General features: G+C 45.6%; 2 protein-coding genes across 2 annotated transcripts in view; one reads left to right on the top strand and one right to left on the bottom strand.

Annotated features, from left to right (window-relative positions):
- Window positions 1–1,600, bottom strand: part of THTPA (thiamine triphosphatase) — a 3,280-nt gene extending 1,680 nt beyond the window's left edge. Inside the window, exon 1 of the mRNA XM_006883312.1 lies at window positions 1,060–1,600. Within this exon, the coding sequence (XP_006883374.1) occupies window positions 1,060–1,600 (541 nt within the window). The remainder of the gene's footprint in view (window positions 1–1,059) is intronic.
- A 10,054-nt stretch (window positions 1,601–11,654) lies between these two features.
- On the top strand, window positions 11,655–45,471 carry ZFHX2 (zinc finger homeobox 2). The gene is made up of 10 exons (XM_006883152.1): window positions 11,655–11,953; window positions 32,309–34,401; window positions 34,616–35,133; window positions 35,627–35,867; window positions 36,853–36,927; window positions 37,351–37,409; window positions 38,771–38,971; window positions 39,429–39,555; window positions 39,729–43,214; window positions 43,429–45,471. Exons 2-10 carry the CDS (start codon window positions 32,358–32,360, stop codon window positions 44,409–44,411), a joined length of 7,734 nt encoding a protein of 2,577 aa, XP_006883214.1. The 5' UTR covers window positions 11,655–11,953; window positions 32,309–32,357; the 3' UTR covers window positions 44,412–45,471.
- Window positions 45,472–67,220: the final 21,749 nt, after the last annotated feature.

Raw genomic sequence — 67,220 nt, 5'->3', positions numbered from 1 at the left:
ATTGATTCAGTGACTGGGATAATTGGGATGGGAGTGTCAGAGACAGTGCGATTGGCACAGGACAGAGCGGAGTTTAGGGCTGTTGTACATAGGGTGGCTATGAGTCGCAGGCGACTCGACGGCACATAACAACAACAACATCAGGACAAATTAAATGAGGATATGTTGTTGTTCTTATGTATCAAGTTGAAATCAGCTCACTCCAGTTTTCAGAGGAGGCTATAAATCACATACAAGGAGACTGCCCTTTTCTCCTTAGAGCAGCTTAGTGGATTCAAACCATATACCTTCAGGCTGGCAGTACAACTTCTTACCACTAAAGCTCCCTTAATGAGGATCTAGGTAGCTGTAAAATTGAGAGGCTTGAGGGAGGAGAGAAAGGACTGAAGTAGGAAAGGACACAGACTTGACAAATGAAACTGAAGAAGATCTGCAGTGACTAGAAAGGAGATGGAGAACTGGTACAGCACCTGGAATAAAGACTAGAGGTGTGGATGATTATTAAATATTGTACAGCCACTATTATAAAAACAGAGGATACTGGATTTGATAGTCAACCTCAATAAACTGGATCCTCTTAGAAAACAGCTAAAACAAATCTCATTACAAAAATAACCTAGAACAATCCCAGAGGCGAACGGTTCGAATCCACCAGATGCTCTGCCGGGGAAGGAGGGACAATCTCCTCCTGTACCAGTCAGATCTGATTTTTTTTTTTTTTTTTTAGTCAGATCTGATTTGACGGTACACGCACACAAAAAATAATAAAATTTAAAAAAAAAATAACCTAGAGACCTTCCCCGACTACATGATCTAGTACTCAAAAGTCACTGCAGTCAATTCTGACTCAGTAACTACCAGTTTCTGAGACTAAAAATCTTAATAGAATGTCCACCTTTTCCCAGAGGATCCACTGATGGATTCAAACTGGGGAAGTGCAGCCTTCTGCAGTGCAGGATGCTATACTGTGTGCCACCAGAGTTCCTAATTACTCCCAGCGGGTGCATCCAAAAGGAAAGTGGGGAGCTGAGAAAACACCACGGGGGCTGTTTCCCTCACCAAGCAGGCTGCTAAGGCTGTGGATCTTCTCCAGGGCTTTTGGAACTTCAGCCTCTTCATGCACCAAGGCCTCCACCTCACCCACAGCGTAGCCAAAGTCAGCTGTGTCCAGGTCCACCCTGAGTGGCAGTTCTTGAGCCCCCAAGAGCACCAGCTTCCAGGCACTCCGCTTAGTCACAAAACTAGCTACTTCCTGCAGCCCCAGTGGACCCAAGACAGCAGCCACACCTCCGGCGCCCAGGCCCTGTGCTCCTAGCACCTCACAAAGCTGGGCCACAATTGCAGGTTCAGCTGTGAGTTCCATGTATTTAGTGTGGGGTCCTGAGACACCTGCTGCTCCAGGGCATTTGAGTTCCCATCCACTCCCCTCTCGCTGTCGCAGCCAGTGATCTGCCCTCATGAGGCTCAGCACAGGAGTGTCATAGTAGCTGTCTCGAAAGGTGATCCGATGCTCCAGGGTGCATCCTAACTCCTGCAGCCGCTCCTCCGTGCCTGGCCCAGGGACAAACTTTCGCTCCACCTCTATCAAGCTTCGGGCCATGCTACCTGCAATCAACAAGTATTTCCTGAGCTCCGAAATTGGGAGAGGGCTCCAGTTAAACCTCTTCCCCTGGTGATGCACCAAAGGCCTCACCACTAGAGAGCTGGCATTTCATGTGATACCTTGGGACTCCAGCAGGCTCGCATCCTGCAGGACCCCATCCCTCTCCACCCTAGCTCGCCTCAGGTCTCACCTCAGAACCCCACAGTGGCCTTCTCACGGGACCCACTGGTGCGGGAAGTGAGCACACGCCACACCCGCGTGGAATGTCGGGAGCAGTCCCAGGCCCCCCACTTGGTCCCGGCTCTGCGCGGACGGCCAGTCCCAGCACCAGCGGCCATATTAGGCCCACTGTGGTAGTGCAGACGGGCAGGCAAGTGTCCGAGAGGCCTGTTAAGTTATGGGAAGGCGAGATTCCTGCAATGGGCTGGGGAATGAGGCCATCACTTCTGCTTGCGGACCCCTAGTCCTTACCCCTCTCGCCTCCTGAGGGGTCGGTGCGGGTCGCAGGCCTCAGGATGAGCTTGGCCCTTGGGGCCTCGGTGCATGCTGGGAAATGTAGTTCGAAGGGAAAACAGTGTCCCTCCGCATGCATCTCTGTAGTGAATGGAAAGCTGCAGTTAATGCTGTTGTTGATTGCCGAGCTCGATTCATAGCGACCCTATGAACAAAAAGCCTGAAGCCTTTCTAGAACTCTCGTCATTTATCAAAGTTCATAGAGTTTTCAGAGGCATGTTGCTTAGAAAGTGGATGCCACCAATTCCTGCTGGCGGAACTCAAACTAAGCTACGGCTGCAAGGCCATAGGGGAAGACACAAAGTCGCTGAGGCACAGTCCAAACCTCTCCTACTCTCTCCCTAAACATATAGGCCTGAAATACAAGTCACTTATTCAGACACTGCCCAGAAAATACTTTATTAACTATTTGCTATAAAGCTCTTCAGTTCAAACCCGTGGTAATGGACTGGGGGAAAGATAACTAATACTTGGTTTCAATGCCCCAGAAGTTTTGGAGAGGATTTAATAGAAATGTCATGCACGTTCAGGATAAGATAGGAAACTTTCTGTGTAAGGAAGAGGTGGTATTTTGGGCATGGTGAATTTTCGACAGTTAGAGACCCAAATGAAGCAGAAAACAATGTTATATTACAAAGCTCTCTTGGTCCTGCCAATACGGCATCTCCTGCCCAAGTCCTTCAACGAGAGAAGGTGAAAGCTCCTAGCTCTGGTCTCGTGAGGAAGCAGTCCCAAAGCACCTCAACTTCATGTTGGGTCACCACTGCAGTGCCCACTGTTGCTCTTTTGTACATCTAACTAGCACAAGACTCTCCGGTCCCAAAGGATGTGTGCTGCATTCTCTGTTTCTTCTTCTTTGTTGGTACTGAGATTTCTAAATTTCTGCTGCTGATTCTGCTCAATTTAAACCTAGTGGAATGGTGAAACTAGCCAATCACCTTGTGGACAGACCAACACATCTTACTTGCATGTTCTTGCCCAGCGATATGGCAAAGTCAAAGGCAATGACCTCGGAAAGCTATTTTGAACAAGAGACCCACAATACCATAGGCCAATGCCTGGCTTTTCTAGTCATTGTCTTTCCAATTTGAAGGATTAACTTTGCTTTTACAGTTACGTTACTTGTAACTACATTTATCAAAGAGTGTAAGCCGGCTCTTTACACCATGAGTGAGCATACACACCAGCTCATTTTAACTTTCACTCCTTGAAAAGGGCTCTGATGGGCACCAGCTTTTCCCAGCCTCAGAAGCCAAGTCCCTTGTTTTAGTTGTCAAAAGTGAAAGCTCCCTCGTTGAGAGGTTTTTTTCCCTACTTGCCCTTAAAATGAAATTTCTTCATTCAGCCATCCTAGATGAACCTGGAAATCCATTAATTTTAACTCATAACTCAGAATACTGCTGTTATTAGTTAATTTTTAGTTGACCCTTCAGCAATTTTTCAGATGCCATGGGAGGAGATTGGCCATCTTTCTCCCTCAAATCAAATAGTGGATTTGAACTATGTGCCTTTGGGTTGGCAGCACAGTTCCTTACACTAGATCACCAGAGCTTCTAGGATACTGGGCGGGGGTTAATCTTTCCCCTAGACTAAGCCCCTGCACTAACAAATTCTACTTTTAACAAGTGAGTCTCCAGAGCAAATCTTCCCTTTTAGTACATACAATAAAATAATGGCAAATGTGGACTTACACAATTTCTTTCTATACTCTACAATACCTGGCATTCATTTTTAACATACATCTTAACACTACTACATTAGATACAGAAAAAACACCAATACCCCTCAAATAAAATCAACATAAACCTTAACATATAATAAGTATTTTAAAACCAAACCAAACCATTCTTTCTCATTCTTCACCCTTAATTATGAGCTTTAACATACTCCATTAATACATATATGACTTGGGGTCTCTGCCTTTTTCTTAGGCCAAAAGAAGCTTTTTTTTCTTTTTTCTTTTTTTTTTTAAATTTTATTATTTTTTTGTGTGAGTGTACCGTCAAATCAGATCTGACTGGTACAGGAGGAGATTGTCCCTCCTTCCCCCGCGCAGCATCTGGTGGATTAGAACCATGTGCCTCTGGGATTGTAGTTGCAGCTCCTTGCCACTAGGCCACCAGAGCTCCCAAGAAGTTTTTTTTTTTAAAAAATTTTTTTTTCAAAAGAAGCTTTGTAACAACAAAAGTAATCATTTTAGCTATACGTTTCAATCTTCTAAATTATTATTTTTACAAAATCCCACATTTCCTTTTTTTATTAATTTTAATGAAAGTTTACAGAGACTTAGGGTTTCCAGTCACTCATAGTTGCATGTTTCTCCCTGCCCACCCTCCCATTCACTTTTCTCCTTGCTGAGTAAAAGAAAAACTCTTCCGTTGCTATGCAATCCCTCCCCCCAAGTCCACTGCACTGTGTAGCCTTCATTCTGGACTCCTGTCATGACATTAAAACCTAATCATATATCCCTTTTAAACAACTCTCTCCCTCATCTGTTGCAATGCAGTATACATAACTCCTTCCCTTCTCTGTATTCCCTCAATCCCAATGTCAGTCCTGTTTTACAATAGTGGCCCCATGCAGTATTTGTCTTTTTGTGACTGAGCTATTCCACTCAGCATAATGTCCTCTAGGGTCATCCACTTAGCACAGTATTTCATGAGTTCCTTGTTTTTCAGTGCTGCAAAATTCCCACAGTTCTAAAACAACTATGAGGTATAATCTCACCCCATTGACAATAGCAGAGTTCAGTAGAGCAGCAAACAACAAATGTTGGTGAGGCTGTGGAGAGACTGGAATCCTTATTCACGGCTCGTATAAAATGGAGCAACAACTATGGAAGGAGGTATGGCGTCTTCTCAAATGGAAAGAGAAATACCCTTTGACCCAGCAATTCCAACTAATAGGAATATACCCTAAATAAACCAGAACTACCACCCAAACAGATATATGTGCACTCCTATTTATTGCTGCTTTATTCACAATAGCAAAGAGATGGAAGCAACTCAAGTGCCCATCAACAAATGAAAGGATAGAAAAACCATGGTATATTTACACAATGGAATATTACGCAGCACTGAAAAACAAGGAACTCATAAAATATTACACAACATAGGTGACCCTGGAGGACATTATACTGGGTGAAATATCTCAGTTACAAAAGGACAAATACTGCATAACACCACTGTTATAAAATAGGACTGACATGGGATTTGGGGGAACTAAAAAAAGAGGGGATAAGTAATGAATACTGCATTGGAACAGGAGAAGGAAGGAATAGTTTAAAAGGAATAGATGACTAGGCAAGCTCTGGTGGCCTAGTGGCAAGAAGCTGCACTGCAATCCCAGAGGTGCGTGGTTCAAATCCACCAAGGAGAGACAATCTCCTCCTGTACCAGTCAGATCTGATTTGACAGTACACATACAAAAAATAATAAAATAAAATTTAAAAAAATTTTTAAAAGGAATATATGATTACACATTATACGTACAACAGCACAGAATAAGAGGTACATTGCAAAGAGGACTGGGAGGGGAGGGGGTCGGACGTAATTGTGAAACAATGAACAAACTTTAAAAAAAATGAACTGAGAGGTAAGAGAAGGAGGGGCATAAAATGAGCAACAATGAATAAATGAAATCTAACTTTCCTGTAAATTTTTGTTAAAATCACAATTATTTTATTTTTTAAAAATCCTCACACTTCTATGAGTCTAGAGCCATTGCAATAAATCCTACTTCTAACATCAACTATAAAAAGAGTGAGAGCACTGTGGAGACCGTCATATCAGAATAGATGTGTATCTGAAGGGAATGTTTGAAAAAGCGTTTTGAGGGCAAGGCTTAGGAGTTCAGTCAGTTCCCACTGGCCCCTGAGTAGTCTGTCAGGAATATGAGAAATAGTGATCTAAAATAAGGAAGGTATAAGGGTGCCCCTTGCCTGCTTTCTTTCTTTTCCTAAGAAATATAATTGCCCCCACCTTAACTGAATGTTACAATCTAGCTTGTTGAGGAATAGTGAATTTTGTCAATTAGTAGGCTCCCTTTTTTGATGTGTAAGAAATCCCAGGTTTTTGATATCTGACAAAAAGTTTATTTATAAAATTTGAGTACATTGTTTCTGAGAACAGATTCTTCCAATTTCTCTCACCCTCCACTCATCAAATTGTACAACTCCATGAGTAACCATCCCCTCCCCTTGCACATCCTCATCCCTCTGCTTCCACCCTCCCTCACCCCCCATGGATTCTTATACTCATTCGAGAATAATGGTTTTATACAATATTTGTCATTGTGGGACCGAGTTAGTTCACTCAATATAATGCTCTCCAGTCCCTTCCAAGTTAGATAATAATTTACCAAATGATTGCTCCTGCATGATGCATAATATTCCATTGTGTGAATGTACCATAATTTCTCAATCCATTTGTTTGTAGTTGGACATTTGGGCTGTTTCCATGTTCTTGCGATGGTGAATAATGCTGCTATAAACATTGGTGTATAGAACTCCGTTTGAGCATCAGTTCTCATTTTCTCAGGGTATATTTCAAGCAATGAAACAGCTGGGTCATATGGAATTTCTATGCTCAGCTTTTTGAGGAAACACCAAACTGCCTTCCAAAATGGTTGTACAATTACCACATAGGTTTTGATGAACAATGAAGATCATCCCCATAGTCCAGGCAGTAAAAGAGACATCCAGGATTTGGTGGTAGCCACAACGCAGCCTCCATACCTCTTATTCTAACTCTAGCAGGGCAAGCACTAGCAGAGCTCTAGCAGTGCCCCTCATTCACTGGCACTTTCATGTTGTGGATGATGGAGTGGCTTGTGTCATTCATGAACTCCATATGCGCCTGTATGCACTGTCCTTGTGTGAACTGGTCCTGCCCAATATGTTGGGTGACTCTGGCCAGCTTGATAGGCTGCACGTGGCTGGTATCCATGATGGTCTCTCAGTGGCAGTCAGGTGGTAGACATGATATCTTGAATTTCGGATGCTGTGAATGTATCCTAACACTTTATGCCATGCTAAGTACCATTTGGCATAGAGGGGGGACGGGCTTCTCAGCTCCTAATTGTTTCTATTTACCTTACTTTTTTCTTAACATTTTATTTTATTATTGTTTTGTGTGTGTTTATCGACAAGTGGGATCTGACTGGTACAGGAGGAGATTGCCCCTCCTTCTCCATCTGGTGGATTTGAACCACGTACCTCTTGTATTGCAGTGCAGCTTCTTGCCACAACGCCACCAGAGCTCCCCTATTTACCTTACTTTTTAATCTCTCTTTGCTTTGTAATTTTGCTGCTTCAAGAAGACCTGAACTCTTTGGCATTATTAAAGTCAACCCAAGTGGGATGGATTGCAGCCCACTGTAAAAAACAAACAAACAAAACCTCACCACTGCACCAACAGGCAACAGCATGACAGATGGAGAAAAGACTGAGACTTTCAATGACTTCATCTTACTTGGATCCACAATCAATATACTTGGTACTACCAGGCAGAAGATCAGGAGACATACTGCAGACTGGGAATGTCTGCAGTCAGGGCCCTCTTCAAATTATGGAGGAGCGATGATGTTAGTTTGAGGACTAAGGTGTGTCTGATTCAAACAATGGTTTTTTTAATCACTTACTATTCATCTAAGAGCTGAACAGTGACTAAGAATGACAGAATAATTAATGCCTTTGGTTTGCAGTGTTGGAGAAGAGTGCAGAACATCTCATGGACTGACAAGAGAACAAACATACATTTTGGAGAATGTGCAGCCAGAGTGCCTCTTGGAGGCAAATGGCAAAACTTCCTCTTGCATACTTTGGACATGTTGCTGTTGTCATTGTTGTTCAGTACTGTCAAGTCGAGCACCACTCATAATGATCCTATGAACAAATCTGAACCCTGTCCTATTCTGTTTCATCCTCACAATCTTTAACACACTCAAGCCCATTGCTAGAGTGATTGTATCTCCCTACCTGGCTGAGGCTCTTCCTCTCCTTCACTGTCCCTCCACCTTTCCAAGCATGATGTACTTCTCCAAAGTATAACCTCTTTTAGCAACATGCCCAAAGTATATATGACTAAGTTCCAACAGCTTTGCCTAACTAACATTATTGCTCCTCAACAATTTGAAAAGGGCCCTGTATACCTGTTTCCCAGTACAATATGTTTCCTGATCTCCTGACTGCTAGTTCTAAGTACACTGATTATGGATCCAAGTAAGATGAAGTCGTTGACAATCTTTTCTCCATCTATCATGACACTGCCTCTAGGTCCAGAGGTGAGGATCTTTATTTTCTTGACATTGAGATGTAATCTATATTGTAGACTGCAGTCTTTGTTCTTCTACAGCAATGGTTTTAGGTCCTCCTCACTTTTAGCAGAAAGTTTGCATAATCAGCATAATGAAGGTTCTTGATTAGTCTACCTCCAATCCTGATGCCACTTTCTTCTTCACAGAGTCCAGCTTCTCAATTCGTCTGCTCAGCATGGAGATTAAATAGATATGGAGAAAGGATACAACCTTGACACACATCTCTTCTAATTTTAACCATGTAGTGCCCCTCCCTTGCTCTGAATGCACAACAGCCTCTTGGTCTAGGTATAGATTTCACATGAGCATGATTAAAGTGTTCTGGGATTCCCATTTATCTACGGCAAGAAGGTTAGCCATAATTAGTTATGATATACACAAATGCCTTTGCATAGTCAATAAAGGACATATAAACATTCTTCTGATATTCTTTGCTTTACACCAGGATCTATCTGACATTAGCAATGATAGCCCTAATGGCACAACCTTTTCTAAATGCAGCTTGAATGTCTGGCAGTTCTCTATGTGCTGTTCTAGCCATTTTAAAATGATATTCAGATGTATTTTGTTAGGCATGTTGCCAGCAGAGACTATTCCTTGGAGGGGCTATTATGAAAGGTGGAGGGATAACAAAAGAGAAGAAGGCCCTCAACCAGGAGGACTGACACAATGACTGCAGCAATGGGCTCCGGTGCGCCAGAGATTGTGAGGATGACACAGGATAGGTTGGGGTTCAATCTGTTGCTCATATGGTCTCTATGAGATATACTCAACTCGATGGACTTTAACAACAACAATGTAACGGAAAGACCAGAGACTGTAGACAGCTGTCCCTGGAGTCCACAGTTCCACTTTCTAGGTACTTGGCCTTGGGCATGCTAAATGTGGTCTGCTTCCCAGTTAAATGTGTGAACATATGGCAGACCATCTGATACATAGTAGAGTCAGATATTGATTTTCTTTCTCTTCCTTTTGCCCCCTGTGAACCTTATCATGTTTCTTTTTTAAAAGCAGACTGTAGCAGTTAATATAGCCTGTGGAGTTAGACTTCTTATGTGCCATTGATCTGACCTAACTCAAAATTGACCTTCCAGCAGGTTTTCAGAGGCTGTAAATTGCTAAGGAGGAGACTGCCTACCTTTGTACCATGGAGCAGCTCATGGATTCTAACTATTTACCACCAAAGTACCAGAGTTCCCTGATTACAGAGGTTTAAATCTGGGAACTGCCACTTACGAGGTGAGCTAGGACCAATTAATTATTTGTACATTGGTTTCCTAATTTGTAAAATGGGACTGTTGTTGTTATGTGCCATGGAGTCACCTGCAGCTCATAGTGACCCTATATACAACAACTCTGAAGCCTGCTATGTACTGAGCCAGTCTCATTGACTCCGACACACCTACCCCCATTGCTCTACTGTGTCAATCCATCTCGTCCAGGATGTTCCTCTCCTGCGCTGTCCCTTCACCCCACCCCCACCCCCCTGAGCATGATATCCTTCTCTAAGGATTGGTCCTTCCTGGACACATGTCCAAAGTATGTGAAACATAATCTTCAAAATTCTAGCCTCCAAGGAGAAACTTGGTTTCACCATATCCAAGACAGACCTATTGTTTTCTTGGCATGATATGTTCAAGACTCTTATCCAGCACCACAACTCAAAGGCATCAATTCTTCTTCTGTCATCCTTAGTCATTGCCCAGCTCTCTGATGCATAGCAAGTAATTGTGAAGACCACAGCCTGAATCAGGCACACCTTAGTCTCTAGACTGACATCCTTGCTTCTCAGTACCCTGGAGAGTTCCTTGACATATTTTTGCCAGTGCAATTCTTCTTTTGATTTCCTGACTGCTGGTGCCAGGAATGTTAACTGTGGAGTCAATCAGGCTGTAACTTTAAACAACCTCAATCTTTTCTCCATCCATCATGGTGCTATCAATTTTCCCAGTGGAGAGAATCTTTGTCGTCTTGATGTTGAGCTTTAATCCATATTGAAGACTAAAGCCCTTGACCTTCTGCAGCAAGTGCTTCAGGTCCTCCTCAGTTTCAGCAAGGGACTAATGAATAATACCTTTGAGTTGTGGTGTTGAAGAGTATTGAATATACCATGCACTGCTAAGAAAATGAAAAGGATAATTCTAGAGAGGGTTAAACCAGGCTGCTCCTTGGAGGCAAGGATTCTGAAGCTTTCTCTAACATACTTTGGACATGTTGCAAGGAGGGACCAATCCTTGGAGAAGGATGTCATGCTTGGGAAGGTGGAGGGACAGCGCTGGAGAGGAAGGACCCTCTATGAGGTGGATTGATTCAGTGAATGGGGTATTCGGGGTAGGTGTGCCAGAGACAGTGGGATTGGTACAGGATACAGGAGGGTTTAGGGCTGTTGTACATAGGGTTGCTATGAGTCGCAGGCAACTCAAGGGCACATAACAACAAACAACAATCTCACAGCAGTATGAAGGGGGGGGGGAAAGCTTAATATATGTAAAAGCATTTGAACTGTGCCTGCACACGCACTCTTAGCCATTATTATTTAGGCTATAGGAGAGGGCAGAAGAGCTGATGGACTGAAGAACAAGTAACATTCCCCCTCCCCATTCACTAAGTGAAGGCGAGTGGAGATAGAAGCTCTAGAAGCTGTGGGAGACTTTAGAAGAATTGCTGCAGAGAGTTCTAGAACCCAATCAGAAGGGGGGGGAAATAATAAAACAGGAAGAAGGGAGAGGCGGGGTGGAGGGGGGGATGGAGGGAGAGGCTTCAGGCAGCTCTGAAGGGCTGGTAGAAGCCAGGGCTTGTTTGCTCTAGAGTTCATTTAAAACAAAACAAATGTATGGTTTCTGTAGGCGTGAGGAGGAAACAGGAGTTTAAAGGAGCCTGCCCTGTTGGTGGGTCACTGGAATGGACTTGATGACAAAATCAAGGAATGACCTGCCCTTGTGCTGGGCCCAAGCCGCTGCGGCAGCCTCAGCCCCCGTGCAGCTCCAGTATGGGCTTCGGCCCCCAAGCCCAGGCGGCCGGCGGGGGCGGATGGACTACATCTCCCGGCAAGCGCCGCGGCGGGCGGGCCGCTGCACCTGCTCAGTGGGGCCGCCCCGGGCGCCTGGGTATTGATTATTCCATTGTGTGGGACGCCTCGGCTCCAGCCAGTGAATGAGGCGGAGGAGTGAGGGCAAGGAGGAGGAGGAGGGCGAAGAGGAGGAGGAGGAGGAGGAGGCAGGGAGAGAGAGTGCCCAGGGTGAATCAATGGAAACCCCCTCACGAAGCCGGGAAAACACTTCAGCCGCAGCCAAATAGCATTGATTATTTTCCTTCACTTCCCTCACCGCCGCGAATTTATTTATTTATTTTTTCCATCTCGTCCCCGACGCCCCGGAGCGAGCGCTGGAGGGAGGGAGGAGGAGGGGAAAATAAGGAATCAACACATCGGAGAAGTCCCTTCCAAGAGCCGCCCCCTCCCCTCCCCGACTCGCGCTGCTCGGCGGCCGCGGTTCGACTCCCGTCCCTGCTTCCAGCGGAGGTGTAAGTGCATCGATTTCCGATGCTGCTGGGTTGGTGTGTTTTTTCCCCCCTCTCCCTCTCTCTTCTTTCCTTCGTTGCTCTTTGGAAGCTCGAGACAGAGGGAGAGGAGGCGCTCGGAGACTGCCGCTGGCGGGGACGGAGAGGGACAGAGAGGGGCTGGGGGAGGGGGCACGGACAGACAGACAAACCGAGAGCCAGAGGAGGAGGGGCAGGGGTGTGGAAGGGAGAGGACATGCGGGCGGGCGGGCGGGGATGGAGGGAAGAGAGAGATGCAGGGGTGGAGGGAGAAACGGGGAAAGGGAAGGGCATCGAGGCTGGACCAGGAGCCAGCTGGACAGACGGAGTAACGAAAGCCTAGACGGACCGTGCGGAGCTGTGCAGGGAACAGGGGTCCCAAAGGGAAGGGGAGGCCGGGTGAGTGTGGGGGCTTGGTACTGTCAGGCGGAAGGGGCTAGGGTCTCGGCCGCGGAAGAAGGCTTGGAACCGCCGAGGGCCGGCTGATGGATGGGCTGTCGCGCTGGGGTGGGGGTATGGGAACCATGGATCCCCTTGATCTTCATTTTTGCCAGAAGTTGGGCTTTTAATAGAGTGGGACGGTGCGAGTAGGTACTGGGAGACCACATCTCTAAGGTGAAGCATGTCTGTACGGGCCCCCAACTCTAGATCTATTTTTCATCTTCCCTTCACTTAGTACCCTTATCATTTTTTAACACTTCACTACATTTTTTTTCGTGAGTCTGTAGTCCTGCAGCTTTCTGCCCATGTGTCCCTGCCTGTTGGTTTTTTTATTCTCCATCCATCCATCTTCAGATATCTGTGACCCTTCCCATTTGAACGAACCTCTCCCTCTGTGTCCATGCCACTATGTGTCATGCCTTGGCTGCCTACCATTCTCCTGGTTTGGACCCCAAGCCTTCTCCTTCAGGGTCCTTGTGGATATCGCTGACCTTTCGAGGCTACTTCGGAGTTTGCTTATGAGTCATGATTGTGGTTGTCACTGGTCAGAGGTCAAGGAAGACCAGGGATATGGAAGAGATGAGAGATGTGTCTCCTCCAAGGCCTCCAGTACTCTTTCAGTCAGGCCAGGATGGCCTCCTCTTCTACCTTTACCCCTAAGGCTTCGGAACTTCCCAACATTGTTGACTGCTTTTTGCCATGTGCCTGTCTCTCCCTTCAGGACCTTGTCTTCTAGTCTCCTGTGTGTTATCCATTTCTCCAGGAGCTTTCCACCACAAATCTTTTCCTTGGTGACTTAATTTTTCTCCCTCCCCCCAATTACCATTGTATATTTTTTCATCTCCCATTTGTCTCACCCGTTCTTTTCCATCCTTCTCTCTCAAGGACTCCTTATTTTCCACCTTTGTTCCCATAATCTACCCTCTTCCTACCTTTTCTCTTTGATCACCCAAGTTCTTTTTTTAACCCTTATCCTTTTACCTAGCATTTTGACCTCAGCATTTGTGGTACCAGAGAGCAAAGGGCCAGAGGAGGTGAGAACCATGATTTGTGAAGGCACATAAACAGGCCAAGAAATCAATTTAATGGGCTTCCAGGGGCATATAACCCCTTCACTAGCCTGTAACATTATGTCAGTTAACTGTCAACTTTGATTTTGTAAGGGGACATTCTCTAGAATTCAGAGCTACATTCTGCCTGGTTGCTCTCATGTTTTGGTTCATTCTGCATTCAGTGACTTCTCTTTACTTTCCAGTTCATCATCTTCCTGAGCCCATTCTCTCTTTCAGCTCCTATTATCATATTTGGATTCCACACAATTATTTACTAGGCAGTTTTTATTAGTGTGATAAATGCTTTCTTATGCAAGGGGCTGGAATCCATTCAGCCTAAAGAATGGTAAAGGTAGATAAAGGGTTTGGAGAGTTTACTTTGGTCTTAAGTGTGTCATCGTTTTTCTAGACCTTGAACAGCTTGAAAGGGTAAAAGGAGAAGGTAGATATAGGTAGAAGATGGAAGATTTCAAAGGTGAACAGAATAACAGAGGAGAAGGGGAGGCTGAGTACAATAAACACATGGGGTAGAGAAATGCCTGATGTGAGCAATGTGCAAAGGAAAGGAAGAAAATCTATGCGGCTTGGGGGGCAGGGTAGAAACTGAATGGTTGTGTGATTAATGAAAAACTGGGAGAATGAAATGAAACATGAGTTAATAGCTATACAGAGGGGAAGAGGGAGAAAAAAATGATAGATTTGTCAAGCGGTGGTCAACAGATAAAGCAATATATAATGAAGGAAATGGATGAATAAGATGAGATGGGGAGTGTGGTACAAAGAACGTAAATGGATTGTAAAAGGAGGAGTGTTGGAGCAGATCAGAGCTGCACAGAGCATGGCAGGGGGAAAAAGGCGAGGACCAGGTATCAAAGGAAACAAATGCCTCAATGTGAGAAGGACACAGCGTGACTGATGCAAAGAGAGAACTGCAGGAGGGGCGACTGGGAATTTAAAAAAAAGACATAGTAAAAATACCACTGGGCAAAGCCCCCAAAGAAAGAGATGTCAAGTGAGAGAAGGCAGGTGTAGAGACATGGGGTGAAGAGAGAGGGAGCAATAACCCCTCAGTGTTTATTCCAGTGACCTCATCACTTACTACATCATAGAAAGCCTTTGCACTTCATTCCTAAGCCAGGAGAACATGAGCAAAGAGATGAAAAAAGAGTAGCATTTCCATTTACTTTAACTGACAGGAACTTGAATCTCTCCAGCCCCCTGAGAACCAAAGATCTCAAGCCTCTGATGTCATAAATTGCTGGTGTTGCCTTGGAAACCTGACAGGGTTCCTCCCTCCATGATGTCAGAGGCAGCTGGTGTTACCTTGAGACCCATACAGGAGTAACTTGCTGCTCTGCTGGGGAGCTGTATCACAGATGCAATAAACTTGGTCTGGGCCTCGGTTTGAGTCAAATCAGTAGAATTCCTGGCTCTTACAGCTTGTCTCCTTTGAGCTCTTAGCTCAGAATAAGGTCCTGTTCATGGGGGTTTGAGGTTCCTAGGAGCATGACTGAAGCAAGAGGAAGAGACGAGGGGAGGTGGGGCATTAAGGATGGACAGACGGTAGAAATGAATGGCAAGTAAAGAAGGATGGAATAACAGTAAATGGCGGTAACAGAATATGAAAGAATCAGGCTTTGTGAGCATGGAAGGGAGTTACAGAGAAGATGTAAGATGGACCTGGCTTTCGGTTTAGGGGTGGCAGCTGAAGCAGGAAATGAAGAGGGAGTCAGTTTGTATAAGCTGGTGTGGTGATATAGAAAGGGAAAGAGTTCTGAAATGTCAGAGGATACAGTGGACTCTAGCTGTAGGGAAAAAGAAATGCTGGTTGGAAAGACTCAGCTGTCAGAATAAACAGGTTCATTGTGATGGCTGTGCAGACAGGGGCCAGTCTGTCTAGTTAGTTGTTTCCCAAAACATTCCATGGGTCAGCAAAAGAGAAGACCCTTAACAAGATGAATTGACACAGTGATTGTAACAATGGGCTCAGGTATATCAGAGATGATGAGGACGGCACAGGATAGGGTAGGGTTCAGAGCTGTTGTTCATAGGCTTGCTACGTGTTGTAGTTGACAGAAGCGTGATGTCTGTCACATAGAAGATGCCTAATAAATAAATAAATACCTACTAACCAAATAGTGAGAAGCTATGGAAAAGAATTGCCCATCATCTTTTCCTCAGCCCCCAGGCCTGTGTTTTCATAAATAGACAAGTTGAGGAATCAGAAATAGGAGGAAAGCACTAGAGGAGAGTTAAGCCAGTGACAGTGTGATCTAAGGCAGGGAGAGGAAAGACTTTGTGCTAGTGGCACACTTGAAGACGGGATAGACATGAGATTTAGGAGGAACTAAAAGGTTGGTGGTTCAAATGTACCATGTGTCCTACAATGTGTACCGATTAAGATGGAGGGGCACCCTGAGTTGACTCCACGGCAGTGGGTTTGGGTTAGTTTTTCAAAAGATAAAACATGAATGTACAGTTCTATGGGCCCTAGGAGAAGCTGTGGAGGATAGGGAAAGGAGTAGTGTCTAGGGTAGGCTAAATTAGAAGTAGCATTCCTACACCATTTCCAAACCACAGCTGAGTCTGTCACATTCAAATAAACACTGGTCACAAAGAGTTCAAATAAAAGCCAGACCCATCCTAAATAGTGTCCTGATGCAGGTAATTGCAAATGAGAAACTGACCACATTGGCCAAAGAAACAGCGGGAGGCACAGAATACGGCTGCCTACACCTTGATTTAAAGAGCCCTATGAAGGATGGGCTTGATGCTTGATAGTCCATTGTTGAATGAAACTGAGGGATCTAGGACATGTGCAGGAAACGAGATGTAGAGCTTACCACAGCTCTCAGATTGAAACCTGCAGAAAGGTCTAAATACAGAGCCAGGGGAGAAAGATACACCAGAATCAGAGATTATAGCTAGCCCTATGTTAAGAGCCCAAAAGGCGGATTGAAAAATCCAGGCAAGTAGACCAGTGTAGAGAGTGAGCTGAGAGAGCGCTGGTGAAAGTCTGACAATAATAAGGCCAGGGCAGCTGGAGAAGGGGCTGGTGGGAGGGGGCCTGAGGGAGGACAGTGGCTGCTATATGCACTGTCAGCCACCGTGGACTTGGGCAGCTCATATTTTGCAGCAGGCGACAGGCTGTCGACACGGCGGTCTTTTACCTCACAGTTAGAAACTCATTTCATTGATTTTTCCATCTTTCTTCTCTGGCTTCTCATACTAAGCTCACTCATCCCACTACCCACTTCCCCAGAGCCCCTTGCTTCTCTGGAGAAAGTCTTAGGGAACAGTTCCCTCCTCCTTCCTAGGCTGGTGAGGCAGGGTAAAAAGATTTAGAGGTAATCCTCATTAGCTCCGTCATGTAGGTGCTAGTTCAGAGAGCAGGGCCATCATGTTCATGGTGGCTAGTTAAGGGATGACAGGGCTGAGATCACCAAGCTGTCCCCTTGGCATGTGTGCTCCGTACACCTGGAGGAAAAGCCTTTTCCTAATTCTTAGAGACAGCTCTGCATTCTTCACTTTCCCCCTCCATAGTCTTTTTGACTGCTTATATTTGCCTGGAGGTCAAGTGAGAGAGAGAACAGGAGCCATCCTCTGTGTGTAGGCAGGAATAAGGGATTGAAATAAAGCTAAGATTCTTCAGTATTGATATTGGAATGGCTCTTGGAATGGCTCACACATTAGGGCCTGTGTAATTAGGACCTGATTGGCATGGGGTGGACAAGAGCTTCCTCTGGGGAGAATATGTCTGGTGCTGTGTAGCATGTTGACATGCAAAGTCAGAGAAGCAGGATGGGTGTGGGTGAGAAAATTTTACTTCATGTGTGAATGTTTCCTTGTACCGGCCTGTAGTCACAGCCAGCAACCCTCAGTCTCTCCCTTTGGGGCTGGGATTGGGCTAAAGGTCGAGGGTCAATTGCTAGTCATTTGGCTTTTCAGTGGAGGAGGGCAGAGGGTGGGATAGGAGTGTTAAAATGTTTCCCTGAGGAGCTGATGGGGTCAAGGCCATTTCCATCCTCAGTTTAGTTCCTTGTCTTGCCAGGGACTATTCTCAGTCCCCTCTCTGGTGGCACCAATCTCAACCCTAAACGCAGCACTGCCTCTGGTGTTGGTGTAGAGTTCTGTGTATCTGTGTGCCCCTCTTAGGCTAGGTTCTGCCACTTGCCTTGTTTGCTGGCCTAGCACCCTTTCCCCCATGTCACATTTTCCCCTCAGCCCGTTTTCAGTGTCTGCCTTGCCCAGGGCTTGGCAGAAGCCTCTCTTCCTCTGATCTCCACCTTCGAAAACCTAGAGATAAATTCTAGCGCTTTAGGAAAAGGAATGCACTCTAGATTAGGCAGAGAGGAGACCAATGAAGGACAAGAAAGGTTTAGAATATATTAGGTAGGAAGGAGTAGGGAAAAGAGAGAGGCTGAGTACGACGACAGAGATTGAAGGAGTTAAAAGTAAAAAACCAACCAGTGACTTAGTAATGAGAGAGCTCATAGATATAATTTAACTGGAGTAAAAGAAAAAAGGAGAGTGTTGGGCAAGGATAACTAAGAAAGAAATTGGAGAGAAAACAGCCTGACCCCCTGCAGGGAAATGGAAGACAGCAGAGGAGGAGGGAGGACAAGGGCCTGTGTGAGAGGCAGAAAAGCCAGGCTCTGGTCTCGGCCTCTGTGTCAGTCCCGAGTTCAAGCTTTGACCCTTGTGGGAGGAACTGAAGTGGCAAATTAACGACGATAATGAAGTCACTGCTCCTTGTTTGTCTTTGCTGGTTTCCCCTTGAGATTTGTCCTTTGGCCAGACGGGGCAAGGTGGGGGAGGGGAGGGACAGCGGCAGTGCGTGGTGATGGAGGGCACAGAGCAGAAGACAGAAACCGAGGTGTAGAGGCAAACAGGAGGCAAGAACAAGAGAGAGTGCAGGAGGAAGGAAGAACCAAGAACGGAAGAGAGAAGGGAGATGTGAAAAGGTGTGAGAAGAGTGAGGGACCCAGAGCGGGAGGTAGGGAGAACAATAGGGAACGAGAGAGGGAAATCTGGAAGGAGGAGCAGAAACGGAGGGAGAAGGAGCGGTAAAACAGAGAAATGGTGAGCTAGAAGGAAAGAATGTGGCCAGGGATGAAAAAGCTGCAGCTGGCGGGGCCAGTGGGCGGGGCCTCATCTCCATCTCTAATGGCTGTGAAATGAGGTTAGCTCCATTAGAGGCGGCGAGAGTGTAACGAGATCACACTCATTAGGGCTGGGCCATCCCAGTAATTACCACCACCCTAAACACGCCCGCGCCAGCAGGGCCACCGAGCACACCCGAGCACACTGCAAAACACCCACACACAACGCCCTGCGGCTGCAAGGGAAGCCTGGGGCTCACGCCAGGGCCCTGAAGGAAGCCCAATGGGGGTGCAGGAAGGAGCACCTCCGCAGGCCCTTGGCCACAGACACACAAAACAAAAAGCAATGCGCATAGACTTACACCATCAACTCAGGAAATAAGGCACAGGGATGAATAATTAATGTTTCTATTTATTGATGAATGCAAAGTGCTAGTCTCAGTAGTGACTATCAGTTGATAGAGAGCTCCATGAGGTAATTCCCCATTATAAAGATGAAGAAATTGAGGCTTAAAAGAGTTTAAGCAACTCATCTGAGATCATTAACATATTAAAAAATACAACTAAAATTTGATTCTGGGGCTCACTGACTCTAAAGGCTGTGTTTTAAAATACTACTGCACTACTTGTTTGATAAAGCATATATGCTAATTAATATGGATACTCCTCAACCTTAAAAAACATCACAAGTAGACACATTATTCAAACAACCTTCATGCATAGGTCCATGTCTGCTCACATGCTGTAGCTCTATTTCCCTCACAAAAAAACCCAACTAAACCCACATTGTTGCTGTCTATTTCATAGATTCATACATAACTTTATAGGACAGAGTAGAACTGCCCCACAGGGTTTACAAGGCTAATCTTTCTCTTGTGCACTGGGCTACCAGGCTTTTCAGTAAGCAGCCAAGCATTTACTGTGCCACCAGACTGCTTATGCTCATGGACTCTCTTGTCTTTCACAAAGACACATACACATAATGCATGTGAGTGGCACCTTCTGGCATTGCACAAAACAGTGTTCCTGTTCTGCCCCTTCTTGTACTAGATAGCTATCTAGTATCTTCAAAGAGGATCGTAAAACTGCACATACTCTCAAAGCAACACCCATAAGGGCAGACAGAGTAATAATACAGACTCTAGGTGCATACTAGTCTAAATTCAGAGGTATAAAAATTTACCCAAGAACAGCAATGCTAGTTGGGTCAGGCTAACAAGTTTTTTGTTTTGTTTTAATTTTTTTTTTACATTTTCTTTTTTTTTAATTCTTTTTTTTTTAATTTAGGTTGTTTATATTTCATTTCAATGAACATCTACAGAGATTTTGGGATTCCATTCATTCATTGTTGCACCCTTCTCCCCGCACAAACCCCTCCCCCCCATTTGCTCCTCTCCTTGAAAAGCAAAAGAAAAACCCCCTCATTGGTACACAATCCCCCCACACACACCTCCCCAAACCCCACCCCCTACCCCCAAATATAATCCACTCTGCAACCCTCATTGCATACTCCTACGATAAAAATAATGCCCTAAAATATAATACTTTTAGACTATTCTCACAAGTTTTAATCCTGGCTCCTTTCTCAGTGAGAAACCTTAAAGATCACTAAACCCATTTAAACTTGTTTCTGTGTTTGTAAAATTGGAATAAATAACTTATAGACTGTATGGAGGATTGGGTGATGTGATAATTGCAGAAGACTCAGCACAGTGTCTACTACATGTTGTTGTTAGGTGCTGTTGAGCCTGTTGGCCCTGTGGTAAGAACCTCTGTTGTTTTCTTGATTTGAGGGATGTAATCCATATTGAAGACTGTAGTTAGCCTTTGATTTCCTGCAGCTAGTGCTTTAGGTCCTCCTCACTTTGAGCAAGCAAGGTTGTGTCATCTGTCTATACAGGTGGCTGATGAGTCTTTCTCCAAACCTGATGCCATATTCTTCCTAGAGTCCAGCTTCACAAATTATTTGCTCAGCATACAGACTGAATAGATATGGAGAAAGGATACAACCCTGACACCCTTCTTGATTTTAAATCATGCAGTGTTCTCTTGTTCCATCCAGACAACAGCTTCTTGGTCTAGATATAGATATGGTATGAGCACAGTTAAAAGATGTAGGATTCCCATTCATCTCAATTTTAGCCATAGTTTGTTGGGAGCCACAGTAAAATGCTTTTGCATAGTGAATAAAACACAGGCATTCTTCTAGTCTTCTCTGCTTTCAGCCAGGATCCATCTGACACCTGTAGTGATATCCCCAGGTGTAGTGTCTTCTTCTAAATCCAACTTGGGCTTCTGGAAATTCTCTTTCTCTATGTATTGTTCTAACCATTTTTTAATGATCTTCAGCAGTATTTTGTTTACATGTGATACTAATAATATTATTCAATAATTTCCACATTCTGTTGGGAATGCCTTTCTTGGAAATGAGAACAAATACTGTCCTCCAAATTTCCTGGCATAGAGTGGTGAGCAAATCATCACTCAATCCCATCAATTCCTAGGGCTTTATTATTTTTGCCAGTGTTTCCAGTGCAGCTTGAACTTTTTTCCTTTATTACCATTGGCTCTTGGTCATATGATACTTCCTGAAATTTTTCAGTGTTGACCAGTTATTTTGGTATAGTGATTCTGTATTCACTCCATCATTTTTGATGCTTCCTGGATCATTCAAGATTCTGCCAAGGCATCTCTCAGTACTGCAACCCAAGGCTTGTTTTTCCATTCTTTCAGCTTAAGAAATATGCAGTGAGTTCTTTCCTTCATTTTCTGACTCCAACTCTGCACATTTTGTAACTATTTTGCTTTATCTTTTTGAGTTGCCTTTTAAAATCTTCTGTTCATCTCTTTTACTCTGTATCATCTCTTCCCTTTCTTTTGGCTTCTTGATGGTCTAATGCAATTTTCATAGTTTCTTCTATGAAACTGTAAAACATCAATCTTGGTTTTTTTGTTTGTTTGTTTCTCCTGTCTTTGTATTGACCTGTTGCTCTGTTCATGGATGACATCCCTGATTTCATCCCACAGCTCCTCTGATCTTTGAACATTGGTGACCAATGCCTCAAATCTGTTCTTAAGATGATTTTTTTTAATTCACGTTAGATGCATATAAATAAAAATAGTGTAGACTCATTATCATTTTATTATTGTTTTGTGCTGATGTTGTTATAATAGTATTTAAGTGGTTGTTATAATAGTATTTAAATGGAGTCTTTATATAACAGGGTGGTAGAGAGTCAAAGAACCAGAAAGATGTATTTCTAGATAATCACTTAGAATAGTATACTTCCAAATGAACATAGGATTAGATGCAATTCCTTCTAAGCTCAGGGAAATTAAAAATCCACAGAGGTTTTCCCATACTAATATCAGATGTGATTATAAAGCTGAATTTAGATAGAAGAATAGTTCAGAACTGGCTTCCTGTATTTGTCTGAGCCATGTATGTATGTGGAATGTGAGGACCTCTCAAGTCTTTCCAGTGCACTTGGTAGATACTTCTCTTCCTGATAAGCTGATCTCAGATCTGTGAACAGACCAGCTTCACACACTTGGGAGACATCTGGAGATGTATGGGCCAACAAGCTCCTCACCAGGACATCTATCCTACTTCCACCAGGAGCACACAAATCCATGCAATTGTGGTTTTATAGAAAACATACCAGTTGTGGGTTCGTTCCACAATTTCCCTTTCTCTCCTGTTCAAACCCTACACAGGAGCCATGGTGGTATATGGTTTAAGTGTTGCGTTGCTAACCATTGGCAATGGTTTGGATAACTCCCTACCCACCCTTGGAGGCATCTTCCTTTCAGTGTCTCCTTTTCTATTCGTATAATTTCCTCTTGCCTACCTTATACATTTAGCAAGGTGCTAACCCTCCTTCTCACTGGGGACAGGCCAGTGGGCCCAATCTGGTGCCAGAACTAAGATGCCTTTAAAAGATTAAATATTTACATATGCAGCTCCAGCTCCTGCTTCTGTCTGCCCTCTCACATCATCTTCCCTTTTCCTTCTCTCTTCCTTTGCTTTGTTGGTCTCTTTCTTTTCTTTCCTGTGTTCATTAAACTTTAAGTGAAAGTTTACAAAGCAAATTCGTTTCCCAGTCAATGATTCATACACAAATTGTTTCATGACACTGGCTGCAGTATTCTTAATGCCTCACCGGTCCTGGGTTTCTCTGTTTCTTTTGTCTGGCTTCCGTCACTTCCTGCCACCTTTGGCTTTGGACAAATTCTGCCCTTTTGGTCTTCTTAAAGTTAATTCTTCTCAGGGGTACATTCTTCTCAGATGTTACTATTTAATTTATTGGCCTATTTATAAATTGGCTGAAAGGTCGACTCTAGGAGTGCCTTCAGTTTCAAGTTAGAAGGTTGTCTTAGGGTGATAGTGTTAAGTGTTCTTCCATTCTCTTTCAGATCAGTAAGCCTGGATCTTTTTTTTTAATTTTGTTTTACATTTTTAACCCATCCTTACCAGGAACTCCTAATGTGGTCCATCATCTAGTTTTTCTGGTTTCAGAGAAAAGCTGTGGAAGCTGTTAAAGTAGTCCCCTAGAATAACTGCTTCCTCAGTCTCAGGTTTATGTCTTTTTCCTTTGTTCTAGGCAGGAAGAAACCACCACAGGACGAGTTGCTTTTTAGATGACTATTTAAGTCAGGCTTTTAAGCCCCTAGATGCTGCTTAACAGACTAGGCTTTAGAATATTATGACAATAAATAATTCATCAATTTTTATTAGTTAACCTAGATGCCTCCCAAGACTATAGTCCTAAACCATCAAGTCCAGTAGTTCAGGCCTGTGTCTAAGTAGTTGTCTTTTTCTTTATTTTCTAGAATACTTCATTTCTTTCTCCCTGCTTGTCTGTATTTATACTCTTTGCCTGCCATACTTACTCTTTTTACTTTGGGCAAAACTTAGCTTGCTTAATTCAAGAGAAGCCAAGTCATTGCCGTCAAGTTGGAACCAACTCATAGCTGATCCTCCAGTGGATTTCCAAAGCTGTAAATGCCATGGGAGAAAACGATCCTTCTCCTGAGGAGGCACTGGTGGATCAAACCGCCAGAGAGGCATGGCCTTTGGGTTAGTGGCACAAAGCTTCCTGAGGACTACTATGCCAAGAGATCTCTGTTTGAGTAAATTAAGCACCCTTCAGTAAAAGTATTCCTGTGGCAAATTTGGTAGCCAATTGGGCTACTAAGCAAACAGCTGAGCATCTCCAGCAGTTTAAACCTATCAGGGAGTCCACAGGAGAAAGAGGGCCAGTCTCTTACCATTAAGATTTACAGCCTTGGAAATCTGGTGGAAAGTTGCTATGAGTCAGAATCTATTAGATTGAAATATTTGCAGGAAGGGAAAAAGAATGAATCTGGGAGAGAGTACTGGAGTGAAAAATGAAAGAATAAGATTGCTGGAGTGTTTTGTTTTTTGTGGTTTTTTTGTTTGTCTGTTTGTTTTTTTACATATAACTCATCTCATTGCCATTGAGTTTAAATCGGGGGTTTTCAGAGGCAGTAACTTGCTGATGTTGAGGATCAGCAGCAGATTCAAACCACCTGCTTTTAAGTTGGTAGCACAACTCCTTACCTACTAGGCCACCTGAGCTCTTTTACATATAGGGGGTAAGATTTAAAGACAAGCAGAGAAAATTATCATTTTAGAGAAAGAGATAATCGTAGTTTGGATCAGGTATTAGTTGCTTCTGTGTTCAATCTATGAGTGAGCCTGGGCAAAGCTTCTCTTCTTACCTGGGAATCAGGAAGGTCTAGGGAGCTGTGGTGGCTCAGTGGCAAGAAGCTGCACTGCAATCCTGAAGGTGCACAGTTCGAATCAAACAGATGCTTTGCTGGAGATTTGACAGTACACAACAAGGAGAAAAAAGAAAATATAATATTTAAAAAGAAAGAGGGTCTGTTGAGAAATGAACTCTCCTGCTAGAGTACATTCATATCCTACCACTTTGAAAAGGATAGAAAGTAGAGGATGAGTCTAGGCCAAAGGAAGGAGTGAGGCAGAAGGAATGTTGTCAGCTTGCATGCAAACACCATCCTAACTTACAGGAGGAGGTAACCAGGAGAGAAGGAAAAGAATCAGCTCATTGAGAACTCAGCATATGAACTCTGCACATGCTATCTAATCTTCACAACAATCTGCAAAGGAATGTAGTATTCTTTGCTTTTTACTGGAAAGGAGACTGATGCTCAAATAACTTACTTACCAAGGTAGACAGTGAGTGGACAGTGAAGGTAGCCAGTGAGTGGTCAAACCAAGACTGAGCCTGGATCTGCTTGAATCCAAAGTCTGTATTTTCTCACTGCCTTAAAAGCAAAAAGTACTCATCAAATTAGAATTTATTTGCTGTTTATATTGAACAATCCCCCACTGTGCAGGAGTATACACATGCCATATTCCCTGTTTTTCTTTCCCTTTCTCCATGACTATCTCCTTTCAATTAATTACAGTTAGTATATATATCTATGTGAGGGGGCTCGGGTGGCCTGCGGGGTAAAGACTCTGCACACAACAACATGTATGTGAGGTATTGGATGGCTCAGTGAAAGAATTTTTGCTTTCCATGTAGGAGGCTTGGGTTTGATTCCCATGTGCAGAAACGATTCATCTGTTTGTGGAAGTTTATGTGATGCTAAAAAGATTTCAGAGAAATTTCCAGACTAAGAAAAACTAGGAAAAAGGGACTAGCAATTTACTTTTGAAAATCAGCAGGTGGAAATCTGATGGATTACAATGGTCTTATTCTACTGTGTATGTTGTCATGTGGCAGCTTACAACATAACCCAAGTTAATATAAAAGTTATATAAAAAAGCCAATATTTAGTCTTCTGACATTTGCTGCCTTCTCTTGAAAGCACCTTTTTCTAGCATGATGTCCTTTTTCAGATACAGGTCCCTCCTGACAATATGCCCAAAATTGTGAGATGAAGTCACACTATCTTTGCTTCTGAGGAGCACTTTGGCTTGGAAAATTAGTGTATCGCAAAAGAGAGGAAGACCCTCAATGGGATTATTGGCACAAAGACTGGAACAATGTTTTTAAACACAGCAGAGGTTATGAGAATGGTGCAGGATCAGGCAGGTTTCCTTCCATTGTAATTAGGGTCACTGTGAGCACCTAACACGTTGAGACAAAAGTGAAAAGCAAGGGCAGAGGAATTTCGGAGACAAATGCCTTAGGCAATTATCTCAGAGAAAGGGAAAAAAAAAGGTCCTAAAAATTGGCTTCAAGAAAGGGAAATGGGATAAGCCAAACTGAATTGTAGTGTTAGTCTAAAAGTTGTCTTTTTAAGCCATTACAGTTAGTCCCCTCTGGTCTCCAGCTACCTTAATTGCAGACACATGGTCTTACAAATCATCAACAGCTATGAGACTAGTGTAAGAGAAAGAGTACTTTCCACAGTAGGCAGCAAGACTTGAGAGAGACTGGAGCAAGACCCTGGTGAGAGTGAGACTTTGGTGATGGTGGTGGAGAGACTGTGGCATTGCTTTGGAGAAACTGGAAAAGTTGGACCTGAGGCTTCTTGCATTTGTGCTGGCCACAGTTAAAGGTTTTGTTGTTCTTGCTGGATACTTGAAGGAGAAACTGACTTTTAACTGTTCTGAGGCAAACCTTGCTGGATGATTTGGATTTTACTACTGAACTGAAACAGAGCCTGGACTAATGGAGGAATTGTGCTTTGGAACTTGGGCTAAAACCTGGCTTTATTTTGGGTGATATTCTTTGCCTTCCCCACTCTTCAACTTACTTCCCTAATAAACCCCATTCTCAGTACCAAAACTGTGAGTCAACAGTGAATAAATGAACCTCTTGCTGCTGGTGGGGCTCTACAGGCACCATGGGGCTGAGCTACTGGCTCTTTATCAGCTTTCTGTTCTGAGGCAGTGTAGAGCTGTGTAATTCTCCCTCCCCCTGGTCCTTTCCAAAATGACTGCATGGCCTTATGCCCCTATGTGATTTTCTGCTCTTTAGGTAGGAACAATTAGAAAAGTGAAAGCAAAAACGTTTGGAAAGGCTCTACTGTGAAAAATCATTGTATGCAAATTTCAGGCAAACAAGAAGGTGCTGTCCGGCAGCCTTTGCTTTGAAAGCTTTTGCTGTACTGTTGTGTTTGGTGGAAAAAAGGGGGTTTTCAGACTTTTTTTTTTAAGTGGGAGCAGCAGGGAGAAGAATGGCTGTTCCCAATCAGGCCTAACCCCTTGGATGTTCCTTTTATGACCACTAGGGAGCAGTCACGTTTCTTTTCTCTGGTCAGCTAGTGGTGGTATTGAAGCAGGGTCCTGGCCTTGCTGGATGCTACCAGGAGGGCATCCAGGGTCCACTTTGCCTCCAGTTCTCCTAACTAAACTGAACCCACATCCTAGTTCATCTTCAAGAATACAATTATCTCTTTCTTCAGATTTTGTTCTTTTGGTTATAAGCTCTGGTGGCACAGTCTGTAGGGAATTGTCCTGCTAACCCAAAGACCTTCTCTCGGGGTTGGAACCCATAAGCAGCTCTGAGAGAGAAAAAGGAGGAATCTCCTTGTGTGCTATTTACAGCCATGGAAATCCAGTGGAGGGTCAGCTATGCATTGGTTCCAACTCAGTGGCAATGAATTGGGAAATTGGAAGAGTTATGGGTTTGCTTTTTGCCCTTGCCGCTTTAGTGCTTGTGATTTTCTGGTTCTTCCAACCTTACTATATTTCTTGCTTTGCTTGGCCTCAGAGTCTTCCATTTCAGCTATCCACCTGTTTCTGCAGCCTCATAGCTGAGCCTTTCCCTTTCACTCCAAGCACCTTTCTTTGTCAGTTTCTGGGTCCTAGTACCTGTATTCATGTCTATAGCTCTGATATCTTCCTAAGTACCATGGCTCTGCCACTGAACAGGGGAGCAAGTATCACGAAGGAATTCTTGACCAGCTATTTGCAGGTGCCTTTCTGCTTAACTCGGAGCCTCCATGATACAGTAGTTAAGCCTGGCTGTGAACTAGTGATGTGAACCCACCACCTGCTCTGTGAGGCAAAGATGTGGCAAACTAGTTCTATAAAGCTGACAGCCTTGGAAACTTTATGGGTCAATTTTACCCTGTCCTAGAGCCATCGTGAGTTGGAATCAACTCATCTGCAACAGGTTTGGGTTTGTTTTTAAATTATTTTCCTCACTTCCCATGGAAGAATGTTTACAGTTCAGCGATTATGAGTCAATATTTGTTTGTGGGGCAACAACTCCTTCGTGGAATAAAGTAGGACTCCCTTTCTCAGGCCTGGAAGGAAGAGGAGAGTGTTGTTGTTCGTTTGTTGTTTTTTTTTTAAAAAAGGACATGTTTGATTTCTCCATTGCTTTCTTCAGTTTCCCTTTCCCTTCTAAGGGAATGAAATAGAGGCACCCAGGGAGCTGTGCGGACTAAGGGCCATTTTGGAGCTGAGGCTTCATCTTAGGATGACTACACCCTCAAAACTCCCCTCTCTTTCTGGGCTCTGTATCTCTTTCTTCCCATCCCCCTCCGTGGCAGCAGCCTTGTAATTTAAAGCTCTCTCTGTCGCCTCTAATGTGATCCTCTCATTTTATTGACTCTCTCTGCCGTCTGTGGCGCCCCTTCACATCAATCTCCTCTCTAATCACACTCTTGCCACTGCCTTCTCTGTCTCCCCCAACCCCTCTCTTCGTTATAGGCCCCCCAGCCATCGCCTCCACTCAGGTCTTTCCTTTTGCTTGCCTCCCCATCCTCATCCTACACCTGATAAGCCCTTCCTTCCCTCCAGAGGCAGGAGTAGCTGAGTATTTGCCTTTCCCTGCACCCAAACCTAAGATGAGCCCCAAGAAGGGCAGATGCCTTGGAGAAAAGCTAGAAACTAAAGGGAAGAGTAAGTGATGGTTTGAGGTAGAAGAAGAATCTTAGCCTGGGTGGGAGATGGGGTGGCTTTTAGTCCTGTTATCTTTTTCTGCATCATTCTAGAAAGAGGAAAATGGAGTTCATGGTCGGAAGGGCAAAGAAAGAGACACAGAAATTCAGAGAGGAAGGACGAAAATATATAGGAAGGAGATGGAAAGAGAGAAAAAAGTGGAAAAAAACTGCTGCAGCCTAAGGTTTGCAATAAATACTGGGTGATGGGAGAAGTACTATGAAGAGGAAAGGGGGAGGGGGAAGTTGGTAGCAGTAAGTGGGGGTGGGGAGGGGTGCACTGAGGCAGAGATAAATTTGCAATTGAAATTCTTTCCTGAGGAGAAGGAGGGGTAGTTTGGGATATGGGGAAGAGATTTGCAATTTTAAACAGCTTCCAGCCTACCCTTGGCCAAACTGAGTCTCACCCATCAGCTAGCCAAAAGCCATACCGTTTTGGTTCCAGTTCTGGCAAGTAGAAGCTGTGGCAAGAGGTCTACAAGGTCCTGCAAGATTGAGGTTAGGTGTATCTTGTCCTGCTCTCAAGTTTTATCTAAAGTTATGAGTTGGGAGCCAGGAAAGAGTGGTCAGTGAAAGGGACCAAAAAGGGCCCTTTTGCTCAGGCCTCAGTTCTGAACACCAGGTGGGACAGTGATCAGCCATTGTGGGAGTGACAGGGAAATGTCAGACCCTTACCTGCCAGCCCATTCCCCGCCTATTGGAGGATACTGTTGGAAAGGTCAGACCTTTTCTCTCACAACTTATAGGCTTCTTTTCTCTGGTTATCTAGGATTAGAGTTCCCTCAATCTAATTCCTTCACTTCCTTTTTGGTTCTCTAACTCCCTTACCCCACAAACTCCTCCACACCGGCAACCCCTCTTCCTTTTCCGAAGTACTAATTTGCATTTTCATTAGCATGCTAATCCAGCCCCACTCTGCTCTTTAATGGCTCTGACTTCATGCCTGGCTAGACCCCAAGGAGAAAGAGGGAAACTGGAATGGGAACTTGCAGGCTGGATAGGGCCAGACCTGAGACTCATCTCAAGTCAAGGAATCTGGTGAGGGTTAGAGGTGGCCTAGAGTATTGAATCTTCCATGGACTGGCAAGAGAACAAATGGATCTGTCCCAGAGAAAGTGAAACTGGAATACACCTTAGAGGAAAGAATGGTGATACTCCATGTCACCTACTCTAGGCATGTTGTGAGGAGGGGCTAGACCTTGGAGAAGGGCATCATGCTTGGAAAGGTGGAGAGTCAACGCAAGAGAAGACCCTCAACGAGATGGATTGGCATCGACTCTAGCAATGGGTTCAAGTATGTCAGAAATTGCGAGGTTGGCTTATAATAGGGCAAGTTTCAGAACCCTTTGTTCATAGGGCTAGGAGTCTTGATGGCACATAACAAGGAAGGAGAGAGGCCTCCCTACTCATCACCTGCCTCAGCCTCTCTGAAATACTCTGGCCAGAGCACTAAATCTTCAGTTATTAGAGATCTACTGCTATTAAGAACTAGACAAAATATAGATGAGCCACTCAGAAAATCTGGAAGGGTTTTGTGGTAGGCCTGCAGAATTGGTGAGTTTGAGGAAGATCAGATAAAGTTGAGAGCCACATGGGAACTTTGGGGTGTGCTTCCAGTCAGCTGGAAGCAGCCCAGGATTGCTGATTTCAAGTCTTTTGGCAGTTCTTGTCTGTGATGTACCTGAGGGACAGAGGAGACTGGGCCAGTGTTGGGGTATAAGTCCATCAAAAGTCCTGAGTCAGTTCATTTCTAGCCTCACTATCCTGGAGCTGTGTTATCACCAGCAGCTTAGTCAACTTCTCTGTTTCTTGGTTTCCTCATCTGTAAATAGGGATGCAGTAAGATTAAATGAGACAGTTAATTTTGAGACAGATAATTTAGCACATTTAGTACAATGCCAGGATCAGGATATATGGACCTCAACAGCTTTTAGTAATATTACTGTTACTAATTTTTAAAATGTGTTTGGAATTATGTTGTTATATACTCTTGAGTCGGAACTGACTTATAGCTGACCCTCCAGCGGGTTCCAGAGACAGTAAATTGCATGGGAGGAAACTGGCTACTTTCTCCTGCAGAGGAGTAGTAAATTCGAACCATGCGCATTGGGGCTGGCAGGCCAACTTTTTACCATTAAGCCACCAGATCACATATGAACTGCTGTCTTTCAGCTGGCCAGAGAAGCCTTCATCTATTCCACATGCTTGTGACCAGAGATGGGTCTGGAAGGCACGTGCCAGTGATAGCTAGCTAAGGCAAGAGAACCTGAACTTAGGGAATTTGCATCTTCTTGAAAACATGGAAAATCTTAGGGTCTTTCTCAGATTTAGATCATTCAGCAGACATTTATTGAATATGTGGCAGGCATTGTTTTTGGTGCTAATGATAAAATAATAAATAAAGCAGATTGAGTCTTTCCTTAGGAAGATAAGTAAATCAGTAAACCAGGAAATGGAGTCACCATTAGCCTGGATCCTACTTGAGAGCAGCTAAAAACAACAAACTAGGAAATATCAGGTAGTAGTAAGTTTATGAAGAAAGTATCCCAAGGGCCATTTTACAACAGAGAAAGAAGATCTGTTGACGAGGCAAAATTTAAGAAAAGACCTGAATGACAAGGGACAAATAATGCAGAGATTTCCACTGGGAGAAAGAGCATTCCAGGGTGAGAAAACAGATACTGCAAATGCCCTAAGATAGGAGTGAAGTTGGGGTGCTTAAGGATCAGAAAGGCAGTGGACAGCCCTGTGACTGAAGTGGGCGGACCCTGGAGCTGAGGGGTCTTTTGTAGATCTTGGAAATGAGTTTGGATTTTACTCATAATGCAGTGAAATATCATTAATAAGTTTTAAGCAGAATATAGTACAATTTATGTTTCAAAACGATGATTTTCTATGATGCCTGAAATTTGCTTCAAAACATATGAGACAGAATCATCAGTCATATAAAATCAAAAGTACAGCATTTATCCAGAGGAAAGTTCAGAAAAGGAAGATCCTTAACCAGATGGATTGACCCAGTTTTTGCACCAATGGGCTTGAGCACAGCAGAGGTTATGAGGGTAGCACAGGATTGGCCAAAGAGTTGGTCTGATGTACTGAGTTGCCATGAGTCGGACTCAACTTGCTAACACCCAACAACAACAAAGCTCAGAAAATGCTTTAAAACAAAATGTGTATGAATAGTTGAAACCAGTTTGCTTTGTAAGTTTTCACTCAAACCACAATAAAAAGGGCAGGTGCATCAAACAGTAGAGGGAATGGTGGTAGTGATGGTGAAAGAGGATACAGAGGAAACAAGACTGGCCATGAGCTGACTGATGATTACTGAAGCTGGGCTTTGGCATAAAAGTTGGGTTTGTTTTCCTGGCTGGTCTATTTCTGTACAGGTTTGGCATTTTTCATAATTGAGAATGAAATAAAAGATTATTTTGGCTTTTGTGTAAGAGAATAGGTTGTAGGGGAAACTGGTGGTTAGTTTGGAGTCTATTGCTTTAATTCAGGAAAGAGATGATACTGGCATGGTCCAGAAGACAGGTAGAGAAGCAGAGGAGGGGAGGAGAAGCACTGGACACCTGGTATAGATGTAGCTGAACTGGGTATGAGGTAAAGGCAAAAGAAAAGTTGCCAACTGTTGAGATAGAAAAGATGAGGAGGAATAAGCTCTGAGAAGTCTGTCTTTGGATGTCTTAAGGTCGGCAAGAAATGTAGATGTCCAGTTGGCAAATGGGTATGTGGCTCTGGTGTGTAGGGAAGAGGGCAAGGCTGAAGTGTCCAGTCAACTAATTCAGATGCCTGGTCATGTCTCCCTTGCAAACTCATAACACTGATTTTCCTTTTTCTCCCTTCAGGGTACTGGCTGTCAAGCTGAAATGAACCCCCAGCACTGCTCCGTCTATCATGGCCACTCTTAGCTCGTCTACTCACTCTGGCACCGCGCCATCCCCTGGGCACAATGTCCTGTCTCCACCTCTGGACACCTCCTCCTCCCACACCCCCTCTGATCCTATCACCAAAGATCCCCCTGTCGCTCCCTCTCCCTCTGAGAGCATGAGGCCCTCAGAGCCAGGGGGGCAACCCCTGGAGTCAGGCTGTGGCCTCATCCCACCAAAGGAGATGGGGGAGCCCCAACAGGAGCCTGGCTGTGGTCTCGTCCCACCAAAGGATCTGGGGGTGAAAGAAGAAAAGGAAAAAGAGGAAGATGGAGAAGAGCCCCCTCCCATGGACCTAAACAACCACTTATTCTTCACAGCTGGCGGTGAGGCCTACCTAGTGGCTAAGCTGTCCCTGCCAGGCAGCCGTGAACTGTTACCAAAGGGCTTTCCCTGGGGTGAGGCAGGCTTCAAGGAAGAGCCCAGCCTGACCTTCCTTGCCCACCCACCCCCAACACACCTCATTGCCCTTCACATTCAACATGGCTTTGACCCAATCCAAGGCTTTAGCTCTTCTGACCAAATTGTGTCCCATGATACCTCAGCGCCACCTTCGGCCACCTGTGAGGGAAGGGATGGAGCTTTCTGTAGCTACCAGCTGGCTCCAAACCTACCCAGAGATCCCAAAGATGGCCTCACAGGGAGCAAGGGGGGAGACCACAGGGCACTCTTCTGGCTCTGCCTTCTGTGCCGCCTGGGTTTCAGCAGGCCTCTGGCCTTCATAGCCCATACAGAGTCTCATGGGGTAAAGCTAACTCCTGTTCAACAACAGGGCCTACCAGGCAGTTCAGCTGTGCTCCAGGAGGGAGACAAGGGCTGCATGGCCCTCATAAGCTTTCTGGAACCAAAATCCCCTGTCTGCCCTTCTTTTGAGATACCCCTCAACAATAGCAGCACAATGAACAAGGAGCTAAGTGTAGCCCAGACTAAGGATAGACCCCCTGAAGCAGAAGTCCAGGCCCATGTCCTGCCCTCTGAAGAAGTCCTGGCCCTCAGCCCACCCTCTCCACCCACAACCCCAGTCACCTGGGACCCCAGCCCAACCCAAGCCAAAGAATTGCCAATGGCAGCAGGTGAGGCAGGGCCAGACTGGTTCCCAGAGGGGCAAGAAGAGGATGGAGGGCTCTGCCCCCAACTCAACCAAAGCTCACCCACCTCCAAGGAGGGGCCCATTCTCCCTTCCCCAGTGGGTTCTCCTGAGGACCCCAATGAACCACCACAACACTACCGCCTGGCTGATGACTATACACCAGCCCCTGCAGCCTTCCAGGGCCTCAGCCTCTCCAGCCACATGTCTCTATTACACTCACGAAACTCCTGCAAGACACTCAAGTGTCCCAAGTGCAATTGGCACTATAAGTACCAGCAGACCCTGGACGTGCACATGCGGGAAAAGCACCCCGAGAGTAATAGCCACTGCAGCTACTGCAGTGCTGGTGGGGCTCACCCCCGCCTAGCCCGTGGAGAGAGCTACAACTGTGGCTATAAACCCTACCGCTGTGATGTCTGCAATTACTCCACCACCACCAAGGGCAACCTCAGCATCCACATGCAGTCTGACAAGCACCTAGCCAACCTGCAGGGTTTCCAGGCAGGGCCTGGTGGGCAAAGCAGTCCCCCAGAGGTATCACTTCCGCCCTCTGCAGGGGACAAAGAACCCAAAACCAAATCATCCTGGCAGTGCAAGGTGTGCAGTTATGAGACAAACATCTCCCGCAACCTTCGCATCCACATGACTTCCGAGAAGCACATGCAGAATGTCCTGATGCTACACCAGGGGCTGCCACTGGGTCTGCCACCCGGGCTGGTGGGGCCAGCCCCTCCTCCCCCACCAGGCGCCGCCCCTGCCAACCCTCCTGAGCTCTTCCAGTACTTTGGGCCCCAGGCCCTGGGCCAGCCTCAGACTCCTTTGCCTGGCCCTGGACTGAGACCAGATAAGTCCCTGGATGCCCAGCTGCTTCTCAATGGTTTCCACCATCTTGGAGCACCTACTCGAAAGTTCCCTGCACCCGGTAAGGTTCCCTGGGGTTCTGCTTCCACCTCCCCTTTTCTTTTCCTCCCCACACCAATACTCTATTCTCCTCCCAGAGGTCAGCTCTCTACTGAGGTAACCATGAAGCCCCCTGAGCACTAACTTCCTTGTTAACACACCTGCCCACATTTCCCAGAGCAAACTCACCTTGGCTCATTTCTTCTTTGGGTCATCAATCTGTCTCTGTCCCTTAGCCCCTGGCAGCCTGTCTCCAGATGCCCACCTGCCTCCAAGTCAGCTCCTGGGCTCCTCTCCTGATGGCCTACCCACATCACCACCCCCAGAAGACAACCCATCTCTGAAGGTGTTCCGCTGTCTGGTGTGCCAGGCCTTTAGCACTGACAGCCTGGAGTTGTTGCTCTACCACTGCAGTGTGGGCCGCAGCCTTCCAGAAGCTGAATGGAAGGAAGTCTCCGGTGACACCCACCGCTGCAAACTCTGCTGCTACAGTACCCAGCTCAAGGCCAACTTCCAGCTTCACCTCAAGACAGACAAACATGCCCAGAAGTACCAGCTGGTGGCCCACCTGCGGGAGGGGGGTGGGGTTGTAGGCACCCCATCCCCAGTGGCCCTGGGAGATGGAGCTCCTTATGGGGCCATCTCTCCCCTGCATCTACGCTGCAACATCTGTGACTTTGAGTCCAATAGCAAGGAGAAGATGCAATTGCACGTCCGAGGTGCAGCCCATGAAGAAAACAGCCAGATCTATAAGGTGAGAATGAGGTCTAAGGGGAGAGAAAAGAAGGGGATGGGGATGGAGGAGAGATGCAGAGTGGAGCAGGGATGGAAATAATCCAGGAGTCAAAAATGAAAAAGGGATGTATACATACACAGTACAATAAAGTATATGGAGAAAGGCCAAAGAAGAGTAGATTGAAGACGTAAAGCTCATCATTTGCTCAGCTCTTCTGGTATTAGAGGCTGGAGAGAAGGGTCCATGTCAGCTCAGCCCAGCCTGTCACAGAAGTTGAAGAGGATGAAACCACACTTCATTCACATTCTAGGATCAATGGAAAGAAAGACTAGAAGAAAAAAAAAGAAGCAGTAATACCAGAAAGGTCACAGGAGGGGAAAGGAGTGTTGTAGGGGATGGAAAGAATGGGTAGAGAGAGGTTCAGTTAGTCAGGCTCCCTTGGAGAAAGCAAAGGAATTATAACATCAGGGGTGTCCTGTGGGCCTGAGCTCCTCTCTTTTTGTACTTTTAGTTTCTGCTGGAGATGGAAGGAGCTGAAGCCGGGTCTGAGCTGGGGCTCTACCACTGCCTGCTGTGTGCATGGGAGACCCCCTCCCGCTTGGCTGTGTTGCAACATCTGCGTGCGCCTGCTCACCGTGATGCTCAGGCCCAGAGGCGTCTGCAGCTGCTCCAGAACGGCCCAGCAGCCGAGGAAGGACTCTCAGCTCTCCAGAACATCCTCAGCTTCAGTCATGGGCAGCTGCAGTCTCCGGGTAAAGAAGAGGGCATCCTGGTCTGGGGACTGGGGAATATGATGAGAAAAGATGTGGTAAAAAGAACTGCATCTGTAGGCATCACCAACAAGTGGAAAGAAGGTGGTGAATTGTTGGTAAGATGGAATGGGTAAAGTGTGATGGGAAGAGGCCCCTGACAAGCTTCCCAGCCTCCTCCTATCTCCTAGGAAGTCTTCAGCCTAAGGCTGGCCTTAGAGTCCCCCTAAGGCAGCTGATGTTGTATTAGCAGAAGCTAAGAACAACCGAGAATGGTTATTGGTTCAGAGGGAGCAGGAGAAGAGTTTGGAAGGGCTTGTTGGAAGTGGGCATGGGTGTCAAGGTTTTGGAGAGGCCAAGGGTGGGCGAGGGTGAGGGCACTAGCAGCAGGAAAGAGGAACAGACCGCATTGACTGGTGCTAATTGAATTGCCAATATGCTGGCTGGAGTTAAGTGCCGGAGGGGCCCAGATCAATAGCTAACGATCCTGGCGCAGGGCTGAATGGAGTTAAAGAACTTTAACACTTTAATTAGGCTGCCACCGAAAATAAATTCCTACACATCTGTCAATTCTTACTTGAGTGGTAATCTCCTCTCCCAGCAAGGCCTGCCGCCTCCTGCTCACCACAGCTGCCTTCTTTAGAGCTTCTCCCACTAAATTTCTGGGGCCTCTGCTTCCAGATGAGCTTGATCTTATTTCTTTTGCTTACAGCTAGAATTGTTCCCTCATCCATAAAATGAGAATGCCAGACTTGCACAAGACAGTCTCTCAGTCCCTACCAGTTCTAACACTGTAATTTTTCCTTACCTTCCTTCTGAGTAGTTCTTCTTGGGGTCTTTTCACCCTCTCCTGCCTGTACAATCAGTCATCCATTCTGCCCTAATCTCTTCTTTGACCGGCTGCTTGTTCACTGTCTTTGTCTTACGACCTCCTTCCTTCCCTGCTGTATCATCCCTTTAAGCTGACTGTCACCTCTGCCCCATACAGGAAAGGCTTCTGGCCCCCCCGTATCTGAGCCACCCAACCCTGAGAAAGATGCCCAGACCAAGACAGAACAATTGGGTGAGTTGCTCATCTGATCTGTGTTATCCATTATTATACTCTCTTCTCTCCCCTCAACCATTCATTGTATGTTCTCTGATGCACATGGGACCTTGCCGAAAGCCATATGCTCAGCCTCCTGAGCTGACAGAGCACAACTCTGATGAAAGAAGAGCTCATTAGAGGGCAAGAAGGCTGAGGCACAGTTTTCGGTCTGAGGACCCAATCTGGCTATCCTGCTGAGAGGCTGCCAGCCCTTTACACATGTCTGCAGACCAGAGCTCTGTGGTTTCTCCAAAGCCTGGAACTTAGTACTACAAAGCTAATTATCTTTTTTTTTTTTTTTTAAAAAAAAGCTGGTCATCTTGGGACTTGAGGGGGTGTCTGAGAAAGGAAGAGTGAAGGCAATTGGAGTCTCTTAACCTCTTCTCCTTTCATCCTCAGCTTCTGAAGAGGCAGAGAACAAGACTGGCCCTTCGGGAGACAGTGCCAACCAGACTACGGTCAGAACAGGGGTAGCTGGGACAAGCTGAAAGGGGGTCTGGTTTTGCACTAGGCATTCTGACTAGTGCAGAGCTTTATAAATTTCAGAGGGACATGGCTGATATATATCTTTCCTTCTCCTAGCTAGAAGCAGCAAGACAGCTAGACTCAGGGGTCCCCCTGGGTCTAGAGGACTGCTCTGGCACTCTCCCTCCTTTCTGTAGGATTTCCAGAGGTTAGAGGTACCAACCCAGATGATTCATCCCCACAAATCTCTTACCACTGGACCGTAGGACTCGGGCCTGGCACTGTAGATTCTGAGGGGATTTCCAGTCTGGTTTTGAGCTGTTAATCCTGTGCCTTGCAGCTCTCTAAACTGCATGAGAGGTGGGCAAATCCAGATCTGAAAAGTCTCTGTACTAATTAATAGCCTGTCCTCAGGTTCCCTTCTTCCCAGCTTCTGTTCCCTCTAGCAGCCCTATTCCAGATGTCTATACCAAGGACATGGATGATGAATTAAAGTGAACATCTGGATACCTTATTTTCCTCTATGTACCTCTTCCCAGCCAGTACCCCAACCCCCTAGCCCACATTCCCACTCGCTAACACTCAGCCTTAAGGAGACATTAAGGCCTAGACCTATGACACAGGTGACAGGGAGATGTGCCAGGGACACATACCCCAGCCTGATCTAAGCCAGCAACCCAGGGGCCTCTTGTCTCTTCCAGCTTCCCCAGCCACAGTGGGTGTGGATGAGCAGAGAAGAGTGAACAGACCAGATTTTTCCTGGGTTACTCGGGGGAGCTGTGGTATTTGTTTACATTTTTTAAAAAGGGAAAGAAAAGAAAGAAAGTGGGAGCTGCTGCACCTCTGAGGGAGAATGAAGTGGCTTCTGGGTAGACAGGTAGAGCCCCCTCTTCCAGGACCTTTGCAAGCAGAGTGGGTAGAGATGAGGGAGCCTTTGGATCTAGAAAGTGCCCAAAGGAAACAGCTAATTCAAGCAGAATGGGGTAGGTAAGAAAAGGGAAAACACATCAAGGTAGAGTTAGGTACATGGTCATTCTGTCACCTGGAAAACTAAAGAGAGCAGCAGAGATACAAAGAAAGACCACAGGTAAATAGTGGTCAAGATGGAGGGAGAGGGTCAAAGAAGGCAGTGAGCTACAGCCCAGGGCTTTGTCCCAGTCCAAAGGAAAAGAGGGAGGAGCTGCTTTCAAGATGTGTGGATGGGTCTTACCTGGTGCCTTCTGATAGGTCTGGCTCTTCTGAACTTGGGAATAGGCAATGGTGTAGGGAGTAGGCAATTCAAGAATCCAAAGGACAGTATAATGATGGGTCCCACCATTCCTAAAATCTCGTCACTGCCCTTCTGTGCCCCCAGGTATACTGCTGTCCATACTGCAGCTTCATGAACCCAGAGTCCAACCAGGTGAGAGCTCATACAATCTCCCAGCATGCAGTGCAGCCCAAGTACAGATGTCCTCTATGCCAGGAGCAGCTAGTGGGCCGGCCTGCCCTGCACTTCCACCTTAGCCACCTTCACAACGTGGTACCTGAGTGTGTGGAGAAGCTGCTGCTTGTGGTGAGTACTGGCTGGGTGAGGACTATCTGCTGAGGTTCTGCCAGTGTCACACAGGAGGGGGCAAGAGGCACAGGTGTTCAGACAAGTGCTTTCATTTGGCCAGCATGGACTAAGAAGCAAGGAGTGTTGGTGAAAAAAGTAACATTTAAGATATTTAAAAACTAAAAGGAACTTGGAATCCTGAGAAGAGTTTTTCAACAGAAGCATGTGCATGGGAGTCACCCCCTTCATCAGGCCTGTGAAGACCAGGTGGCCTCAAGGAAGGGTGACTTTTGACCTGAGGAAAGAGGTGGATAGAAGAAATTGCACAGGCCTTCACATCTAGAGGGGGAGAAAAGAGAAACTGGGTGGGAAGTCTGTCCCAGGAGGAGACTGGACACATAGCTGGGCACAGATAACCAGGATTTGAAGGAGGAAAGGAATGAAGTACTAAACTATTGGATATCTTCTCTTATAGGCCACCACTGTAGAGATGACCTTTTTGACCAAAGTGCTGCCTGGGTCCAGTTTAAGCCCTATGGAGGAAGGTCCAGAGCCCCCTAATCCTGGGCCAGAACCTGCACCTAGAAATAACCAGGCATCAGGTAAGGAATGGGGAACTCACTTCATAGAGTGGAAATAAACAGGAACCGAGCTCCATGAACCAAGAAGGTCTGAAGGTAATTGAAGCAAGAATCAGTTACCCTAGATAATGAGTGGGTAGGGTCTGGACTAAAGAAATGTTTCCTTCTCATTTCCTTTCTCTCTTCCTTAGGAGAAGGCCCTAACTTGATGCCAGAAGCCAGTCCAGATCCTCTTCCTGGGCCTCCCCCACCCGCAGCTGAAACCCCAGAGAAGCCCATGGGAAGCCCTGACCAACCCCCTTCTCCAGCTCCATCACCAATCTCCCGGCCTGATGTCCAAGCTGAAGAAATGGCTGCTCCAACCACCATGGCTGAGGAAGAAGAGGGGACTGTTGGGGATACTCGCCCTGCAGAGCCAGTTCCCCCTGACTCTCGTCATCCTCTGACCTATAGGAAGACCACCAACTTCGCCCTGGACAAATTTCTCGACCCTGCCCGGCCATATAAGTGCACTGTGTGTAAGGAGTCTTTCACACAGAAGAATATCCTCTTGGTTCATTATAATTCTGTCTCCCACCTTCATAAGATGAAGAAGGCTGCCATTGACCCCTCTGTCTCTGCCCGGGGAGAGGCTGGTGCCCCACCTACCACCACTGTTGCCACAGACAAGCCCTTTAAGTGCACAGTCTGCCGAGTCTCCTATAACCAGAGTTCCACACTGGAGATTCACATGAGGTCGGTTCTACATCAGACTCGCTCTAGAGGGGCCAAGACTGACACCAAGACTGAGGGTCCAGAGAAAGGCCAAGAAGAGCCCAAGGAAGGCGAGACTGAGGGGGAGGTGGGCACTGAAAAGAAGGTCCCTGACTCTGGAGGTTTTATATCTGGATTGCCCTTCTTGTCCCCTCCACCTCCTCCAATGGACCTCCACCGATTCCCAGCCCCACTCTTTACCCCACCAGTCCTTCCCCCCTTCCCTCTGGTCCCTGAATCACTGCTTAAGCTCCAGCAGCAACAGCTATTCCTGCCCTTCTACCTCCATGACCTCAAGGTGGCACCCAAGCTAGCACTGGCTGGGCCTGCACCTATGCTATCCCTGCCAGCTGCCACCCCTCCACCCCCACCCCCACCCTCCAAGGCTGAGCCTGCAGAGCAGGAGTGGGAGCGGCCCCCTATGACTGAAGAGGGGAATGAGATAGGGCCTTCCTCACCATCCCACCCAACACCCAATGAGGCAGCCCGCACCGCAGCCAAAGCTCTTCTGGAAAACTTTGGCTTTGAGCTGGTGATCCAATACAATGAAGGAAAGCAGGCTGTGCCCCCTCCCCCAGCTCCACCTCCTCCAGAGGCCCTGGGGGGTGGGGACAAGCTGGCCTGCGGGGCCTGTGGGAAACTCTTCTCCAATATGCTCATCCTCAAGACCCACGAGGAACATGTCCACCGCCGCTTTCTGCCCTTTGAGGCCTTGAGTCGTTATGCAGCTCAGTTTCGAAAGAGTTATGATAGTCTATACCCACCTCCTACTGAGCCCCCCAAGCCTCCTGATGGGACTCTTGATTCATCTACTCCCCAGCTGGGTCCATCCTTCTTGGTCCCAGAACCTGAAGCAGGGGGAACTTGCCCCCCTGAGGAGCGAAGCCGAGCAGGAGGTCGCTGGCCCCCAGAGGAGGAAGAAACCTCCAGAGGAAATTTCCCTCCCCTGGTGCCTGCAGGCCGACGATTCTCCAGAACCAAGTTCACAGAGTTCCAGACCCAAGCCTTGCAGTCTTTCTTTGAGACCAGTGCTTACCCCAAGGATGGAGAAGTGGAGCGGCTTGCAAGTCTCTTGGGCCTAGCTAGCCGTGTGGTGGTAGTTTGGTTCCAGAATGCCCGCCAGAAAGCACGGAAAAACGCTAGTGAGGGTGGGCCTATGCCAACTGGAGGAGGAACTGGGGGGACCTCTGGTTGTAGGCGCTGCCATACGACCTTCTCCTGTGTTTTTGAGTTAGTGCGACACCTCAAGAAATGCTATGATGATCAGCCCCCTGAAGAGGAGGAAGAAGAGGCAGAGAGAGGGGAGGAGGAGGAAGAAGAGGTAGTAGAAGAGGAAGAAGCAGAAGAGGAACAAGGCCTTGAACCCTCAGCAGGGCCCGAGGGTCTGTCACCAGAGCCTCCAGACAGTGAGGAGCTGAGCCAAGCTGAGGCAACCAAGCCAGAAGACAGAGAGCCTGAAGGGAAGGCTCCGGCCTCTCCCTCCCCAGCTCCAGCCCATACCTGTGACCAGTGCAGCATGTCCTTCCCCAGTCAGGACCTCCTGACCAGTCACCGAAGACTACATTTCCTGCCACCTGTACAGCCCAGTGCTCCCCCACACCTGATGGACCTGCCCTTACTTGTGTTTGGGGAGCGTAATCCTCTGGTGCCAGGCACTCCATCAGTGCCAGGGCCACCCCTCAAACGAAAGCATGAAGACGGCAGCCTGTCTCCAACGGGCAGTGAAGTGGGAGGCGGAGGGGAGGGCGAGCCACCCAGGGACAAGCGTCTCCGCACAACCATCCTGCCTGAGCAGCTGGAAATCCTATACCGTTGGTACATGCAGGACTCCAACCCAACACGCAAGATGCTTGACTGCATCTCAGAGGAGGTGGGGCTCAAAAAGCGAGTGGTACAGGTCTGGTTCCAGAACACCAGGGCCCGGGAGAGAAAAGGCCAGTTTCGAAGCACCCCTGGGGGGCTTCCCAGTCCTGCAATCAAACCCCCTGTCACATCCACTCCAGCACCATTCCCCAAATTCAATCTCTTGTTGGGCAAAGTAGATGATGGGGTTGGGAAGGAGACTCCAAAGAGGGAAGTACCTGCTTTTCCATACCCCCCAGTCACTGCTGCTGGGCCCCTGCCTTTCCTACCACCAGGGAAAGAAGCCACCACTCCAACACCAGAGCCACCTCTACCTCTTCCACCTCCTCCTCCACCCAGTGAAGATGAAGGCCCAGAGGAACTGTCTAAAGCTTCTCCAGAGAGTGAGGCTTGCAGTCCCTCTGCAGGGGACCTAAGCGATTCATCAGCTTCTAGCCTGGCTGAACCAGAGTCTCCTTTGGCTGGAGGGACCAATGGAGGAGCAGGAGGTGGGACTGGGGTTCCTGATGGAATGGGGCAACGGCGCTACAGGACCCAAATGAGCAGCTTGCAGTTGAAGATCATGAAGGCCTGCTATGAAGCCTACCGCACCCCCACCATGCAGGAATGTGAAGTGCTGGGCGAGGAGATTGGGCTGCCCAAGAGAGTCATCCAGGTCTGGTTCCAGAATGCTCGTGCCAAGGAGAAGAAGGCCAAACTGCAGGGGGCAGCAGCTGGGGGTCCTGGGAGCAGCACTGAGGGCCCTTTGGGAGCCCAGCGCACTGACTGCCCCTACTGTGATGTCAAATACGATTTCTATGTCTCCTGCCGAGGCCATCTCTTTTCCCGCCAGCACCTGGCCAAGCTCAAGGAGGCAGTCCGGGCACAGCTAAAGAGTGAAAACAAGTGCTATGACTTAGCCCCGGCACCTGAGGCGCCCTCAGCAACGAAGGCCCCACCAACCACCACACCTACTTCTGTACCCCTTGGAGCTGCCCCAACCTTGCCTCGCCTGGCCCCCGTCCTCTTGTCTGGCTCAGCTTTGACCCAGCCCCCACTGGGCAGCTTAGCTCCTTTCAATTCAGGTGAGTTGGGAAGTTGGGAGAAGTTGAACTTCAAGGGCAGGTCTCTTGGCTTTTCATCTGCAACCTTCTCCAGAGGGCTACCTTTGCTTCAGGGTCTTGGAAGACGGAGGTAGTGGGGAAGGGAAGTAGAAGTCAGGTGGTGGAAATGAATGAACACAGATCTAGCACAAGTAGAACAGAGTAGCTAATCTATCATGTCTTTTCGTATTCCTAGGCCCTGCAGCCTCCTCAGGCCTCCTTGGCCTCGCCCCTTCAGTCCTGCCTGCTACCACAGTGGTCCAGAATGCTGGCCCAGGCCGCTCCTTACCTCAAAGACCTGTGCCTGAGCAAACCAACACCTCCACAGCAGGCACCACTGACCCTGTCCCAGGCCTGCCAACGGAACCCTCAGGGGACAAGGTCTCTGGTGAGCGAAAGCCAGTCACAACTCCCACCAATTCCTCCACTGACGCCCTCAAGAACCTCAAAGCATTGAAAGCTACTGTCCCAGCTCTGCTGGGGGGCCAGTTCCTGCCCTTCCCACTTCCTCCTGCAGGGGGAGCAGCACCGCCAGCTGTCTTTGGCCCCCAGCTGCAGGGGGCTTACTTCCAACAGCTCTACGGTATGAAGAAGGGGCTATTTCCCATGAACCCCGTGATACCTCAGACCCTCATTGGGCTACTCCCCAATGCCCTCCTCCAGCCACCACCCCAGGCCCCTGAGCCCACAGCCACAGCTCCTCCAAAGCCACCTGAACTGCCCGCTCCAGGGGAGGGGGAGGCCGGTGAGACCGACGAGCTGCTGATAGGCAGCGCTGGCATCTCCACCGTGGACGTGACCCACCGCTACCTGTGCCGCCAGTGCAAGATGGCATTTGATGGGGAGGCACCCGCCATTGCCCACCAAAGATCCTTCTGCTTCTTTGGACGGGGGCCAGGGGGTTCTATACCCCCGCCGCTGCGGGTGCCCGTCTGTACCTACCACTGCCTGGCGTGTGAGGTGCTGCTGAGTGGGCGTGAAGCCCTGGCCTCCCACCTGCGCTCCTCGGCTCACAGGCGCAAGGCAGCCCCAGCCCCAGGGGGCCCTCCCACCATCACTGTCACCAACGCTGCCACTGCTGCCACAGCTGCTGTGGCTTTTGCCAAAGAGGAAGCAAGATTACCTCACACGGACTCCAACCCAAAAACTACTACTACCTCTACACTTCTAGCTTTATAAACAGATAAACCAAGATGGGGACAGAGTGGAGGGCTTCAGGGCTCCCTCTCTACCCAAAGGGTGTTTGGTGGGAGTTCAAATCCCTCACCCCAACCCTTGGCTCCGCCCACCTCATGGGAACCTTTCAATTCCCACTCTCAGTGGGCTCAACGCACCCCACCTCCAGCAGAGTCCTGCCTCCTCCCCTGCCCCCACAGCCACTCTAATCCAAATCCTCCTTGCAGATACACCCCTTGCCCCCAGGTCTTTTTAGACACACCCATCTTGTCATCCCAGTTATTCATACATGTGTCCCCTGCCCACCACACATCTATTCCACCTTCCTTCAACCTTTCTCCACTGAATTCCCAGCACTCCCATATCGCCTGTAAACACGGGTGTGAATGCGCACACATATGTTAGCCCATGCAGTTCTACTGACTGAGAAACACCAAAAGAGAGAAGGCAAAAGAAAACCCAAGACAAAGGGGCAAAGAAGAGACCATGCCACTCCCCCCGCCCTTCCCCCTTGTCTAGAGCACCACACCGCTCACGAACTTTCCAAATACCCAGTGACTCCCAAAGTTGGAGCCTGGGATGGGCAGGGAGCCCACCAAACTAACCAAACTTGAGGTTGGCAGGGGAAGCAGTGTACCCAGCTCACTCAACCCCTTCTCAATGAGGAGACCCTGCGGCCTGGACTTTAAGGGAAGCCGCCGCCGTCAGGAATCCCTCTGCCAACCCTACCCTGCACCCTGGGAACTGCAGTAACTTATTCTCAAAGGCTTTAAACACAGAGATCCTCTCAGCAGCCGTGGGCCCGCTTCTTGTCCCAGTTCTGCCAAGTGGAGGGCTTTCAGCCTCTGGGACCAGCACTGCCCACCAACGGCAAATCCAAAGTTCTTAGAAAAAAAAAAAAAACAAAAACTGAAACACATACAACCAAAAAAATAAGCGCGAGAGCGCACCCCATGCGCAAAAGAGCGAGATGGAAAGACAGATTGAGACCAGAGGAATGAACTAAAGAAAAACATAAACTTGGTACAAAAATACAGAAAAAAAAAGAAAAACTCTTCCAACAAACAAGTGTTTTTTCTCCTCTTTGTGTCACTCCTCACCCCTATTTTAAGAGTATCTTTAAACCACCTAACTATGAAGCTCAAATGGCTTTAATTCCTTGCCATACATATGTCTGGTGATTGATCCTCCAGGCACCGAACCTAGCCTGTCTTCTCCTAGCCAGGCCTTGTATCAGAGAGGCAGGAGCTGGTAACTGGGAAAGAGCATGAAGTCCATCTTTGGTCGCTAAATTGAGTATTTTAACAGGCTAGCAAACAACCCTTTTTTCTAGAAGTGAGTGTAACTGCCTAAAGTATCTTGGTAGTTCCAGAAGGAAAGAGTGGACTGGGCAATTTGGTTTCTGAATCTTGGACATGCCTCCCTTTTGGCCACCACCATTTCTCCTCATTTACTTCCTCACAAATCTTTACTCCTAATTTCCTTCTTATAGGCCCCTTCACATTTCTTCCACTTCTTGGACCTTCTTTGCCCTTGCTAAAGCCTTTGTTTGCTGTTTGCTTTTCTCCCTCATTCTCTTGTTTCTTATATTCCTACATATCACAGCCCACAGCTGCTAGAAGCATTCTTAAAGAAATTAGGGCATGTCCATAGGCAAAAAAAAAAAGAATCTTAGATTGGGTGATATCACCAGGGGAACCAACAAAAGAGGAATCATCTAGGAGAAGTTCCTCACCCAAAGACTTCTGGCCTTTGTAACCACAAGCAGGAGTGTGTTTTATGTTAGCAAAGAAAACCTGCAAAAAATAACCCATGCCCTCCACACAGTTTCTCCTATTCTTATATGTAAGAGCTCTCCTTCCCTGTTTTCCCTCCTTCAGGCTGCTTTTACTACTATTTTGCACTCAAAGCAAGCCATCCTTGGGATTTAGGTTTTCCAGTTTCTCAGTCCCATATTCTGTAAAGGTTAATACTGAAGCAATGGCTTATGTGTAGAAAAGATGAGAGGGAGGAAAATTCAGCTCAGTCCCTGGGTCCCATCTATTTTTTATCTTATTTCCAGTCCTACTCATACTAAAATTTAAAAATTCTATCTTCAGATCAGGAGTGGGTATAATTAACTATTCTGATGATACCAAAAAGATGCCAGTTACAAATGTTGGCAATAAGGGGAAATGACCCACCGTGGTCTTGTTATTGCCACTGTTTACCCGCCTCTCAATCTCTTTCTTGCTCCCCTTCCTCCCTATATCTTTCTCTCTCCCATTGGAATTCTGTGTGTAAAACTATTTTCTTAGCAGCAGGCTTTTCATTCTGCTTTCTGGGAATGGAACTTTGTAAAAGGTTGAAAACAAAAAAATCCACTGCTATTGAGTCAGAATAGACTCACAGCTGACCCTCCATTGGGTTTCTGAGGCTGTAAACGGCACAGGAGGAGACCACTCATAATATCTCCTATGGAGACGCTGGTGGGTTTGAACCCCCAGAGAGGCATAACCTTTGGGTTAGCAGCACAACGTCCTATGGATGGCATCATAAAAATTAGAACAATAAGAAAAACAGGAAACATTTTCAAGAAAACCTTAGCAAACACTTAGCATTATTCTAGGGATTTACAGTCAAGGTAGGTTTGCTTTACGTTGACCTATAAAGGGGTTCAAGTAGACAGAAATACCCTTCTGCTAACCCACCAACACACTTTCTCTCATACCCCAATACCCTGGCTTGGCAACACCATGTACATTCCCAGTAGGAGACAGGAGCTGACTGACTCTAAATTGTACTCACCTGAGACCTTCTACTGTGGGAGCAAAAGCCAGCTGGGCTGACTGCTGAGTTAGAGAAATCAGCATGCTTTTTGAGGGAGTTGCATCCCAAACTGTCAGTGACTGGCAGCATTCTTTTCCAATCCTTTCCTCAGGCCAGAAGTCCTCTGCAGCAGCATTCTGACTCCAGGAAGAGGTGTTCTGTGGGCTGCTGTGGTGGGCAGACAGCTGGGTTAGCACAGTCTTCTGCAGAATGCCAAATCACCAGGATTAAATCACGTTGCTTCCCCTCTAGAGTATAACAACCCCAAAAGAATCTGGCATGTCAACAACACAGCCATTTCCCAAAACCCTCAAGTGAGCCTTTTACTGTTCGTGATGAAGTTTCAGGATTTCTAAAAAGGCATCCAAATTCTGATTTCCCCTACTGTTAGGTTCAGTAGATGGCAGGAAATAGAAATTACTTTGGTTATCTTTGGTGTAAAGGAAAGTCAACATAAGGATGGCTTGAGGTACCCAATACACAACCAGGCACAAAAGCCCGCTAGAAGAACAAGAGAAAATCTGAAGTCTTTGTGGTCCCATGGAACAAACTGCAAAAGGACCAAAGCCAAAATCTGTTCTTCCTTTACACCTCCAGTCCCAGGAGTGTATACACTACTTGCAGAAGTGTGCACAAGAGCAAAAACAAGGCCAGTTAGTCCACGAAGAAGAACATCACCTGTTTAGTTAATTCTATTTGTTTCTTAGTCACTTCCAAGACATCAGTTCTGATTCTGCCTGCCCTCTATCAGGTCTCTGGTGCTGTAAATCTGAACAGGAGTAGACTGTCCACTTTTCCCCTAGGAGCAACTGGGGGATTCAAACCACTGCTTTTTTAGTTAACAGAACACCACACTACCGAGTATGCCACCAGAGTTTCGGCCTTATCACAGATACCCCAAAACATCCATCACTTTGCTCTTTTCCTATTTGGGGCTAGTAGTACAACACACTATGGACTATGTCACCAGAGTTTCTCTTTTCCCTGTTCTATCACACATTTTATCCACTTGTCATTCATCCCTATGTAGCTGTTCATACCTGAAATCTAGAGCTTTTTGTATATTTAATAGCACCTAAGAAACAACCAAATATTACCTTAGAAGCAGTAGTACAAGCAAGCCAAAAGCCCTATTGAAATGCATTAAAATTCCAGAAAATATGGAACCTGTAAGCATTTAGACAGAAGAAACATGCTTGCAGAACCATCACCTACATAAACTTTCTTAAGTAGAAACACCCTCGAATAAATACTCATTTTCCTTATATGACAATTGGTAGGGCAAGTTTATAAATAGAAATTCAAGGGAAAATCAAGAGAGGTTACTAAATGTTGAGCACAAACCTATTCTGGAGTGTGATGATGTGGCTCAGGGAGAAATCAAGGAAAGGTAGAAGGGGAAAAAAGAAGTAGGTAGGAGAAAACAAAACACAAAGTAGTTAGGGGGGTAGGAAAAGAAGAGGAGGTAGGAGAAATCACAAGAAAACCTTTGGGGAGATTCATAATACCATCCTGAAGTACAAGGATAAATTGGGCTGGAACCTGTGCAATAGGAAGGGCCAGACACTGTGGGACCCTTTCTCTCTTATATGTGGTGGGAAACTCAGACCATCAGTTAGAAGAAACTAATCAGACACTTGTAAGCCATGGTGATGGTGGCAGCTTTTAAGGCATGATGGGAGTGGTGGTGGTACCTACTCATAGCGGAACTGACAGCAGTTATTTAGAGGCTGTGAATTGCATGAGAGGAAGCTGCCCATTTTTCTCTTGCAGAGCAGCTGGTAGGTCTGAACTGGCTGCCTTTGGGTTGGCAGCGCAAGTAGAACTCCCTGTTAAAAGCCCCGGGAGTGTAATTTCTGGAGGACTGAGTTATCATGAAGGAGTTACAAAGGAAGAACATTTCTATTCCTAGAAAGCACTTACTACTATGAGAAACACTGTAAACCCAGCTTCAGGATACTACAGGATTATAGCCTGGATATATTATGAAAATATTTAAAAGGAAAAGACATTTGTAGGATACCTAAACCATGGCTTATCAAATTTAGAGAAAGATATGAAGTAAATTAGTAAGGAAAGGTTTTGTTGGGATAGACTATACTTTATGAGAAGAACATATAACAGGGTAAGGACCAACACAGTCACTTCACTTTATATAAAGTATAGACCAGGGTATAATATCATTATTCTCTGCCAACAATCTGAACCTAGCGTTTCTTACAGCTTCCCATTCATGGAGAAACATCTGGCTAAAAACTAGTGGGACAGCAGGTTCAGTGATTACAGGCTGACCAGAAAGGTGAACCTGGTTCAAGAGGGATTGGAAAGGTGATGCATCAATTGAGACCGACTAATAACCACACCCAATCATATGCACATGCTTGCACAAATGACAGCTAACACACCTAACACACCAGAACAAGTAATTGGTAGGAGCTTGGCAATGCCCCATACCCTCAGTCCCTCCCTTATACTACTTGCACTATGTATTCTTTTGTTGTTGTTGTTGTTGCTGTGCCCAGTCGATCAGTGCGGACTGGTACAGGAGGAGACTGCTCCTCCTTCTCTAGTGAAGCGTCTGGTGGATTCAAACTGTGCACCTTTGGGATTGAAGCACAGCTTCTTGCCACTACACCATGTTTTCTTAACTCAGAAGATGATCTTTACTCTGCTCACTCTTTGCTATCCACACCAAATACTCTACCAACAGTATCATCCACAACTTGTAGGCTAGCCCTGTCCTCTGCTGATCCCTACTGCCACTATCCTGGAAAGAAGTATGATCAAGATCTACCCTGTACCCAGCCACAAAATTCACACAAATATGACTAGACTATAGAGAAAAATTTGGCACTATTCCTAGCCTAGTTCTCAATGGTGTTTTATTTTATGGTTTTAGAAACATATAACACATAAAGAGCCACCCATCAGAATCAGAGGGTGAAAAAGGAGAATTTTGCAAATGCTCCCTTAGGGATTCTTCTGTGATACTACCATCACTTAGAATCCCCATTTTAACATTATATTTTCCTCATATGACCTCACAATATCTGCTTTTCTTCTAGCTATCCCTACCCATGACATATACTTATCCAACAACACATTATCATATATATATGACAGCATAAAGGCATGACTCAGACTAGATCAACTAAGTGATCTACAAGGTGACAGCCATATTTTAGAACAGTGTTTCTCAAAGTTTCGTTCACAGAGCACCTGCATCATGGTCACCTAGGTGCTTATTTAAATTGTACATTTCAGAATCATACCTCAAATCAACTGAACCAGAAACTTCTCTGTGTTGAGTTTAAGACCTACTGGCTTGGAAAATCAACCCCATATATACATCTGCCACCTGTTCCCACTCTTCTGTACTCACAGACCAACCCTGTCACACTAGGTGCTATCACACAGTGGTTGAATATCAGATTTATCTTCTTCAAAACTCTGATATCACTCTCATCTCCAATATAATGGAAACATGTGCTTTCTCCTTATATCATCTGTTCTTGACCAGGAGAAAAAGATACATTATCCACTCATCCCCATGGTCCAATATCTCACCGTTCTCGTCTCTGCTGTGAAAGTCACCTCACTTCTGAAGTTGCCATACACATCCAAAGATGCTGACATCAGAAATCTCCCAGCCCTGGGCTGCTCAGCTCTTCAAGGACAATGGGCTTCTTCCCTTTGTGTAAGTTCTATTTCCCACTGCAGCTACGCAGCAATCCACCAATATCATGCGGACCCAAATTTCGGCTCAAAGGTCTTTCGAATCACTGACCCACAGCTCCCGACTACCTAAGAAAGGACAGACCCACTTGCTAGACGTTTTTCTAGGCAAGGGCCCAAGATTCAGTTTTATGGGGTTTCCAGTGGAATTCATTGCCTCTGGACATTGAAGGTAGTATCTATGTTGGGCATTCTTCTCATTGGGGTCTATCACTCTGTCAGGATTCATTATTGCTAATCCTCAATCTCCTTTCCAGAGGTGGATTTTAAAGATAGAGAAATTTCTCAATCTCCCAGGCTGCCATTTGAGGAATTTCTAAATACAATCTTCCTGACATCTGCCTCCCTCTTCAGGGTTAGAGCACCTCTCATCTTTCTAGGACCATTACTGACTATGGGCATTTCTTAAAAAAAAAATTATTATTAATTTCAATGAAAGTTTACAGAGACTTTGGATTTCCATTCATTCATTGTTGTACTTTTCTCCCCTCCCAACCCTCTGACTATGGGCATTTCAACAAGCAAGAAAGAACTTGTTCTTCTCAATCACAGTTCAGTCAAAAATGACACAAAGTAGAATTAAATACCCACATGTATATACCACCTACCACCCAACAGCGAGGCCTGAGAGGCTTTCCTCCATACTTCTTCCTTATCTCTTTTGGTACCATCTTTTTTATGACATCATAGCTCTCTACGCTATCATTTTGTCCTTCTGGGGTTTTTCTTTCCTTCATGCTCAAGAAGGGTATACTTCACTGGCCTGAAGTCCAGGATGCTGCTCTAGCCTGGATCTCTGCCTTCTGTGCTCTGATTTTCCTTTGATTAAAATTTCTCTGATCAAAAACTGAGTGTAATATCATATCAAATCCTTTTTTTGGGGTCAGCTGACGGTCGGCTAGAGGAGGCTGTCTAATTGGGAGAAGGGCTGAGTTGGGATTGTCTGGAAAGCATTGACTCAGCCCAGCTGTCAAGAGTGTCCTCTCATACCCCTTCCCAGAACAGAGCTCCACCCAGTGCTTGGCACTCCTATGTGCACCAACCTTTCTCTCACTGCCGCGAAGTGGCGGTCGCGAGCATGTCTGATGGCCTTGGGTTTGCCGCAGAACCAGGATCTGAGACACTGTTCACATGCCAGTGCAGCACTGCCAAGTATGGCAGTATCCAGTTGGTTGGGTGCCAAGCAGTAGGACCCAGGTGGTGACAGAGATGAAAAAGGAGAGGGGAAAGGGAGGGGGAGAGAAGACCAGGGAGAAAATCAGATAACCTCACTTGTTAGAGTGAAGAGTCCAAATGGAACCTGCAGAAAGGTGCCCTTCCCATTCGAGATCCTAGTCCAGCAAGCAAGCCCTTCCCTCCCCCACTGTGCCCGCCAGAGTGACATATACAGACCAGGCGTGAGGATTTGGCCCTGTTCAGCAGGGAACTGGCTGAGGGCCAGGCAGGACTGCCAGACGCTCTCCATGTTTTCTCCTTGGGGTCTTGGCAATGGCGCGCTTCTTCCTTTGTGTCCTCATGTCTCTCCCCGTATGTTCCATTCCCCAAGTCTAAGAGGGGCCAAGGAACCGGGAAGGAGGTCCTAGCAGGAAAGTCTGTTCTTTCAAATGACACACAAACATCCCCGTCCCCATATCTTGCTCCTTCTCACTTTGACACACCAACCCTTTCTACCAAGTTGGCAACAGCACCACTACCCTCCTCTGTTGCACACAATGTGAGAGGATTCCCGGGCAGTTCCAGTGCCCACCTTTGCTGTCTCCTTAAATGCTCTGACAAAGGGCCATACTATCAGCCCAAATGATACCTTCCTTGGTGGCAATGGTACAATGCCTTCTCCCTGGTTCCTACCCTCTTTCTTGGCACTTCCCTGGCTACTCACTCACCCTATTGCTTTACTTTACCAGGCTTGATGAGAACTAACCACCTCACAGTCCAACCATTTCTCAGAATTGAGCTTCTAGAAGAAGCGCAACATCAGCAATACATCCTAGCCCCTCCTCCCCCCCTCCAAGTCCCTTATCCCTTTGCCCCAGATCAGGGCACCAGACTGACAGATGTAATGCCAACAGCTCCTATGTATTGAGCCTTCCTTCAGAACACTAGAATTCCTGCCGCTGTCCCCCAACCCCCCAGCCCCATTTGCCGCCTCCCATTTCCGCGGGCACAAGGGTGGCAGCTGCAGTGCCAACGCCTGTAAACAGGCAGTATGAAGCAACTCATGCCCCCTCTTTGCCCCTCCCAGGTCCCAAACCTCTCCCCTTCTTCCTCTATGCTATCCTTCTGTCCTTCTGGTTGGGCACTGGATTGGCAACCGCAATGCCAACCCCCACCCCATGCCCAGGAGGCTTACATACAGCACGCGCGTATGCGTACATGTACACGCAAACACACACATACACACACACAGCCCCATGAGTGCCAGGCAGCGGTGGCAGACACGCAGCAATGCATAGTGACTGGTACCCGAGGAGGCAGCCAGATTCGGCACCTGATCCAGCACCCGTTTGGGATTGGGTGGGTAGGCGGGCAGGCGGGCGGAGGGGTGATGGAGGCAGACGATGGCCCTAGGTTGGCAGCCGATGGAGCTGGGAGAATGGAGGGAACAGATGCTCTTTGCCCAGCCTCCCTCCCTCTCTCTTCCCAAGATCAGTGCCAAGCTGGGGGGATGGGGAGAGGGGAGAATGGGGGAAGGGTGGCATTTGGAGAGCTGGCAGGCGGGGGAAGCTGGGTCCGCCCAGGCTGGGCAGTGTCGGCACTGGCTGCTGCCTCGCCACTCTGCCATCTGTCTCGTTTCTCTCTCCACCCCCTTTCTCTCTCTTTCCTTCATCCAGAGCAAAACGACAAGAGGAAAATAGGGTCCTCATCCCACCCCCCCAACCCTGCGAGACTCCCCCCTTTTCTCCTCCCCACAACTCACCACACTACACCACCACCGAGCCATCTGTGTTCTCTCCTTGGCTCAGTCACCTTCTTTCACACGCCTTACACCAAAATTGGTATAATTTTTTTAAAAAATATATGCATATACTCTATATATTTAAAAGCAATTTAAAAGAAAAACTATTTTCTCTGGGAATGCCCTCTCCTCCTAAGCCTGGGTCCTCGGTGCCAATATTTATGGCAGGCAGAGGGAGGGGACCCTGTCCTCAGCTGGTACCCTTGAATCCCATGCCAGAGAGGAGGTATGGCTGGGGTGGGGTGGGGGCAGGGTGGGGTATCGGGAGAGCTCTCCTCTCTGCGCCTGTGGTTGTTTCTTTTTTTCCCTCCTCTTCCACTTCCGGAGCAGATTCAAATTGATCTAGAGCCTTCCCCACCCAGTACTAGTTCCCTAGGTCCCGTGCCCTTCTCCCCACTTTCTATTTTATTCCTCGATCACCCTTTCCTCTTTTTTGTGTGTGTACGTGTATGCGCGTGAGTGTTTTCATCCATGGTGGTGGGCACCGTGCCAGCCACTGCACAGCCATCTGCGATGCCTTCTGCAGCCTCTGCTATTTCTCCCTGCCACCTCCAGTCCCAACCCCCTTGCACCCCACCTCCCCACCCCCAATCATTAATTAGCTACTGAATTAATTAAATCGTGAATGCTAATTAATATTCCTACAGGGCAGGTTGCCAGGCCGGGATAGGGAGAGGGGGCGTGAAGAAGTGGAGATTGGAAGGAGGGAGGAAAGCCCTCTCTTTCAATCAGCAGGGAAATGGAACCCCCCAAAATAAAGAGGAAGAACAGAGTGATGATGGGTATAGGAGACAGCAGAAAGGCTGCAAGTACAACTCAACCTTTCATGCCTAAATAAGACACAGTCAATTTTCAGTCCTTTAAGGGTACATGTATGTACACATCCCAGTCCTTGCATAATCTACAGAAATAATGTACTCAAAAGTAGAAGGCTCTAGAAGGTCTTACAGAAAACCAACCCTAAATTACAGAGTTTGATCGGCCAATCAGTGACTCACACCATCAGAGCAAGTCAGAGAGAGCCTCTCTCTCTAGGTCAAGGTTCAGGGGAGATTTTAGGCATCTGCTGCAGAGACATGGGCTGAGGGTGAGGTGGGTCAAAAGAAGTTGGTAAAGGGTGTCCACTTTATGAGGACCCAACAGCCATTAACAGAGACGGGCTGGTGCTGCCCACAAGGCTCTCTTGGGGTCCCAGATGCAGAAAACTGCTCAAAGTTTACGAACTCCGGGAAATATGAGCAAAGGCCATCTAAACTTTTGGGCTGTATTTGTTTCTGGAGATTTTCTTCTGGGGATACTCTATGAAACACTAACTGGGTAAGATGCCCCCCCCAAAAAAAAGGTTCCATGATTTTATCAGTTTGAGAAACACTTTCTATTTCTCGTCTTAAAAATCCACATTATATAATGCTGCTTAAAGTCTTGTTTAAATAACAATGAGAAGAAAGTATTGTTTAAATAACAAGATGTAAAGTCAGTCTTGTTTAAAAAATAAAAAATTTCTTAAAATTTATTTGACCAGGGATCCTCAACTGTAAATTTATTCCTACTTATTAAACAGAACAGAATTCTGCTTTGGGGAAAGCTTTATAAAGTGACCATGCTCTGAGATGGGGGCTGGCAGGTGATTAGCTTAGCTCATGTTACCTTAATCATAACATTCCACATGGGACAGTAATGTGTTCCTGATCTTTCAAATGCAGTGCAAGAAGGTACCAACTCAGGCATGAGGATAAACATATCACTCTGTGAAACGACCTTGAGCACAGCAGGAATTTTGAGTGGGGCAGGATCAGGCAAGGTTTCACTCTTGTACAAATGTGTTGGAATTGATTTAACAGCACCTCACTACAACTACAGCATTATAGACCAATATTTTCAGAATGGAGAGACATTAACAACTATTAAATCCAATCCTTTAATTTTACAAGTGAATCAATTGAGGCTTAAAGGAGTAAAGGCATTTGTCTTTTGTCTAGAATAACAAAGTGAGTAAATTACAGTATTGACATTAGGCCCAAGATCTTCTGACCTCCGTCTGGCACTATTTTCTCTTGCTAAAACTCTGGAACAAGGCCAACATAGGAATTATCAGTGGTGCCTTAGCGATTAAGCATTTGGCTACTGACTGAAAGGTCAGTTCAGACCACCAGCTGCTCCGCAGGAGAAAGTTGTGACAGTTTGCATCAGCAAAGATTTCCGTCTTGGCAATTTTATAGGACAATCTGTCTTGTAAGGTTGCTATGAATTAGAACCAACTAAAAGGCAACAGGTTTGGTTTGGGATAAGGCTTTCTGACTCCTAGCAACCCTACAGAATCTCAGAGTAGCTCCATAGTTCAATTCTGCTCCTAGGCTGTAATGTTCCTGGGATCAAATCCCCATGTCCAGTCTCACACGGAAGAAGCCTTGGTGGCATAGTGTGTTGGGAGTTACACTGCTAACCCAAAGACAGCACAGCACCTCTCTGACAGTACAAATCCCTCAGAGGCTCCACAGAAGAAAGATGGGCAATCTCCTCCACTCAATTTACAACCTCAGAAAATCATCTTGGTAGGTCAGCTATGAACTGGCTCCCAGTAGGCAATGACTAAGTAAGTGGGTCTCACAGGGAGCAGTTGGTGGGCTTGAACCACCAACCTTTTGTTAATAGTCAAATTCTTAAACATTGTCCCATCAGGATACCTGCAACTTAGACCTAGGCTTGATCTTTTCTACTCATGTCTTTTCCCTTCTCCCCTGGGGAAAATACTCTTCTGTATCCGAGCTTCTCAAATTATTAGCTCAGCATAGCAGGAGAGGCATCCACTTCCTAAACAGCATGCCTCTGAAAACTGTGAACTTTGATAAATGGCAGTGGTTGTGGAAGGGTTTCAGGCCTTTTGTTCATGGGTTTGCTATGAGTCATGCTCGACTCAATGGCAATCAACAATAACACACAGACTGAATAGGAACAGAGAAAGAAAACAACCCTAACACATTTTTCCTGATTTAAAAGTATGCAGTATCCTGTGCTCTGCTTGAACAACTGCTTCTTGGTCTACATACAGATTCCACATGAGCACAATTAAGTGCTCTAAAATTCCTATTCTTTTCAATGTTGTCCATAATTTATCATGATTCACAAAGTCAAATTCCTTTATATAGTTAATAAAATACAAGTAATTATTTTTCGGTTATTCTCTGCATTCAGCCACGATCTATCTGACATCACCAATGATAACCCCCATTCTACAGTCTCTTCTGAATCCAGCTTGAATTTCTGAAAATTCTGTTGATGTAAAAAACAAAACAAAACAAAAAACACACCCCAAAAAAACCCTTTAGAAGAAATCTTCAGCAACATTTTACTTGCATGTGATATTAGTGATATTGTGGATAATTTCTACACTTTGTTGGATTATCTTTTCTTAGGATAAGCAAAAATATGGATCTCTTCAAGTTAATTGTCCAGGAAGGCTTTCAAATTTTTTGGCACAGGCCTGTAAGCAGACAGGGCTGAATCTGTCTGTTGAAACATTTCAATTGGTATTTTGTCAATTCCTGGAACCTTAGTTTTTGCCAATACTTTCTATGCAGCTTAACTTCTTCCTTTAATATCATTGGTTCTTGAATACATACTACTTCCTTAAATGGCTCGGTATAAAACAACTCATTCTGGTAGAGACTTCGTGTATTCCTTTCATTTTCTTTTGATGTTTCCTGTATCATTCAATGTTTCACCCATAGAATTCTTCAGTATTGCAACTCAAGATTTAAACTTGTTCTTTATTCCTTCCGTTTGATAAATACCAAACATATTTTTCCTTTTTGGTTTTCTAAACCAGGTCTTTGCACATTTTGTTATACTACTTTGCTTTGTCTCCTCGAATTGCCCTTTGTTTTTTGTTTGTTTTTTTTTTAATTTTTGTGTGAGTGTACCGTCAAATCAGATCTGACTGGTACAGGAGGAGATTGTCCCTCCTTCCCCGGCAGAGCATATCTGGTGGATTTGAACCGTGAGCCTCTGGGATTGTAGTTGCAGCTCCTTGCCACTAGGCAACCAGAGCTCCCCCTCGAATTGCCCTTTGAAATAATCAATTCAGAATTCTTATTTCATCATTTCTTCCTTTTGTTCTACTTCATCTATATTCAAGAGCAAGTTTCTGCTAACATTCATTCTTTCCCCCTCTTTCCTTAAAAAGATCATTAAAAAAGGTGCCTTTAATGACCTTTTGACTTCTTCATGTATAATGTCTTAGATGTCATCCCACAGCTTGTCTGGTCTTCAGTCATTAGTGTTCAATTCATCAAATCTATTCTTGAGATGGTTTTTAAATATCAGGATTGAAGGAAGACTCATCAACAACCTACATAATGCTAATGATACAACCTTGTTTGTGGGAAGTGAAAATAACTTTTAAAGCACTTACTGAAGAAGATCAAAGACTATATCTTCAATACAATTACACCTTAACATCAAGAAAACAATGGGGGGGAAATTAAAGTTGTCAATGATTTAATTTTACTTGTATTCAAAATCAGCACCTATGGCCATAAATAGCAGTAGCACTGGGCAAATCTGCTATCAAGGACCTCTTTAAATAAAGTACTAAAAAACAAGCATGGCAGTTTAAAGACTCAAGTGTACCTGACCCAAGTCATAATATTTCCAATTGCTTCAGATGTATGTGAAAGTTGGATAATGAATAAAGAAAAAGAACAAGAGACACCTTTGAATTGTGGTGTTGGCTAAGTGTAGTAAATATACTGTGGACTGCCAAAGGAACAAGCAAATCTGTCTTAGAGGAAATACAACTGGGAGGATCCTTGGAGACAGGGATGATGAAAGTCTGTCTGACATATTTTGGCATGTTATCAGAAAGCATCAGTCACTGAAAAAAAGATATCATGGTTGGAAAATTGCAGGATCAGAGAGAGTGAGGAAGACTCTCAAGAAGATGGACTGAAAAAGTGCCTGGAACTTTGAGCATAATGGAGATTGTAAGGATGGCACTGAACAGGGCAAGGTTTCTGTATGTTGTTCCTAAGGTAACTATGAGTTATAGAGTGGACACGACGGTATAGAACAACACTTCTGTATCCCACTGAGGAACAGAAGCAAGAGAACATGTTGCTTCCAAATTCCTCCCATGTTTTCTTTTCTATATCCCAGATATAGAACTTCATTCTAAATCTTCCTGCATCCCTTGCTATATACATACCGCTGTTATCAACCTGAAGTTCTTGTGCTCATTACAATCTCCATCCCATTCTGGACAGGAAATTCCAAATGTCTCCTGGGACATCTGCTGTACTTTTAACACCTTCCTTTTTCCTGTTGCTTTGGCAGCTGGAAACCTGACAGAACACATAATCTCTCATCAGTGTCCACAAGAGGATAAGGAACCCTGTCTTGAACCTGCAGAAGCATGTAGAATGAGGAGACTCTGGAGCCAGCCTTGGAGATGTGCCAGGGCCAACAGCCTCCCTGAGGTTCTCATCAGCATTCCCTATCCCACCTCCTCACAACTCACCCCCACCACCTTTCTACCTCCTATTCTACAGAGACTGACTTTTTTCCTGCCACATTGCCACATTGTAGGCTTTTCTTGTTTGGCCCTTTATGAAGATAGAAAACAATGTTGGTAGGTATACACCAGCTTATTTCAAGAGCTGGAGAACATTTTTGCTTGAAAAATATTTTTTGCCTTTGGGTCTCACTGTGTGGACCTGCCATAGTTTACATTTACCTTTACAGTACACAAACTCCCTACAGCCTAACAAAACTCTTTTTAAGATAATCTACCACACACACCATTTTAAAAATAGTTTTGAAAAACAGTTCTGATTTGCTGACCTCATCTCCACATCTCCGTAAAGTATTTCATAACGGGTCACAGGACAGCCCTGTGGTACTGGGTTGACAGCATCTGTTCAGAGTTGTGACCCTTTGTCTACTTGCTAAATATTTCCTCTAAGTGGGACCAATTACCCAACCTGAGAGGTAAAACCTGCATGCTTTTCATAGGACACTTATTTAAAAAAAAAAAGCATTTAAAAGCAGTTTTTATTCTTGGGTGGTATCTTTGCTAAATTATCCCCAATTAGTGGTCAGTGAGGCAGGTCAGAGTCCAGCCTTCCAGGTTTCTATACTCCCACCTGGTTCACTTTTTATTCTATAACTTATTACTATCTAACACCCAGGCATCGAGCCATTGCCAGATGCAGAAGCACTCTAGAGCTGTGATATAAATGATGATCATTATATTATCAAATAACATTGCCAAGCCTGGCTGACTCCCTACAACAGTAGCAGTGGAGGTGAGCTACAAAATTCAATATTGATAAACTGTACATTGTCTTCTGGAATCATCAATCTATCCAACAGCCACTTTCCAAGTCTCCAATAATAAGAAACAAAGAAAGGAGGATACTGCCTAGTGGTGGCCTTGGGGACGGGGAAGTTAGGTAGAAGGTAAACCAGGAAACCCATTTTGTGGAAGATGAAAGTTCTCAATAATAAACTCCTTAGCACAAATGAGTTTACTCTGATATGCCAGGATATGCCCTGGTTTAGTTTCTCTGAAGGGTTTATCTCAAGTCTAACTGTCCAGAAAGATCTAATGCTAGTGGGCAGTAATTTGCTCTATGGTCCTAGTACCACTTTTGCTACTATGTGCTCTGAAACCTATAGTGTGATACTTGACTTTCCTAAACTCCTGCTAAAAAGATATTAATTTATCTACAGTCCCTTTCCAGGCTTTCTAGGGAAATGGTTTAAGATCTTGAACCCCAGAGTCTAGGTATGCTCTCCACTCAAAGCCCTGTTCTCTCCGCTTAAGTGCCCTTGCCTCTTCTTGCTATTGGCTCATTAGATTGACTATTTAATACTGTAACTTGCACTCCATATCACTTCTATACTGTCCATCCCCCTTGATCTGCTCATTATTTTTCTCTTTTTTTACTGCATTTATCACTTCTTAATATAGCAACAACCTATGCTATAAACAGATAACATTACTTTACTTGCTAAAAGTGCTTGCTGCACAAGATCAAAGACTATAACCTTCCATATTGATAACATTTGAACATCAAAACAAAAATCGTAGGGAGCTCTGGTGGTCTAGTGGCAAGAAGTTATGCTGCAATCCCAAAGGTGCATGGTTTGAATCCACCAGACGCTTCACTGGAGAAGGAGGGGCAGTCTCCTCCTGTGCCAGTAGGATACGATTCGACGGCACACACCAAGTAAAAAAAAAAAAAAAAAAAAAAGAAAAACAAAAATCCTTATCACTGGGACAAGAGTGAGAGTTGGAGAAAGGATTGAAATTGTCCAAGATTTCATCTTACTTGGACCTACAAACAATAGCCTTGATACCAGCAGTCAAAAAAAATCTGCTGCCAAGGACCTCTCCAAAGTTCCAAGGTGTAACGACTAACGTCATTTAAAGACAGTTTAAAGACTAAAGTGCACCTGATCTAATCATTGTTTTGTTTTTTTCAATTACTTGCTATGCATCAGAAAGTTGGATAATGAATAAGGATGACAGAACAACTGATGCCTTTGAGTTGTGGTGCTACAGAAAGTACGGAATATCCCATAGATGGTTAAAAGAACAAATAAATATGCCTTGGAGAAAGTTTCAGAGACAAAGATGGTGAAACTTCATTTCACATATTTTGGGCTTACTGTTCAGAGGAGCCAGTCCTTGGAAAAAGACATCATGCTTGGAAAGGTAGAGGATCAGAAAAAGAGAGGAAGACCCTACAGTGACTGTAACAACAGGCATATCAGAGAAGATGAGACTGGCGCATGGCAGGGCTGGGTACCGATTTGCTTTTCACAGAGTCACTACAAGAGCACATACAAGAGATCTGCTGTGCAGAGAGGAGTTGGCCTGATGACATGTAACAACACAAGATGGATTGACACAGTGGCTGTAACCATGGGCTCAGACGTGTTGGATGGTGAGGATGGTGCAAGACAGGGCAAGGTACCAATCTGTTGTTCACAAGGTTGCTATGAGTCCCAGTCAATTCAATGGCATATAACAACAGTATACGAAATCATTTACTACCTTATTATGTTTAATGCTCATTTCTATTACTTATCTCTAGGATGCAGGCTGCACAAGGCAGATTTCTCTGTTCTGCTCACTAATGTGTCCTAAGTACCAATAATCGTGTCTGACACTCACTCAATTTTGACACAACACTGCTGTTGAATCAGAACAGACTCATAGTTGACACTACTAGGTTTATGGAGGCTATTCATCAGGAGGAAACTGTTCCTCTTTCTACGTTGAAGCAGCTGGTGATTTTGAACCCCCTGCCTTTGGGATGGCAGTACAACTCCTTCCTTACCTACCAGGCCACCAGAGATTCAACATATAACAAGCTGTTGTTGTTGTTACGTGCCATCGAGTCACTTGCGACTCATAGCGACCCTATGTACAACAGCCCTAAACTCTGCTCGGTCCTGTGCCAATCGCACTGTCTCTGACACTCCCATCCCGATTATCCCAATCACTGAATCAATCCACCTCATAGAGGGCCTTCCCCTCCTGCGTTGTCCCTCAACCCTCCCAAGCACGATGTCCTTCTCCAAGGACCGGTCTCTCCTCACAACATGTCCAAAGTATGTTAGATGGAGCCTCAGAATCCTTGCCTCCAAGCAGCCACCAGGTTTAACCCTTTCCAGAATTAATCTGTTTGTTTTCCTAGCAGTCCATGGTATTCTCAATACTCTTCTCCAGCACCACAGCTCAAAGGCATCAATTCTCCTTCTATCCTCCTTGGTCACTGTCCAACTCTCTGATGCATAACAAGTGATTATGAAGACTATGGCCTGTATCAAATGCACCTTAGTCTCCAGAGAGACACCATTGCTCTTCAGTACTTTAGAGAGGTCCCTAACAGCAGACTTTCCCATGGCAATGCGCCTTTTAATTTCCTGGCTACTGGTGCCAAGAGTGTTGACTGTGGAGTCAAGCAAACTAAAGCTGTGTACAATCTCAGTCTCTTCACCATCCATCCTGATGCTGCCAATTAGTCCAGTGGTGAGAATCTTTGTCTTCTTGACATTGAGCCTCAATCCATATTGTAGGTTGCAGTCCTTGACCCTCTGCAGCAGGTGCTTCAGATCCTCTTCAATTTCAGCAAGCAGGGTTGTGTCATCTGCATAACACAGATTGTTGATAAATCGTCCACCAATCTTGATCCCACATTTCTCCTCATAGAGCCCAGCCTCCCGGATAATCTGTTCTGCACATAGGTTGAAAAGGTATGGAGATAGGATGTATCCCTGGCGTACGCCCTTCCCAATTTTGAACCATGCAGTGTTCCCTTGCTCTGTTCTGACAGCTGCCTCCTGGTCCAAGTATAGGTTTCGCATTAGCACGATCAAGTGTTCTGGAATTCCCATTCTTCTCAGAGTCAGCCACAGTTTGTTATGATCTACACAGTCAAATGCCTTTGCATAGTCAATGAAACACAGATAAGACATTCCTCTGGTATTCTCTGCTTTCAGCTAAGATCCATCTACCATCAGCTACAATATCCCTAGTACCACGACCCCTTCTAAACCCAGACTGGACTTCTGGCAGTTCTTTGCTGATGTGCTGTTCAGGTAGTTTTTGGATAATCTTCAGTAAAATCTTGCTTGCATGTGAGATTGTTCTATAGTTTCCACACTCTGTTGGGTCACCTTTCTTTGGGATAGGAACAAATATAGATCAACAAGTAGTCAATAAATATTTGTTTTATCAAAGAAACTAAGGTTAGGACATTAAATACTTTTCTTAGGCCTGACAAATCCTGCTATTCGATATCTGGACTGGGAATGGCTAATGCACACCAGGCAGAGAGAAGTTCTAGGAGATGCAGTTCCATCATATGCTTGTCTTCATCACAGCTTTAAGACCATGCCGGTCAGAAAGACTGAATGTGTAACAAATATTTTTTGCTAACTCCCAAAACCTTCCCAATTTACACTCAACGAGATTGGTTAGACCTCTGCCACAAGACATCCCAGACTGTAAACCCAACCTCTAAAGCTATGGTTCTCCATCTTCAGTAACCACAAGAATCACTTATGAGCACAAGATGAGCTTGCTTAGTCCTAGCTTACCTTCCAAAGGCTCTGATTCAGGAGAACAGGAAAAAGGCTCAGAAATATGCTTGATGCATTTAACACTACCCTTTACCCCCAACTCCCTTCCAGGTAACTGTAAAAACAGGTAGTCTCTGTGGCAGTGTTTTGACTGAATTTCATCTTACAAAAATATATGGTCAAGAGTCTCAGTATTATGTAATTATTCTCCATTTTGTGATTCTGTGTAATTATCCTATGTATTGTAAGCCTTAGCCTCTATGATGTTGGTAAGGCCAAATTAATGGCAGTTATGTAAATGAGGCAGGATACAGTCTATAGGAATGGATCATCTTGAGTATCTTGAGTCAATCGCTTTTGAAATATAAAGATTAAAAAAGTGAGCAGAGATCAGAGGCACCTCCTACCACCAAGAAAGAAGAACTAAGAGTAGAACACATCCTTAAACCTCAAAGGCTTTGTGCTGAGAAACTCCTACATCCAAGAGAAGACTGATGACAAGAACCTTCTCCAAAGCCGTCAGAGAGACAAAGCTTTTCCTACCCGCTGGTGCCCTGAATTCAGACCGTTATCCTCCTAAATTAATTTGAGAGAATAAATTTGTTGTTAAAGCCATCCACCTGTGTTATCTCTATTATAGCAGCACCAAGTAACAACAGTGCAATGAATTATTTGTGGGTTTTTTTTCTAGCCATGGTCTTTTAAACTTGCACTGCATGGATGGATAGGGACTATGTAAATGTGAACTGTCTGAGGCCTAACAAAGGGATTGGACAGCTTGCTAATAGCATAAATAAAGTAAATGGCATTTTTCAGGTGGGGTCATGCAAATAAGCCTGCTATCATCAAGAAAAAAGAGCCAGAGAGTGTATTGTATCCTTTGGATCTGAACTCCCTGCACTGAAATTTCTCAAATCAGAGAAAGAGTGCTGTAAAATCAAGGAGATGGCAGAGACTTCAAGATGAGAGAAGCATCCAAATGGTAGTTGGCAGAGGATGCAGAACCAGGAAACAGAACTGTGGGCTCCCAGCCCACTGGGCAAGAAAGCTGAGTGCTTGCTAATAGAATCGACATAAGGGGGCATTTGTCAGGCAACTACGGTTGTAACCCATGGAGCTAGAATTGAGCATCTGCAGGCCTAGGTTACTGGTGGGAGAGTAATCTCTAGCAATGGAAATGACAAACATAAAAGAACTTTTTAACAATTACCTAACCAAGGCAGAGGCCAAGGCCAGACTCTGAGAACGTCAACAGAGCTAAGAGAACTACTTAATACTTGTCTGAGTAGGACAGAGGCTGAAGCCGGGGGTGGGGGGGAGAAAGAGAGACCTGCCTCCTTTTGGCATGACTGAGAAGTAGCTGTCCTGATTGAAAACTGTATACTAAGTCCTGATCCTGAATTGTAACCTGTTACTTCCCTAATAAACCGTCTAATCAAGAATTGCTTGTGAATTCTGTGCAACCACTGCATCGATTATCAAATCCAGGAAAGAAGTAGTGAGTGCAATAGAAGGGTTCTCTGGTGTTAGAACTGGTAGAAACAAAATTTAGAGCATGGCATGCCTGATACCATAACAATTTGCATACTACTGATGGGGATTTATCTCCTTTGTGAAGTTGGTGCACGTTAGATGATAATGCCCCTACTACACTCAAGTTATTTTTATAGTAAATAAGACAGGCAGTACTTAAGGAATTTTGATACATGAACAACTAGGCAACTTGTTATTTGTTAGGTGCTGTGGAGTCAACCCCTACTAGTAACCATCCTATGGACAACAGATCTGCAGAACTTTGTTCTATCTTGTACTTCTTCAAGATTTACATCATGCTTAAGCTTATTGTTGGAGTTACTATGTCTCCATCTTCTTGAGGATCTTCCACTTTTCTCTGTACAATACCCTTCACCTGACAATATGCCCAAAGTATGTGAGACAGAGTTTTACCATCTTTCCCTCTAAAGAGCAACCTGGTTGTACATAATCCAAGACAGACATATGTGTTCTATTGGCAATCCATGGTATATTCAGCAGAAACTCCGCCCCAGGTTGGGTGCCCCACCCCATGACACACCCTAGACCAAAAGATGTGCCATCCATGAACTGGCTCACATCTTCCTTACCCATCATCTCCTTTTGCCATCAATGAGATGAGAAGAAACTCTGATCTGACTGGGCACCCCAATTCCAATCTTCTGGTGCGCTGGCAAATACACTTTCTCAAGCCAGGCAGTTTGTTTTCTATTTCCCATAGCATGCATGTTTATTTTTTTATTTGTATAATTGCTTGTTTTACAGTTTGCTTTCGTTGGGTACAGTACTAGTCTGTTAGTTGCCATATTGTGGTGACTTGCATATTTCTGTGATGTTTTTTAAAGGATAGTGTGCATTTCTATAGTTTGCTCTTATAGGTATAGCACTTGTCTGTCAATTTTCTATACTAGAGTGACTTGTGTGTTGCTGTGATGCTGGAAGCTATATACCAGTATTTTAAAGACAAGCATCCATGGTGGACAGGTTCCAGCAGAACTTCCATACTGAGAAAGACTAAATATGCAGGACTAGTCATCCACTTCTGAAATTTGAAAACTTTATGAACAACAGAGGAACTTACAATTAAGTGAATCTTATTGCTGGGTTGGGGTTGTTGTTTTTTTAATTTCTTTCTTCTCTAACTATCTAACTCTGGTATTTGCTGTGCCCAGAATTAGGATCAAAAGAAGAAATGGACTTAGGAATAGGTTTGCCACTTTCTTTGAAATACAAAAAAATTAAGTCAGTACTTGGAGAAACACCAAAACTGAAGAAGTGAAGGAGGGCTGGATTATGCAGCTAAGGTAAGAACAGTGCAGGGGTAAGGTCCTAACCCCAATGTCTTAGTTTTTAACCAGTGCCAGTTTTTAGCAATTAGATGCTAAATTTATTAATCTCATCTTGGAAAGTAAGCAGATAAAAAGGAGCATGTCTAGTATGATGGAAATAGCAGCTCCCTCTGTCCACCATAAATCAGAGGAGTGGCCTGGGCCTGAGTTCAAAGTGAGTGCTTCCAAGTACTTGGCTCAACACAGTCTATTGCCCAAACTGTAAATGTACAATCTCTGAGGCCATTTCTTGTGCAAATCTTCTTTGAGGTATCTCAGTCACAAAGGGACAAATGCTATATGGTGCCACTGTTGTAGAATGAGGCTGGCATTGGGGTGGGGGTAAGACTGAGAAAAACT

This window comes from Elephantulus edwardii, unplaced genomic scaffold, assembly GCF_000299155.1.
Source record: "Elephantulus edwardii isolate Elephantulus edwardi_28Jun2011 unplaced genomic scaffold, EleEdw1.0 scaffold00026, whole genome shotgun sequence".
NCBI classification, from domain to species: domain Eukaryota; kingdom Metazoa; phylum Chordata; class Mammalia; order Macroscelidea; family Macroscelididae; genus Elephantulus; species Elephantulus edwardii.
This window is presented reverse-complemented; position numbering and strand designations above follow the sequence as displayed.

Bases quoted from the DNA above. Each gene is read 5' to 3' on its own strand.
- ZFHX2 (XM_006883152.1), top strand. From the start codon at position 32,358: ATGGCCACTCTTAGCTCGTCTACTCACTCTGGCACCGCGCCATCCCCT. The intron at 36,928-37,350 runs GTGAGTTGCTCA...TTTCATCCTCAG, and splicing joins GACCAAGACAGAACAATTGG to CTTCTGAAGAGGCAGAGAAC. The intron at 38,972-39,428 runs GTGAGTACTGGC...CTTCTCTTATAG, and splicing joins TGGAGAAGCTGCTGCTTGTG to GCCACCACTGTAGAGATGAC.